We start from the raw sequence: 72,089 nt of genomic DNA, 5'->3' as shown, positions 1-72,089 counted from the left end.
GTTTACCATTATTTTCGTTGGACCCTTTTTTGTATCCACTGTCCACTATGATTTAAAAAAAAAAAAACTTTCAATTTCCCAGATCAATAATCTTTGCTCTGTGACAGTAGATATTTTAGGTCTCGAGAAACGATCCTTTGCTTTTTGAAAGTTAACGCATTTGATACAAATACTGGTCTGAGTTTGTGGGCTTACTTTAAAAAAAAATTATTACAATTCCTCCATTCAGCTTGCTAATTCATTTAGATCAAAAACCTGGTTGGAAAAAAACTGGACACTGATGATCTCACGACTTTCCTAGAAATTTGAGAGTTTATGTATATTTTTGGGAGAAGAAGTACTAGCTATTTGGCCAGAGTGGGTCAACTCTACTTTGACCGTTATAATTTTTCAAAGTATAAAAAAAAATGAATTTGGCTAAAGATAATCTTATCTTGAACAGACTACACCGTCGAGTATTTCCACAAAAAGACCCAATTCATTTAAGAGTTTAAAAAGTTAATAGACCTTCGGGAACTTTGGGGACATATTGAACACCGTCTTCTAAGTCTAGATTTATTGGCGGCGGCCTATCATTGGAACTTTCTGTCGCCTGACTCTGAGTAGATTTATAGGCTTATCATTGGAACTTTCTAGAACCTGACTCTGAGTAGATTTATAGGCCTATCATTATAACTTTCTATAGCCAGACTCTGAGTAGATTTATAGGCCTATCATTGGAACTTTCAATAGTCTGACTCTTGAGTAGATTTATAGGCCTATCATTGGAACTTTCAATAGTCTGACTCTGAGTAGATTTATAGGCCTATCATTGGAACTTTCAATAGTCTGACTCTGAGTAGATTTATAGGCCTATCATTGGAACTTTCTAGAGCCTGATTCTGAGTAGATTTATAGGCCTATCATTGGAACTTTCTATCGCCAGACTCTGAGTAGATTTATAGGCCTATCATTGGAACTTTCTATAGCCTGACTTTGAGTAGATTTATAGGCCTATCATTGGAACTTTCTAGAGCCTGACTCTGAGTAGATTTATAGGCCTATGATTGGAACTCTCTAGAGCCTGATTCTGAGTAGATTTATAGGCCTATCATTGGAACTTTCTAGAGCCTGACTCTGAGTAGATTTATAGGCCTATCATTGGAACTTTCTAGAGCCTGACTCTGAGTAGATTTATAGGCCTATCATTGGAACTTTCTAGAGCCTGACTCTGAGTAGATTTATAGGCCTATCATTGGAACTTTCAATAGTCTGACTCTGAGTAGATTTATACATTCACTTAATTAAAAAGGTTTTTTTTTCTTCTGGCAGGGTTCTATTTTTGCTTAAATCTATTATTCATTAGTTGTTAAGAGTAAAATATTGGCTCGTACGAAACAGCCATCGGCTTCACAAAGGAAGAATTGTCTTTACAAAAAACAACACATTAAAAAAAAAATAGATTTTACTGTAAAAAAAATATATATTACAAACCTATGATACCAGTAATCCAGTGTTTCCCAAATTGAATTCCGCGAGGCCCATTTACGTGTCCCATGAACTATTGTAACAATTAACGAATGGATTAATTATAAAGTAAATGCAAAAAAAAAATCTTTTTAGTTCATTTTGTAACTGCCATAAATGTATGAGTACATCACTATGAACTTTGAACTGATGTCAACTCTGAATCTCATTGGAAACAAATATACAAAGAATGACGATTCAATGATCTGTTGTGGAATTTGTCTGAAGAGTCTCACACTAGTACGTAACAAGCTTTCGTTATTTTAATACAGCACTTTACAACGTATATCTGCAGAACAAGAGTCTCACACTAGTACGTAACAAGCTTTCGTTATTTTAACATAGCACTTTACAACGTATATCTGCAGAACAAGAGTCTCACACTATTACATAACAAGCTTTCGTTATTTTAACATAGCACTTTACAACGTATATCTGCAGAACAAGAGTCTCACACTAGTACATAACAAGCTTTCGTTATTTTAACATAGCACTTTACAACGTATATCTGCAGAACAGGATTTTTTTATGTTGCAACAAAATCAAAGTCTACAAACAGGCCCGACGGCCAAACCAGAGTTTAGAATTCATCTTACCAATATCGTGCTTGATATCAAGAAGTTATGACCTCCAAGTAGACAATGTCATCAAAAGTTTATCAACCTTATTTGATTTATTTTGCATACGTTTATATTGTATTTAAATACTTCTTTTTAAAAAAAAGCTTATCTAAGCTAAGGGAAAGAAACCCGAACGTACAAGTATGCCTCTTAATAATGTAGAAGTTATATCCCTTATTCGATATCAAACAAAAAAACAACAACAACATAATTACCAATAATTAAATGACTTATTGGTTGATTGATTCGTGTTCTGTCAGGTACAATAAGTCAATACGCTAAACAAAACAAGTATTTAATTGACTAATGAGTGTGTGGGAGATATAACGTATACAGACTTTTTTAACAGACAGACTGAAAGACAGTGAGTTGATATAGTCTTTTTAATAAATAATAAAGCTAAATTTAAAATACGGTTTAATTATCAATACTGGTATTCTTTTATGAAAACAAATAGGAATAATCAAACCTAAATAAAAATAAGCAAAGTGTTCCGCTGAATTCTTTGAAAGTACTAAGTGTTCCGATAAAGAAAAAGTTTTAGGAAACACTGCAGTCATCAATTGTATTTCACCTGCCTAGTGTCGCATTGTAAATCTGGTCACACATGTTAAAATGGACAGGCAGATCTAGAGAGTGACATCCAAAAAAATCTGGGACAAAGTAATCAATTAACTGCGGCGAGTTGATGAATCGAATAAGAAGGTTGAAATTATTATTTTAATTATATTCTAATTGTAATAATTTATTTTAGCGGTTATTTCGAGCAACCCCACTTCAGCCTGGACATTTCTGGTCTAAATTGATCTACATGAGGAAGACAAAAATATTTTTATAAAGGTTATATCAACTCACTGTCTGTCTCACTGTCTGTCTGGGTAGATTCCCCCTACATGTTGTTTTTTACGCCCATTTTACATTCTCGGATTAAGTTGACATTTTGCATAATTTTTTCAATGTCAATGACAACACATGAATCAATTTAAAAAACAATTAGTCGTAATTAATTAATTGCGTTTTATATAGAAAAAGTGGACATAAACCTTAAAATATTGAGTTAAATAGCAGTACTATAAACTTGTTTTTTTTTTTTTTTAAAGAATATTTTTATCTTTAATTTTTGTGTGCTATTATACTGAATTATAGAATATTATTGGTTCTAGCCCGGCTGCTTTGTGGCAGTGCTCCATATGTTCACGTGTTGTAACTCATGGCAGGCGTTCATCTGGAGACTCACTTTTGGTGTTCAGAATGAGGTGGACACATGTAAAGGAGGTCGTAACGTTTATCTTTTTTTTTTCATCTTTATCTTTCGTTGTTTTTTTTAGTATTTAAATTTTTATTTTTCCAAAAACGCTGGTGGATAAAATACGAGTTTTGGAGATGTCTTTTGTGCCGGACGCCCATTCCTATAGTTCACCCTGGCTAATGAAGCGTGTCGGCCTTGTGACCATTGTAGGCTTATGTGTCATGGACCATTTCATTTGGAAAGAGAATTGGAAGAGAGAGAGAGAGAAAGAGAGAGAGAGAGAGAAACTTGATTAGATACGTTGTGATAAATTTTATGTGGAATTGGAAAGGTCAAGGTCCTAGCTCATTGACTTCCTGGGACCTGATACACTTTTTTGTTTTTCTCTCAATGGCAAATGTTGCAGAAACTGTCCGCAGGTTCGCCGCTGACCCCTGGCGATGTTATCAAGTTTATAACCTGGCTCTGACATCAACTCAAACACTAACTGGAGAAAGAAGTTGTTAAAAAAAAAAGAAAGGTGCGGAGAGGAGGGGGGGCGGTATTTAAATGTTTTTAATTGCAATCAACGTGTTTGTCTTCTCACTCTCTCTCCCTGCCACCGTCTCTCACCCTCTCCCTTCTCCAACTTTCTATCTTTCTCGCTCTCCATCTATTTTTACACCCCTCCCTCTATCTCTCCCTCCATATCTTCTCCCCCCTTCTCTGCCTACTCTCTCTCTACTGCCTCTCTGTCTCCTTCCCTTCCTCTCTTTCACTCTCTCTTTCCATCTCTCTCTCTCTTTCTCCCCTTTTCTTACCTCTCTCTCCCATTCCTCTCCACCCTTCTCCTCTCTCCTTCTTTCTCTCTCCCCTATTTCTCCACGCTCTCTCTCTCCCCTTTTCTTACCCCTCTCTCTCATTCCTCCCCACCTCTCCCTTCTCCTCTCACCTCTCCCCTTCTGTCTCTCTCCCCTATTTCCCCACGCTCTCTCTCTCTCTCTCTCTCTCTCTTTCTCTCTCACTTCCGTTGTTCTATAAATAAACCCCATCTTGATGTGTGTCTTGAAGACGAGTGTACACAAAATAGAGAATTGAATAAGAAAAGAAACGAAACAGTCCATATGTTTCTTTTTATCGCATGTCAACAAAAAACAAGATGGAGGTGATGATTAACGATCCCACCAATAGAAACAATTGTCACAAGTACAGACACGTTTTGGTGCGTATGATTGGGGGCCGGGGTACATCCGGGGAACTTTTTTTTTTAGTTCATTAGATGTATTTAAGTCGGCTTAATTATAGCCTTTATGTCAGCCATGCTCTCTGTGATAGATGGCACTACATCACAGATGCAGTCTATAAATAGTCTATATCGTAGATACCTACAGACACGCATTGGTAATTATATGCCGCCGAACTGAAACTTTGTGAATAACATCAATTTAATTGTAGAACAAAGGGAAGCAATAACGTCTTTGAAACATCTATGAGGAACTGAAAGTGATGAAAACAGAGGGTGGGGGGGGTATAGGAAGAGAGGTGACTTTTTTATTTTTATATTTTTTAGAGGTAAGTGGAAACTTTAGTTTGTTTGTAGCGGTGTATTTAAAACTTTGTACACGAGATATAGGGCAATATTCAAGAGATAGTGGTCTGTGGTATTTCTCAAAACGTTTGTGCTTAACGGAACTATTCCCGCATTCAGAGCATGAATCAAAACACTGTACTCACTTTAATTTATTAATTCACGTGGTGGCCTACTAGTTCATTATTCAAGTAGTTCGTGGAGCACCTATACAGGCCTCGCGGAACACTGGGGTTCCATGGTACACAGTTTGGGAAACACTGGTCTATTGAATCTAAAACTCCTAGACTTGTTGACTATCATGACTTCATAAATATAGACTGCTGAAAGTATTTAAAAAACAAGACAACAAAATCAAGTTTTCACACAAACCGGTAGGAAATAGCATGGATAGCTTTTTATTTTATTTTGAAAGCAATGCAGTTCAAAGGTCAAGTTTTGATATTTTTGAGCAAAATAACATGAGAGTATATACATTGGCGCTTTTCTTTTTTTGACAATATGTCACAAGAGACCTATTATACTATTCAGAAATAGATGAACAAAAGAATCATAGGAAGCTTTCATGTCTGGATATCAGAGACTTTAACTATCAGCAACCACAATACCAGTATTTTTCTCTAGTTACTTTTGTGAGCATTTCAGATGTTTTTGAAACAAGTATACTGAGAGAGTTGAAAATTAATTCGTACATTTGTTTTAATGGCTGGTGTACAACTATGAAATAACGCACTGCCGATTAATTATTGTTCTAGAAAGTGTGTACATGTATCTGAATGCAAAGGGCATATATATATATATATATATATATATATATATATATATATATATATATATATATATATATATATATATAATTATATATATAATTATATATATAATTATATATATAAAATGCATAATGCACGTTTTCGTTAAGCCGTATGTACCTAACATGACATAAAGTGCTTTTAGATATAATGTTAAATTTGAACAAATTTGACATTATTTACACAAATGATATCATTTCATTTTATATTATTGTCTTCGGTATACACTACATAACAATGTTAATTTTATTTGGAAAAATTTTGCAAAAATCCTATATTGAATATGCCATGAAAATTGGTATGGTATGCACTCCAAAGACACAAATGTTTATAGTTCATTCAAGTTTTTAATATTTAAGTTATTTGCAGCGCGTGGACCAAAGGTTGGGATCTCGGGTTAAATAAAAATTACACCAAACTAATAGCGACTTTAAGCCTCTTGGGAGCCACTAAAATCAACAAGTCATCAATACAGGAGCTTTATTATCTAAGTGTCCGTTATTTACGAGATGAATTCAATGTTATAATTAGTAACAGAGTGAATTAAAACGTGTTAAAAATAGCATGAGTGGGTCATTGGTGTGAAGATCAAATCCTAATTAGGATTGCTAGAACTTAATACTTGTTGTTAAGTTAAGATCAAATCTAATAAGGATTGCTAGAACTTAATAATTAATATATCACTTTTTTTCTTAAAACCTTTAATCACCTATCGTTTTCTTAAGTTAAAACACCATATTCATTCTATTTCAATAGTTAACTACCAACCATAGTAACTGAATATGTAGAGATTGTTTCAAATTATATTTGGTATGTGAATGATAGATAAAAATGTAATAATTATTTAATCTATTTGGTAATAGGGTTATTGAATAAAATCCATCTTTGATATATTTACTTCACATCTAAGGTAATAGTATAACTTTGGTATGAATGATTATTGTTTGGTTTGCTATTGAATTATGTTGTGTTATTTGTAATGCATAGTTGTCAGACACATTTCATTCTCTGGCACTGCAAGGGTCGAGCTTTGTAAAAGGGAAACAAAATTAATTGTAGTCTCCCTTCAACAGTGTCCACAGTGGATTTTTTTTATTTTGATGATATGGCAATGTATCCATCTGAAAGGCAACGAGGATCTAGGAAAACTTAGGGTTTCGAATGTGTCAGCTGTCACTATTCCCTCGGTTAGTACAACAAGGTATATTATTAATATTATTATTATTATTATGCTAGAAGCGAACGAGTATTCATTCTCTGGCGCAGCCAGAGTCGAGTTTCGCTAGAATGAAGCAAAATTCATCGTAGTCCCTTTATTAGAGCCCACTGGGCAATTTTCAGGTGATGTGGCAGGTCTGTAGCATTATTATTATTATTATTATTATTATTATTATTATTATTATTATGTTAGAAATGAACGAGTTTTCATTATCTGGACTGCCAGGGTCGACTTTCGCTTAAGAAAAACAAAATTTATTGTGGTCCCTTTATCAGTGCCCTTTGATTATTATTATTATAATTATACTTAATATTATTATTATTACTAGAGATGCATTAAAAGTGTTTAAAATTAACACTATATATAATGTACGCATATTCATTGTCTACAAACTCGTAAATGGGAATTAATCGATAAGTAATCAATATTGTTGTTGTTTTTTCCTCCAGTACTAATTTAGATCAGCTCGTCGATATAGAGTCTAGAACTTATCCCCAGCATCAGCGCCAACAAAACATAACCTTTCGGACTTGGCCGGATATTAGCCAATCAATAGTCGACAAGTGGAGAGAACCAGATAGCGTGCGAGTATTTCAGTAAACAGTTCAGGCCCTTGGCTGTCTCGTGCCTCCGTGTGTAAAGCACTAGCTGCCCCTGTTTTGCTGCAGCGATTTCGAGCGTTTGACTTTGTGACTGGGGGGGGGGGACTTCACCCTAGAAGGACGGTAAGGGGGAGGAGGGTAGAGGATCGAATTGCCCGGAGACGTGAACAGGGCGCTTTGTTGGGGGGTGACAAAAGTCGGGGGAGAGAATTGTTGAGGCGGGGCCGACAGAGTTCCTGATCTGATAAGTCCACGACAGTTTTAGACCTGAGAGTGGGCAAACAGAGGGGGAAGGGGGCGACTAGCGCTCCAGGTAAATTGAGAAGGATAGAAAAACTACACTTGACAGGTAGTAGTGATGTGCGATTTTTCTGACTCGATTCAACAACGATTCTTGTCCTTTAAAATTCACGAAAATCGTAAAGCCAGCACCACTTTTTATGGGTTACGATATTTTCTTTTTGGTGTTGTTCTAAAGAAATAATCTCATCTGCCTGGTCGTGTGCCTTGAAGTCTTAACTGTTGTTTCCAAGGTCCCGAGTTCGAATCATGCCTGCCGCCGTCACTTACCAACCAAATCTAACCGACAGCTTCCAAGATTCGTGGCTAAATATTGGGACAGGTAAAAACAACAACAACAACCAGGTTCAAGTTTTAAAATTCAATTAGAGATTTAATGTCATCGAATTAAATATAAAAAGGGTGATAACTTGTAACATCCCAAATAATCAGACGAGAATTCTATTTTACATCGGATAATTCCCTTTATAAAAACTTTTTTCCCGCCTTTGTAAAATCACATTAGTATTACATTTCAAAACTTGCCAACCATGACGTCAATTTCACGAGTGATCATTTGTGGAGTCTTGCAAGAGAACATCCTTAAATGGCTGCTAATAAATAAATAATGATTTTGAAGTTGACACAAATATATCACCTCATTTAAACCACCTTATTGTTAATTTGTTTTATTTTTTTAATTATTTTGTGTGCTGTGTGTGTTATACTGTTCACCGTAGTAAGCATTTGAAGTTATATCTAGAACCATTAAACTACTAGTCCATTCACCAAGACAGAACAGTACCGAAATTACGAGAATCACTTCTTGGTAATTAGCTCATATAAATCATATCTGGTCAACGAAAGAAGATAATATGATAATTAAACAGCAACCAAGAACAATGGCAATTTGGAGATGAAAACTGTATGACTAGTTTAAATAAGTTTTAATATATTAATCAAACATAAGGACAGAGACATAGTGACTGAGACAGACAGATAGACAGACAGACAGACAAATCAGATAGATAGATAGATAGATAGATAGATAGATAGATAGATAAATAGATAGATAGATAGATAGATAGATAGATAGATAGATAGATAGATAGATAGATAGATAGATAGATAGATAGATAGATCAGATCAGATCAGATCAGATCAGATCAGATAGATAGACAGACAGACAAACAGATCAGATCAGATCAGATCAGATAGATAGATAGACAGACAGACAGACAGACAGACAGACAGACAGACAGACAGACAGACAGATAGATAGATAGATAGATAGATAGATAGATAGATAGATAGATAGATAGATAGATAGATAGATAGATGCATACATACATACATACATACATACATATAGACAGACAGACAGACAGACAGACAGACAAACAAACAGACAGACAGAAATATTCTCAGTTATCAAACAAACGGAATCTTGTGAACAACGAAAAAAAAAGGAAAGGGAGACCATACTTAAGTACCAAAGAATGTCACTGGAAGTGATCTCCCCTTGTCTATCCCATCATCCAATTTACAGCCACTTTCTGGCATTCTTTCAAGTTATCTCTCTCTCCCCCCCCCTCCCCCCTCCCCCCCCCCCCCCCCCCCCAGCTACGAGATTCCGTTTCGTTCCCTAAACACCAAAACCAGAGACGTACAGTAACACCATCATCAAATCCGCCCAAAGACGAGACAGAAGCAGCCAGGGAGCACACGAAGGGGGCCGCTTGCAAAAAACACGGCACCTATTCAAGCGCAGTATCGCGGAGACTACTGGGAGATTACTTTTCCCGGGACACGGGTGCCTTTCTTGCGCCCCCTGCGCGACCATGGAGAGCGCCGTTCAGCAGGGCACCGGAAGTGAGAAGTATAATTTTCTTTTCTGGTAGACAGCTTTTGTCTTTAGTGACCGACTTGAGTTTACATCTAGACAGCCATCTTGCTTTTTTCTATATTTAGAGCTAGTAGCGTAAGCATGCAAGGCTTATGGGACGGTTTTGTTTTTCTGTGGTTATAGTTAGGGTTGGGAAAATGTGCTTTTACAATGAAGGAGGCATACCCTTGCCCACTTTAATCAATGCCACCGACAAGGGGTTTTATAAAGTATTAGCCGGATATGACCAGTGGCCTTAATTTGGGTATTAATTATTTACTTGATTGAATTTAGATCTATGTCAAACATGGACAGTGTACTCTTGTAGAGTGGGGAAATGGATTTACCCGTTCAGCCGACATATTCATATCAAATATAAAATACTGTGAAAACGGGTTTACCCGATTTGTTAAAAAAAGTTTCGTGCTCTAATAGAGGTACAATTAGGCCCTTATTTTTATTTTTAAGGCCCTCCAGTTGTGGGAGGACCATTAAACATGCACTACGGTCTCCGCCATGATCTAAGGAACATATAAGCCAAGTTTTATCAAGATTGTCGATTTTGATTTATATTCGGGACACACATACATACATACAAATGATTTAATTAGTTGCGCTATAAAATACAAATGGATTAACAAAATCAATTAGCAGTGTATATTATATAGATATTGAACTAATTTGGTCCACACAAAAACGTTGCTCCACCGCCCCCCCCCCCCCCCATGGTTAAGTTGAGGGTGACGACAATTTATAAAAACTAGTTAACTGTGTACTGAAATTGAGAGATTTTTATACAAAAATACGACCGCCACCTCCTGCCCCTCCATGGTTGATCGAGTTGAGGGGGGGGGGGAAGGGGAACGATTGCCCGCACCGCTCCCGGATCCTCCGCTGCTTCTAAGGCTTCGTCCTACATTTTGTTCTCCCATGTACGTTCAGGTATCCGAGGACCCTAAACAGAAGCCTGTGTGTGACGTCCTATGTGTATTAGAGTCAAATCTAAATCTGTTATACTAAATTATAGGCATGTAATTCTTATCAAATTCTGAGACACTTATGTTGTATATAAAATTGAGCGACCTCTATTATCGTGGTCGCTGTTGTTGACTTGGTAAAAGTTTAATCTCTGATTGTTTTTATCTACACTCAAGAAAATAGGCCAAATTAGACAGCCCAAAGCCAAATCAGACGAACAGTACAACTTTAATCATTGCGTCACCCGCGTTGTCCATTTAAAACAAAACAGGATGACCATTTACACGCTGGTGCCTCTCACCGGTTCCATGGTGTAATGGTTAGCACTCTGGACTTTGAATCCAGCGATCCGAGTTCAAATCTCGGTGGAACCTGACATTTTATTTACTTCTTTTTTTTTTTTTAATTGACGAAAGTGAAAAGTAAAAAAAAAATCACTAACCGCGTTTGACCTTTGAAATAAGCAAAATTTAAAAAAAAAAAGGTTAAAAAATGCACTTCTCTATATATAATTCTCTTCGTCGCCCGACCATGCGGGACTTGCATCGTGGAAAGATAACTCTTTTATTCCTGCAAGTCGGACTAAAGTTTCCCCACGTAACTTTCGCAGCGAAAAAAATACAGAAAAAAAAGGGGGGGGGGGAGAACAAGTAATCTTCTCTGTAATCACCCGTCTCTAAATAGCAAATACCATTGCGGGGCTCTATGCAAAACGGATTGCGCGGGGCCCAGTTTGGGTAGGGATTTGGATCATCATCATCATCACTCCTTTGAGGTCCTCGTGGAACATAGGGCCTCGTCAAAAACACGCCACTCTCCACGGTCTCTTGCTAGCTTTTTGATGGCGTCCCATCTCTTCCCGGTCTTCTCTGATTCTTCAAGTACACTGCGTCGCCATGTTCTTGTTCCCTGGGGGTTCCACTCTAAGACCTGCCTAGCTCTGTTGCTGGTATCTTTTCTAAGGGTGTGACCAATCCATCTCCACTTCCTCTCTAAGATCTGCACTTCTATGTTTTTCTGTCCACTCATCTCCCACAGTTTGGTGTTTTCTACTTTGTCATACCAGTGTATTTTTAGGATATTTCTCAGGCATCTGTTGATGAAGGTTTGTATTTTTTTTGTTGTGGCTTCAGTTGTTCTCCATGTTTCAGAACCATACAGTAGGACAGCCTTGACATTAGAGTTAAAGATTCTTAGTTTAGGGATGTGGATAATAAGTTAAAATTTGTGAAAATTAAGAGTTTGTATTAGAAAATAAATTCGTCTTTGCATTTTATTCACTCTTTACTACGTACAGAATCACATTACGAGCCGTGCGTGTGGCGAAGTCATACAGTATATAATAAAAATTCTGTTTCTACATAGATCACGCTTAGTAGCAAGTATTACCAAATATTTGAGAATTGTTTACCTCAAGTAAATCTTCATTAGTTTGAGGCGTGAGAAACTTGTTTCATCAGATTCCATAATTACGGGTATAATGCCGTTTTTTTTTTATCGCGCTTTAAATTGGCTTCTTTTTCTTTTTGAATGACACCCCAAAATGAAAACACAAAATTTTGTTTATATTTCAGGAGATTTCTATAAGTTTTTAAAAGATACAGATAATTTACGAAAATTTCCAGGACTTTTCGCATATTTCGCAATTTCAGGAGATTTTCAGGAGCTCCTGGTAAATTGACAAGAGGCCGCGGGAAATCTGTTATAAGTTATAAAATGGTTTAATTTAATAATTTACGCCTAGATGTAGCGCGGGTTCTATAAAAGTGCGGGGCCCATTGAGGTCGCATAGGTTGTAGTGCCCTAAAGCCGGCCCTACTAGACTACTAGTTTAAATATAATCCACATCTAAATTGTAAAGGAATATCTCTCAACACCGTAAGATTTTTTACGATTGTTCTACATCAAACAAAATGAACTAATTATCAATAATTAATTAATTGGCTAATTGTTTTATTGATTTTGTTAGGTTTTTTTTATGGATGATGATTGATTGTGCAAAGTTTCAACTTTTATTGGGAGCAATACCATGTATAAAACGTGTACAGAGAGACAGACAGACAGACAGACAGGCGTTGTGAGTTGATATAAATGTTGTAATAGAAAGCGCCCCAACCCCACTACACTTGACTATAATAATTGTCTCCCTTGTTTATACCTATAGAAGTTTTTTTTGTTAATTTAATACACTCTAAGCTTAGTTTATACTGTATTTCAGAGAGGCATTAGCAGTTTGCGGGGCCCCGGGCCACTGGCGGATCCAGAACTTTGGAGTGGGGGGGGGGCGATTTTTTTCCAAACCCTAACCCTAACGCCCAGTAAACCCTAACCCTATGCATAAACGTGCGTACAGCATGTATATATATATATATATATATATATATATATATATATATATATATATATATATATATATATATATATATATATATATATATATATATATATATATATTTATTTATTTATTTATTTATTTATTTATTTATTTATTTATTTATATATATTCGATATATGAAAATAAAATAAGACTGTTTCTCAATCTTCGGCGAAAAAAAACAGAAAAAAAACAGTCTTTCTCTTGCAAGCTTGGGGGTCTGGGAGAGCGCTGTAAGCTTCTTAAGTGGGGTTCGGGGCGAAGCCCCGACGCCAAAAGCGTTTACTTGCATTTTTCTCTGCAGAAACGCCTTCTTCTGACATCTACAGCTCATTATTTATCATTGGGTTCGGGGCGAAGCCCCGATGCCAAAAGCGTTTTCTTGCATTTTTCACGGCTGAAACGCATTCTTCTGACATCTACAGCTTATTACTTATCAGTGGGGTTCGGGGCGAAGCCCCGACGCCAAAAGCGTTTTCTTGCATTTTTCACAACTGAAACGCATTCTCCTGACATCTACAGCTCATTACTTATTAGTGGTGTTCGGGGCGAAGCCCCGACGCCAAAAGCGTTTTCTTGCATTTTTCACTGCAGAAACACATTCTTCTGACATCTACAGCTCATTATTTATCAGTGGCGTTCGGGGCGAAGCCCCGACGCCAAAAGTGTTTTCTGGCATTCTTCACTGCATTCTCCTTACCTATAGCTCATTATTCATTTTATTATAAAGTTCCTTTTGAATAATGAGAAAAATATTTTAATATGAATTTAAAGTCCCTTAATACATTGCAAATACAACTGATTTGTTCTTTGAAAAGATTAGATACCCCACATATTTAGATTAAGGTTTTGAAGATCGCCGCCGGAAAAAAAATTCCATTAATAATATTCAATAAAATTCTAGCATAAATTGTGAGTTATAGTCCTAAATTTATTTAACTAGAAAAATATTAGATAGATTAAAGGTTGGAAAAAGTCGACTAGGAAAAGATTATCTGGCTTTTGAACTCATCTCAACCGTGACTGTTATATTGAAAAATTTCGTTTGAATTATAACTTTTCCAAAGCAAAGTCTTTCTTAAAATAGTTATGATAAATTCATGTCAAATTACACAAACTCTGTCTGGAAAGGGCAAGGGCGGTAAAATGAAAACGATTAATTCTCGCTCCTTTTTATAATTTCTGCTATTGATTGCATTTTGCATTAAAGAATAGGGGTTGGGCGACTCGATATAAGAATTTACTTTATAGCATATCTAAATTATATTAGTGACACAAAAAAGACAACATATACCATATTCTCACTGTCAACAAAACAACAAACAATAAAATTAACATTAGATAAGGAAGCTTTAGAAAAAAATGACAGCTCTACTTATCTTGGAGTCACCTATGACCCGAGACTAACCTGGAAAAACCAAATAGATAAAACACAGAGTAAAGGCATCCAGAGACTATCCCTCTTGAAAAAATTAGCTGCCACAGATTGGGGAGCTAATCACAACATCCTGAAAAAGACCTATACCAGTTATGTAAGACCTGTACTAGAATATGGTGCCACAGCATGGGGCTCAGCAGCCCAAACCAACCTAAGAAAAATAGACAAGGTTCAAAATATTGGTCTAAGGATAATGACAGGAGCAATCAAAACAACACCCATAAGAGCTATGGAGGAAACCGCTGCCCTGATCTCTCTGGATGAAAGAAGAGAAATAAAAATCCTTTCCCAATTCACTAAATTGGAAACCTTGGAGAGGCACCCACTCAGAACAAAAATCCACAAAACTGGCACAAAAAACCGTCTCAAAAGGACCAATTTCATACAGGAATCTCTAAACCTAAAAAAGAAACACCAACTTGAAAAAATTACTCTGGAATCCTCGATACACTATAATGAATCTCCACCCTGGGACGAAAGCCCTCTTCCTACTATAAGGGACCATATTGAAAACATAAAAAGAAAATCTGATTACAGACCAACAGAGCTCAAGGAAATAGTGAACTGTTTTCTACATACCAATTACCATAGCAATCAGTGGATCAGAGTTTACACGGATGGCTCATCCCATAAAGCCACCACAAATGGAGGAGCTGGAATACTTATCGAATGGCCAGATGGAGGAAAACTAGAAAAATCCTTTGCAACTGGAGAGCTCTCTGACAGTCACAGTGCAGAAAGGGAAGCACTAGCACTAGCTGCTACCATGCTAGCAAATCATCCAAGTTCCCCTCACAGTCAGATTGTCTTTCTAACAGATGCAAAAACAACCCTCCAAAGCCTGCAAAACTCTGATTCCCCTTATATTAAAAACCTCAGAACAGCACTCACAAAGCTCAACCACAACAGCCAAAAAACTGTTATTCAATGGATACCAGCTCACATACAACTAGAAGGAAATGAGAAGGCTGACACACTCGCCAAGAGTGGGAGAACAAACTCACAAGTAAACTCTGCACTCTATCCAGAAGAAATGAAGAAATTAATTGTAGATAAAATAAATGAGAAATGGACGAGCTCCCATCCAAATCACAAGAAAGATGATGCTTACTATAAGCTATCCCGACAAGACCAACGTCTAATCTTTCGACTCAGGACCGGACACAACAGAATGCGACAACACATGTTCCGGAAGCTCAAAATTGGAACCAGTGAAATCTGCCCATGTGGAGTATCACCAGAAAATGCCGACCACGTCCTCCAAAACTGCTCTCTCTACCAAGAGGCCCGTATAAGACATTGGCCCCAAATCACCCCAATAGAAAGAAAACTATATGGAGAGCTCCCTGATTTGGAAACCACTGCGCAGTTCATCTCATGTATTGGTTTAGTCATATGAACACTCCAACATAACAATGAGAACGATGAAGAAGAAGAATATTAGTGACAGATTTTTGTAATTTGTAATTTCTTACTATAATACAAAAAGAAAAAGTATTGATTTGTCCGATGGGGGGAAGGGGATTGCATGTATCGCACTTCCACCTGTTTATATTATATAGATATTCGACTAATTTTGTTCACATACTATGATTTCTCCATAAAAGTAGGACCGCCCCCCCCACTCAAAGGGTTTAGATGGGAAGGGTGGTGGAGGTATTCGCTCTTCCCCTTCCAATCGGCCAACAGGTGAACGAAATTATATAAAGACCGGTTAAAATACCAATAACAAGTTTTAATCATATAGATATTTAATTGATTCTGTTAGCAAGCTGTGATTTCCACAAATAAACAGGACCGCCCCCCACTCGAAAGTTTATGGTGGGGGGGGGGGGCGGATTGATGCCATCGCCCCCTCCCAAATCGGCCAAAATACTAGAAGGTGGGGGGGCGAAATAATCTAAAAATAGGTTGAATATAAATAATTAGTATATATTATTAACATAAGTAATAAATTCGCATACAAATTGTGTGAATTCTATACTATAATTCGTCCGCCCCCCCCTTCGGGGGGGGGGGGGGGTCGGCCGAGTGGGGGGGGGCGATCGCCCCTACCGCCCCCCCCCCTGGATCCGCCAGTGCCCCGGGCGAGTATCATGCGTGGACCAAAGAGACGCAAGCGTAGACTATACCGTACGACATCACGGGCTCGTCCGACTCTAATGTTATAGTTCTTACTGAATGTATTATGTACACCAGTGGTTCCCAAACTTTTTTGTCTGGTAGACCCCTTGTCATGTTTTCTGGTTTTCGGTAGACCCCCTACTTAACTTGTATTGGATTTTTGCAAATTCTTCAAAAAAAATTAAAGCAAATTTCTAATTGTAGTGAGTTAAAGAGTGAAAAACTAATTTAAAGCTACACATTAAGTTATAGAGATCTATTTTTATTGATAAAATTCAAATTGAAACTAATTAAAACAATTTATATTTTTACTGGAATCACCAAATACACTGGAAATGTTTTTTTTTTTTTTTTTTTTTTTGCACATCTATTATCCGTTGCTACGGATGAATATTTCATATAGGATTTTGTTGTTCTATGAAGTAGTCCTTCAAACATTAAATATTATTCAATCAATTAATTAATTTGCTTTATGTATAGTGGCGTAGCATCCATGGCGCGAAGGGGTTCAATGTGTAGCAGGCAGTGGTTACGTCCTAGTGTCCTCGCAGTACTGGAGTGATATTTACTTGTGTAGCAGGCAGTGGTTACGTCCTATAGTCCTCGAAGTACTGGAGTGATATTTACTTGTGTAGCAGGCAGTGGTTACGTCCTATAGTCCTCGCAGTACTGGTGTGATATTTACTTGTGTAGCAGGCAGTGGTTAGGTCCTATAGTCCTCGCAGTACTGGTGTGATATTTACTTGTGTAGCAGGCAGTGGTTAGGTCCTATAGTCCTCACAGTACTGGAGTGATATTTACTTGTGTAGCAGACAGTGGTTAGTCGTCGCAGTACTGGTGTGATATTTACTTGTGTAGCAGGCAGTGGTTACGTCCTATAGTCATCGCAGTACTGGTGTGATATTTACTTGTGTAGCAGGCAGTGGTTACGTCGTATACATCTACCGTCTCTGGCCATCACCTAAATTAAAATTTAACTTAACAAAACTACATGCTTACATATTACTTCCGAATGTGTCTTAAAACGAATAGACATTAATTAATAATGTCGTTTTATCCCGTGCTTTTAAGAATGTGCACTTATAATACTGTCTCTAATTCAGTCACAAGAAGCACTGGCACTTGATTTCCAACATCAATTCGGTCCAACACCAAGTCGTGTTTATGCCATCTCCCATTTAGCTCGAGCCTGTCACACAAGTCCTGGGTTGGATCCCCATACTAAATGAAATATAGATGTTAAAAGTTTTCTTGGAGGTTCAGCGAGTGCCTATTTAAATTATTCCGATAGCGGATTCCAGCGGTGGTTGATTTTGAAACCCATACGATGCCAATGCCCACACATTCACATCGTATGACCTCAAAACCATCCATTCAAAGTTTGTTTGTTTCTTTGTTTTCTTGCGGTGGTTGATTTTGAAACCAATACGATGCAATGCCCACTCATTCACATCGTATGACCTTAAAACCATCCATTCGAATAACTTTTTTTTAAAAAAGGTACGATCTTTACATTGGAATGTCTTTGCATTTAGCTTACTCATTTTTGTCACACACTGAATTTGTCTTATTGGCTGGAGGGGAGTCCACCAAGGGTGGAATTGTCTCAAATGATCTTCCAGCGCCATTGGTTTCATATCGTTATAAAAAGGCAAGTAGGCAACCGCTAGTATGACAAGGAAAGAATAAATACCAATTTTAAATAACCAACGCTGTACAGTCTACATTCTTTTTGTTAAACATAAGCTACATGTAGACAAAATTAAGCTAGTTAAATAAGTATTGAAATTAAATATAACAATTTTTCGTTTGAATAGCTGGATAAATGTTTAAAGGATTAACTCGGGTACAAATCAACAAATCATATATTAGTGTATAAAAGAATTAAATTAATTTGATGTTAAAGTCACGACCTGTTTAAAAGAAGTCTATTATTGTAGACCCCCGTGGACATCTCATAGACCCCCAATTTATTTTTTCCCTTTCGTAGACCCCTTGGAAGTCTTCGTAGACCCCTGGGGGTCTATATAGACCACTTTGGGAATCACTGAATGTACACCATGTACAAGACTGAATGTCTACAGTTCTCTTATTGTCCTACCTGTCGCTGTCTCGGATTGATTTCATGTATAGCCTGAGAATCTGGTCAACAAGACACTTCAAAGTTATTAACGTTATGATGTAAATACAAGAAAATAAGCTTAACTATTACATTTCAAAATTGTCAACGGTTCCATGGTGTAATGGTTAGCACTCTGGACTTTGAATCCAGCGATCCGAGTTCAAATCTCGGTGGAACCTTAATAATTTTTTAAGTTTTCGCCCCTTTTTTAAAAAAAAAAGGTAATCTCATTACAAAAAAGACAACCATATCCTTCTTCGTCTTTTGATTAAAAAGTAAAAAAAAATGTAACTCAATTCCCTCTTTCATAGAAAAAGAGGATGGAGATGCCGGGGATCGAACCCGGGGCCTTTCACATGCAAAGCGGACGCTCTACCACTGAGCTACATCCCCACATACGAACTTTATCGCATTAAATTTTAATAACAATTGACTGGTATTTAAGCGTGTGAAATTTTTGTTTGATTCTGTTTTTAGTGTATTATAAAATCTATATCTGGAATCTACAATGTTCGAATCACCGACCTATATATATATATTATCTCTAGACTGGAAAACGGAAACAAATTCTTATCCGCGATTGATCAACTCACAGACCTATATATATAGAGATTGGTATGTAGGCAGAACTATATATTCACGCAAATTCGTGAAATAAAGCCATTTCCTGTTAGTTTCCATTTAAACAAGATTTTAAAATCTTAGATCGAAATAATTCAGTCTATTGATTTTAGTCATCTTGTGTACATTAAAATAGATTGATTTTGTTTTTATGAATCTAAAAATTGCAAAATTGGCATTTGACGTCTCGAGAGACGATCTTTTCCCTTTGTAACTTCTTGTGTGACTAAAGAAGCCAATCCTTGATTTACAGCTGCGGTCACAGGTTGGGCATATCTAATCATGGCCTTTTTGTTGTTGTGAAATACACTATAAGGTTTATCTAGTTTACAACTATGTTGTCCATAGCACTTTAACTTTTCTATTACGTCAGCAACCAACCTTCTACTCTATACACGATACATGTCTACATATAATCAAGAAATCTAAGAATTATTTTAGGATACTCTCCGCCACTCAAGGTCAAGACAGACCCAATAACTGCTGAGGATGTTACCATGGCCATTGCAGTGCTAAAGAATAACAAAGCACCAGGACTAGACATGATATCAGCAGAAATGCTAAAATATGGGGGACAGTGCATTGTTAACAGAATGACTGATCTCTTAAATCTCTGTTGGCGAACTTCAAAAGTCCCAGAGGACTGGCAAAAGGGAGTAATTATAAAGCTTCCAAAAAAGGGCAACTTGGCAGACTGCAACAACTGAAGGGGCATTACTCTCCTCTCTGTCCCAGGCAAAGTTTTCTGCACTGTTTTGTTGAGACGGCTTCAACAGTCTGTAGATAAAAGGCTCAGAGAAGAACAAGCAGGTTTCCGAAGAGGCAGATCATGTACAGAGCAGATTTTCGTTTTACGAAATATCATAGAACAAAGTCTTGAGTACCAACAACGGCTAACGATCAGTTTCGTGGACTTCAAAAAAGCGTTTGATAGTGTCCACCGAGAATCACTTTGGAAAATAGTTAGAGAATACGGTATCCCAGAAAAATTCGTCCAGATCCTACGACACCTTTACAGTCAGTCTAGTTGCTGCATTAAAACAGAAGAGGGAACCACAGAGTTTTTTACAATCGAGACTGGTGTGAGACAGGGGTGCATCTTATCTTCCTTCCTTTTCCTCCAAGCCATCGACTACATAATGAGGAGAGCAATGAACCAGACTGCCTTTGGTATTCCATGGCATGAACAACTCCGATTGACGGACTTGGACTTTGCTGATGATGTTGCACTACTCGGGGCTACAAATAAATGCATTCAAGAAATGACGGAGAGCCTAAACAGAGAGGCACCCAAAATTGGCCTCCGCATAAACTTGGATAAGACTAAAATTATGCGAGTGGGATATAAGGCAAAGGGTGTCCCCGTCAGACTTGGCGAGTCAAAGCTTGAAGAGCTGGACAAGTTCACGTACCTTGGCAGCATCATAACAAATGATGGAGATGCTTACCATGATGTAGCGCGCCGAATAGGAAAGGCAGGGAGCATTTTCCAAAGGCTGCAGCCTATTTGGACTAGCCAAGCCATTGGACTCGAGACAAAAATACACCTTCTCAACACAATCGTCATTCCAACTGCTACATATGCATGTGAGACGTGGAAGTCATCTGTCAAAATTGAGAAAAGACTAAATGTGGCTCAACAGAGATGGCTGAGACGGATTTTGGGAGTTAGTTACACAGACCGGATCTCAAACAAGGAAATCCTATGCCGAACTGGGAGTAGAACACTTAGTGAGGTTGTGACTGAGCGTCGCATGAGGTTTGCGGGACATGTTCTACGTCAAAATGAATTACGCACACCAAGACTTGCGATAACATGGAAGCCAAAACGAGGAAAGCGCAAACAGGGACGTCCTCGTATTACCTGGCGACACACCTTCATGGAGGACCTCAGAACAGTGGACACCAGGTGGGAGGAGGCTTCAGACATTGCCAGTGACAGATCTTTATGGAGACAGCTTGCCGCCCAATGCGCCGAACGGCGCGGGAGGACCTAAGAACTAAGAACTCCGCCACTCCCCACCCCGCCTTTTGTATTCATATTGAAGTCCACTGCGCTCACAAATAGTCTCTACAAATACTGAAAGTCTCAAGACACCGTAAAGAAAGACTGTTGGTAATACACGAACAAACAAACCAAAAAAACAAACAAACAAAAAAACAAAACGTGATTATAATATCTAGATGTACTCCTTAGTAGTGCAGCTCCGCATAGGATAATTCTGAACATATTCTTATGATCATTAGGTTCCATGGACTTTGAATCCAGCGATCCGAGTTCAAATCTCGGTGGAACCTTGCTACTATTTTTAAATTTTGTAAAAAAATTTTGGTTATATATTATTTTCTTTTTCTTTATTGCGAATCTTATTTTCCACGGCTCTGAGTAAGATGTCCGTTTGTTTTGTGTTGTATGTCGTTTAGAAATGAAAACCGAAAATCTTGAAGAAAAAAAGATAGTCTCTAGAGAAAATGTTAGAGCCCTTTTGAAATATCCGTCCAAAGTGTCTACATATTAAGACTTTCCAAGCTAATAGGAGGTATTGTAATTTTTTAAAATAAGATAAAAATACATTTTAATAAGTAAGCTACATACATTTTAATAAGTAAGCTCTAGTGTTGATGGAATGTTACGCCCCTTTCAGTAACTCACATAATATTGTATTTTAACCTCCCTTTAGGTATGTTGTGTATAGTAGGAAGAGTTATGCCCATTCATAGGGGGCACTATACGCAGAGCCAAGATGGCTGATTAAAGAAGTATTTATCGTAACATCTACAATAGAAAACATCATTAAAAAAGCATCAAAAATTACACTCACAACATTACCACATTTAAAGGAACTTTTTGAACAAACGTGCCTAAGAAAAATCGAAAAAATCTTGGAAGACAACGGCCACCCGCTCCATCAGAACTACGCTAGGTCGTCGCGAAGTGGGCGACTGCTGTCAATCAAAACAAGAACGGAGCGGTACAAAAACTCGTTCGTACCTCACTCGGTCAGACTCTATCACCACCACTCATTGATCAGGGAACATGAAATGCACCAAGATACCTGTGTGTAGTCGCTGAATGAACTCTTTATGTTGTCTGTTGTATTTATGTGTATTTTTCTGTTGTGTTGTCTTTATATGAGAAACGAGTCCTTGTAATCACAACAAATTTCCGTAAGGATCAATAAAGCAGTCTTAGTCTTATCCATGGCCGGATTTAACTAGAAGCAACACAAGTTTTAGCTTAGGACTACCGAAAAATATTTAGCGCTGACATATAATATCTACACTTGTTAAATTACTCCCCCCCCCCCCAAATAGGGCTCATACTTTGAATAGTTTTGGACCTGTTCAAGTTTAGATCCGGCACCGTGTATTTTCTTTCCTATTTCAATTCATTAGTAACGTGATATTATTACTTTGTTGGACTCTTTATAGTGTAGACATTTGGTATGAGTGTTTGTGTGTGTGTGTGTATTTGTCTCTATGGTGACGGTAGGGAGATGTTAGCGATTGGTTGGGAATGATGCAAGATTGGTGGAGTTGTCATCAGCGGTCTTAGGACAGACGACTCCAGAACGTGAGGAGAGTGTTATTATAGTCAGCTAGATTGTGTTCCAATTACCAATTGTTATTCTCACTAAAGACTAGTATTGTTATTTTATTTCATATCAAGTGGATTTTGTCTATATCTGAATGAATGTGAAATTTGCTGACAAAGAAGTTATTCAAGTCATTTCAAGCGGTCTAGTTGTCTACCAGCAGTTGGGTGCTATAAGTCAATGACCCTCTTCACTCTACAACAACATTTCAAGTAGTAAATGAACATACTTCCATTCAACTCTCTCTCTCTCTCCTTCTCTCTCTCCTTTTCTCTCCCTCTCCCCTTCTCTCTCTCTCCTTCTCTCTCTCCTTCTCTCTCTCGTTCTCTCCCCCTCTCTCCTTCTCTCTCTCCTTCTCTCTCTCTCTCATTCTCCCTCTCTCCTTCTCTCTCTCCTTCTCTCTCTCTTTCTCTCCGGTTCTCTCTCCTTTTCTCTCTCCTTCTCTCTCTCTCCTTCTCTCTCTCTCCTTCTCTCTCCTTCTCTCTCCTTCTCTCTCCCTCTCTCTCTCCTTCTCTCTCTCCTTCTCTCTCTCCTGCTCTCTCTCCTTCTCTCTCTCCTTCTCTCTCTCTCTACTTTTCTCTCATTCTCTCTCATTCTCTTCTTCTCTCTCATTCTCTCTCTCTGCTTCTCTCTCTTTGTCTCTCTCTCCTTCTCTCTCTCTCCTTCTCTCTCTCCTTGTCTCTCTCTCTCCTTGTCTCTCTCTCCTTGTCTCTCTCTCCTTCTCTCTCTCCTTCTCTCTCTCTCTACTTCTCTCTCATTCTCTTCTTCTCTCTCATTCTCTCTCTCCTTCTCTCTCTCTCTACTTCTCTCTCATTCTCTCTCTCCTTTTCTCTCTCTTTGTCTCTCTCTCCTTCTCTCTCTCTCCTTCTCTCTCTCCTTGTCTCTCTCTCTCTCCTTGTCTCTCTCTCCTTCTCTCTCTCCTTCTCTCTCTCTCTCCTTCCTATCTCTCTGCTTCTCTCTCTCCTTCTCTCTCTTCTCCTTCTCTCTCTCTCCTTCTCTCTCTCCTTCTCTCTTTTTCTCTCTCTCTCTCCTTCTCTCTCTCTCTCCTTCTCTCTCTCTCCTATCTCTCTGCTTCTCTCTCTCCTTCTCTCTCTCCTTCTCTCTCTCCTTCTCTCTCTCTCCTTCTCTCTCTCTCTCTCTCCTCTCTCTCCTTCTCTCTCTTTCTTTCTCTCTCTCCTTCTCTCTCTCCTTCTCTCTCTTCTTCTTTCTCTCCTTCTCTCTCTCTTTCTCTTCTTGTCTTTTCCGCTGGGTTTCTCTTTCTTTTTTTTTAATCTCCTTTCTTTCATTAATCAACAACTCAATCTCTCGTGTTCCCCACCCTCTCTCTCTCTTCCTTTTACCCCAACGCCCCCCCCCCCCTGTTTTTAATTAGTTGGCAACAATTTTCTCATTAGTCCACATCCGCATTGACCGAGGCCACTGTCGTCCACTCAAATCTTGCCTAAATCTTGCCTAAACCTTGCCAAAAATCGTTCTGCCATTTATCTAACTTCAGCCAAGACGCGCTCGCTAGAGGCCGGAATAGGAAATGAGTCTCTCGAACTGATGGATTCTGGGAGGATGACTCCATCCGTGTTCAGGGCGGGAAAAGAAAAAAAAACAACAGCTACCTTCAGTACGACTGTGTTTCACTCTGACACGCTTGTCTCTTGTTGTCCTACGAGGAAGACATTTTGAAGAAATAAATATTTATACATAAAATGTGTTTATTTACTGATTATTGACTTTCATCTATTTGGTGTATCCGGTGTACAGAAGAAAGAAAGTGTTAATGATTTATGTTTTTCATGTTTTTTATTTTTGTTTTGGGCACCGTAGAATTGCATTTTTAAAGCTCTTCCGTTTGAAGCAGGATTGTTAAAAATTTAGTTGGCAACATTGAAATTCAATTAAGCGTCCTTGACATTGTTTGATTTAACGTGTACACATCTCTAATAGTAGCGAAACATTGTGTTTCATAACGACGTGTAGGGACAACATGAGACAGTGGAAACAGGAAATGTTGAGTTGGTATGCATTTTAAAAGCTTTGCTTTAATTTTGTGTACAAATATTTTTTAGCTTTTAAAATCTAATTTCTCTGCGCTCTTTCGCCTGTAGCACCAGTTGTTGTTGTTTTAGTTGGCAACTTTGATCTTTCAGTATGTCGTCCTTGGCATTGTTTAGTGTGTTTGGCAGCTTTTGTTTGCTTGAGTTTGTTTGTTTTTTTCTAAAAGTTTTCCTAGAACTCCTTCACATTTTTTATAGCATTCTTTTCTTTAAAATAACAACCACAAGTGTGAGTGTATTGTAGTGCTTTTAGTGTCAACCAGATCTTGAAAGTGAGCTACAAAACTAGGGGGAGATGACTGTGTTTAATGTTTTATTCTAAGAGCGCCCCAATAACACAGAGGGATACCAACAGGAAGCGAATGTGATGAGGCCCTCTGAGAAGCGTATAACATCCGGACTGAAGGTTTTATACAAAAACAAGAATCTTTTATTTTCACATCGTACACAAGATGAATTTTGATTTGTTGCAGTTTTATAAGATACAAATTGTATGTATCTAACTGTTTGGATTATTTGCATATCAACATATATAATTATTTCTGATTGTGTATAGCTTATCCCATGCATAAACAATCGAGACTATCTTATCCATTTGTATAGTGTTGTGGAACTGGTGAATGCATATTTGTATAACCGTATTTTTATTATTTACTAGTATTTGTTAATTATATTCACATGTTCAATAAAGGAGGATTAGATAAGAAGAATTTTGTTTAATTATAATGGTGTATTATAAACGGCACTGGTAATAATTTACAAATATGGATATGACATCATCGACTATGATAGATCTTCAATTTTTCTTTAACCTTTTGTAAAAAAAAAAAAATCACACAGTAAACACCCCAACACTTATGCTTACATCGAGCTGTAGACTCGCAACATTTTGAGATAGAAATGAATTTTAGGGAACCAGTTAGAAATGTGCTAGTTGTAAAATAACAGTGTAAGGGAGATAATCAATAGTATATTAACTTGCTTAATCCGACGCGGTGATGTCCCTTGAATTACCCTTTTCCTCCCACATCCATTTCTTAAAGTGGATACTAGAAATAAAATCAATTCTGACCAATTTTCTTCCTCTCAGAATAGTGTTTTCAATTTTTCTGTATCGGCTAAGCCTTCGTCACCTTGTGATTGAGGAAAGATGGGGATGCTAATGGAATTCTCAGTTGTTTGTATTTCAGAAAATTTTCATGGAATTAAAAAATACTAATTTTTTAATTAGTATATTCTTGCACAAAATTTTAAAAATTATAATATTATCGACCAACTCCTGAAGCCTTTTTTTCTTTTCAATAACTATTTAAAATAAAATATTATTTTTTTATAAGTCATAAAATAATGATATGAAACGTATCAGCCGTAAGGGGACTACTAGTCTACAAATTATTTTTATTATCTCCCTTAGGATACGCCTTTTTCGAAAATATCAATCAATATACAAGACATGAGTAGAAATGTGTATCAATGAGAGTAAGAGACAGACAGGCAAACAGACAGACAGGCAGACAGACAGACAGTGTAATTTTATGAGCAGAGTTTTCCCACGTCTAATAAAGGGAGACTACTGTGGAAGTTCAAGAAGGGAGAGAAGTGCCGTGTGCACAGAAAAGACTTCAATCTTTAATGTCAGAGCTTGTTGAAATTGTTCTGTCACTGCATACATCCACTTTGAAGTTGAATCTGTGTGTTGTGTCAGTTCTGGATTTAGATGGGGACAGGTGGGGCTACAGGCTACTCCACAAGAATGGGGCCTTCACAAAAGAGATAGAAATTGTATCCGAATTTCGACAATTCATAAACTTTTAAAGTTCTTTTTTTTTTTTTAACATATTTTTTTCACCCGCACTTGAAATCTTACGTCTGCTGAGAACGACCTGGTAATGAAGAAGTGTCCACTTATCAATACAGCTCCAGATTTACGACAGTGCGTCTACCAAGGGCCATACCCTCCACAAACTCACAAATATGCACTTTTTAAAACGAGCATATGCATATTAACATAAATTAAATTTTAAATTAAATGTTAAATATTTTTTTGTTGTAAAAAGAAAATGAGATGAACTTTACAAATACTCTATTCATTTCTATTAAAATATGGCATGCTTTTAGATTTTAGTGTTTTTCATAAATGGAACTTGATTAAAGCTTTTGAATTACCTTAAAAAAATCCTGCTTCGGAGCCCTCACCTACTTAGATCAGGCCCTGTGTAGTGTTCATAAAAGTTATATTCAGTTTTCGTTTGAAACAAGAGCCGTTCATTGAAACGTCTACGTTAGGAATAGAATACATCGGTTGAGTTGTACTAGCTGCTTGGAGCTACAGACCAACGGCCGGGTATTAACAACCAGTATGTCGTCTGGAAATCTTTTGCAGGTCATTTAGGTGACAAAAATTTTAGACTGCCATCTTCATGTTTTCCTATTTTCACCACTGTTTATATCAAACCTGTAACTCGATTCTCCACAAGATTGTTAAACTCTTCTTTTGAAAAAGCGTTTACATCTACCAAGGGACAGTTGTAGCACCTTCAGCAAGAGGAACGGATTAATAAGTTCTGAACATCCTGTTCAGTTAATAAGCTCTGAACGTCCTGTTAAGCTAATAAGCTCTGAACATCCTGTTGAGCTAATAAGCTCTGAACGTCCTGTTAAGCTAATAAGCTCTGAACGTCTTGTTAATTTAATAAGCTCTGAACATCCTGTTAAGTTAATAAGCTCTGAACATTCTGTTAAGTTAATAAGCTCTGAACATCCTGACAAGTTAATAAGCTCTGAACGTCTTGTTAAGTCAATAAGCTCTGAACATCCTGACAAGTTAATAAGCTCTGAACATCCTGTTAAGTTAATAACCTCTGAACATCCTGTTAAGTTAATAACCTCTGAACATCCTGTTAGGTTAATAAGCTCTGAACATCCTGTTAAGTTAATAAACTCTGAACGTCTTGTTAAGTTAATAAGCTCTGAACGTCTTGTTAAGTTAATAAGCTCTGAACATCCTGTTACGTTAATAAGCTCTGATCATCCTGTTAAGTTTATAAGCTCTGAACATCCTGTTACGTTTATTAGCTCTGAACATCCTGTTAAGTTTATAAGCTCTGAACATCCTGTTAGTTTATAAGTTTATAAGCTCTGAACATCCTGTAAAGTTTATAAGCTCTGAACATCCTTTTAAGTTTATAAGCTCTGAACATCCTGTTAAGTTTATAAGCTCTGAACATCCTGTAAAGTTAATAAGCTCTGAACATCCTTTTGTATTTTTGACTCTAGCGGGACTATGATTTTTTGGAATTAGTAATTTATTCCATGTCTCTTATAAGAACAGTGTCACTTCTTCACAGACCAGATCTTGATAGTAGTTTTGGTGATTCAACATAACTGACTTTAAAATGAGACCGACATCATACCCCACACTTGTATTAAAGACTGTTCATATATCTGATAATCCTCATGTTCTGAAAAGTACCATCATGAAGACAAATTCACCGTGATATACACTCACGCTTTCACTCACCTAATCTTTATCTCTCTCTTTCTTTCATATGCGATGTCATTGTGTGTAATCACACGATGCTGTTTATATACTAGACTTCAATTGTCTCCCCTAAATTGTCCTTTTAATGGGCTTTTTGTTTTGTCGCTGTGTTCGATGTATTAATGCTTAGGACGTTGCTCTATATAAAGTCGTTTACTATTATCATGGATTGTTTCCCTTGTCTATTTATTAATAAAAGTTTTGCTAAAAGTAGCATGAAAAATGATAAATTTAACTCTAGGATGATTGAGACACCAGGCCTTTGGTTTTACTTGTTCCGGCAGGGTTGTCTATATGTATGTTAGGGTGAATGTATTTTCTGTACAGTTGTCCATCGCCCCAGCAGTAAATCTTTAAATATTTGAAAGTTTCTGGTTAGGTTATTTTAAATGCTTTTATCATTGATTGTTTCCCTTAGTTTAACTGCTTCTCAGATCATAGGATATGTCCCCTTGAGGACAAACAAATTCTTGTATTTAGATCAGTGATTCCCAAAGTGGTCTATATAGACCCCCAGGGGTCTACGAAGACCTCCAAGGGGTCTACGAAAGTGAAAAAATAAATTGGGGGTCTATGAGATGTCCACGGGGGTCTACGACAATAGATTTCATCCAAGCAGGTCGTTACTTAATTTTCACATTCCATTCATGTTAATATTTCCTACACTAATATATGATTTATACCCGAGTTAATCCTTTCAATATTTATCCTGCTATTCAAACAAAAAATTGTTGTATTCAATTTCAATACTTATTTAAATAGCTTAATTTTGTCTACATGTAACTAATATTTAGAAAGAAAAAAAAAAGAAATGTAGACAGTAATTATTTAATTATTTAAAATTGGGATTCCTTCCTTGTCAAGCACACATTTGCCTAAGGGACCTTTTTATGACGATATGGATCTGCATCTGAGACAATGTCACCCTGACAAAAATTAAGATTTGAAAAACTTTTGAACACTCAAAGTTCAGAATAGACCCACAAATTCTCTGTTCGACATCATATAGAGAAGATGATGGTTTGTGAGAGTCTTACAAGATTTCTTTACTTATAGCAAAATACGGAAAACAGCAAAGGTCAAACATTGATTCTACCAGTCGTTTTACACAAACCTACATCTGTTATTATTGAAAGAATTTCTTTAAGCGACTATACAGTTTAAGGTCGCTTTGGTGGCATGAGTTATAAAATTAAAAGCTTCTTATGTAAATCTTTGCAAAAGATAGAAATACAGTTTGGTCTGACAAGGTGTAGCGCTGTGTGCTACAAACTGTCTAATTATCACCATTTTATCTCATCTCATCTATGCATGTGGTCCTTTCTGAGCATAGGCCACCAACCAGCTTTCTCCAGGCATCTCGGTTCTTGGCGAATATCTTCAACTATTCCCATGTCTTGCCCATCTGCTTGGCATCTGCTTCCATATCGCGGTGCCATGGTAAAACTCGAGCAGCCTTCCATCAGCTGAAGAACACCTGGGGATCTAGGGAAATAAGCACCACCACTAAGATTAGGCTCTTTAACGCTATTGTTAAACCAATAGTTAAGCCAATACAACTTTATGGAGCAGAGACCTGGAGAACCACCATCACCACCATGAAAACAATCCAGGTATTCATCAATACCTGTCTGAGGAAGATTCTTATAATCCGCTGGCCAGACAAAATCTCGAATGAGGAACTGTGGCAAAGAACAAAGCAGCAGCCCGTTGAAGTAGATATCCTTCAGAGACGCTGGAGATGGATAGTTCACACCCTACGCAAGCCTGCATCAAGCATAACAAGGCAAGCCCTAACCTGGAACCCATAAGGAAAGAGGAAGAGGGGACGGCCCAGGAATACATGGCGCTAATAGTCACTGTCTCCTTATATTTCCTTAAGATTGACCCACGAGACCTGGGTTAGGCTCCAGTTACTCGCCTTCGCCTCTTTCCTGTTAATGAAAACAGTTCCGCAGATTCAATATTTGAGCCAAACGTGAAAGATCAAGAAATACACGAACAACTGCTCTTTGCGAAACCTTTTACAATGATACTTAAGGCATGTTAATTAATTAATTAATATTTAATGTTGGAAAGACTACTTCATAGAACAACAAATTCGTACGTGAAACATAATATCCTAAGTTGTGTAGTTTTAAATTACCTTTTCGCTCTTCAACTCATTACAGTTAGATATTTGTTTAAAAAATGTTGATGAATTTGCAAAAATTTGCAAGTTGAGCAGGGGGTCTACCGAAACCCAGAAAACATGGCAAAGGGTCTACGAGACAAAAAGTTTGGGAACCACTGATTTAGATGGTAGTTACAAATCCATAGTTCAGTAATGATCAATGAAAAAACAAAGTACTTACAAAATGTTTTAACACAAAATAATTTATCAAATCAAGTGATTTCATTTCCAAAATAAGATCTATCAAACTGTACAGACCGCTGGCTGAGTGGTAAAGCTTGAGCTTCCGAACCGGGGATCATGGGTTCGAATCCCGATGAAGGCTGGGTTTTTTTTATATCGGCATCTTTGGGCACCTCTGAGTCGACCCAGCTATAATGAGTACCTGACCTGGGAAAAGTAAATGCGGTTAGTCGTTGTGCTGACCACACGACACCCTAGTTAACCATGTGCCACAGAAACAGATGACCTATACATCATATGCCTTATAGTCTTCCTACGTCTAGACTTAACCCATCTAACGCCAGAACGATCAAGTTCTTCCCGAGTGACGTACCATCTGTCTGTGTAGATATGTGCCAACCAATCAGGCCAGTGAAAAGACGTCTTGCTGAACACGCGAGTCACCTACAGGATCAACTCAATTCTGACATGCCTCGATTATCTGTCACACTTCAGTGTTGGACTGTACAAGCTCTTAATTTAACTTAATGTTTTAACTGCGCGCTCGTTACTATTAGAAATAGTGTGTTTTAGACGCCAGGAGAATGCATTTCTGAATCTCAAAACATGCATGGAATTGCTTGGTATCTGGGTCCTAGATCCACCTGACTGTATAAGAAATGGAAGGGAAAGGGGGGGGGGAGGGGGAAACAAAAAACAGGAAAAGTACAATGAAAAAAAAACAAGATTGAAAAGTACTAAGAAAATTTTTATACAAACCTAACAAATCGAAATGTAAACAAGCAAGATATAAAAAAAAATATTTAAAAATCAAAACAAAGCTTTTTTTAAAGGGGAAAAACTCAAAATGTACATCTATATATCTCAATAATGTAGAATTTTAAACAATTTCGATTTCAAACAAAATAACTACTTACCAATAATAATAAGGCAGGTGGTCGATTTAGATTTTCTTTTCGCCGTCTGCATTTATCATCGGCAGCGGATTTTCTTTTGGTCTGAAATGTGTATGTGCGGCCTTCGTGAGTGACCTCAAGCTGTCTCGTTCTGAGGCCGCATGCAACCAGGTGCTCTCTTCTATGTCAGGTAAGCAAAGTTGACATCTAAGCTGGTCTTTGAAGGGTTTCTGTGGGGCGCCTCTGTTACGTCGGCCACCTTTTAGCTCACCAAAAAAGACAGCCTTTGGCATACGTTCGTCTCCCATACGGGATACGTGCACTGCCCAGCATAAATGTCGGACCATAGGAGGTCCCTCTATACAGTGCATACCGGCGTTCGCAATGACATCGCTGTTTGTAGTGCTGTCTTGCCACCGTATGTCCATGATGGAGCGCAAGCATCTTTGGTGAAAACGCTCAAGAAGTCTTGGTTGTTTTCTGTATAGTGTCCATGTCTCAGAGCCATATAGAAGGGTTGAGAGAACCACCGCCTGGTAGACATTGATTTTTGTAGGCAGGCGGAGCGAGTTGTTCCGTCCTAACTCTCGCCTGAAGGACGCTGGTGGCCCTGGCCAGACGGTTATCAACTTCCCTTGAAAGTAAGACGTCATTTGACACTATTTTTTTTTTTAGGATACCTCAGTTTTTTAGCTTTTGACTTCAGTTGTCGAGCTGTTTACATCCTAGGAATCCTTGGGCTTTTGCCTCTTTTCTTTGCCTCTTTTTTGGGCATTGCCTCTTTTTTGGGCTTTTTTTTTTTAATTTTATTTTATTTTTTTTATTAACAAAAAGATGCATATTTTATTAGTAAGCGTACAAATTAAAAAGATACATTTTATAGTACAATGATTGCAAACATGGCAATGCAAATAGTTACATTTAGCTTGTTGCAATATTTTAACGTTTTAAATTGATTTATATCTGGCGTTATTTTTTTCTAATAGCATATAATGAATATTTTTGAAATTTAAGGTTTTTAAAATATATGTGGTGAGAATGTCAACAATAGGTAATTGAATAGCAACAATCAAAATTTTGAACTTGCTTAATTTTATAAATATTCAACTTTATCCGAGAATGGGTATGGCAGAAATGTTTATCAGACAGACAGAGAGAGACAGACTGAGTTAAAATAAGATTTGTAAAAACAAATAATGTTATAGGCATAAGAGAATAGCAAGGTAGTCCAGGAGAGCTAGTATGAAGGTAATTTTAAACTAGTGAGTATCATATTCAATATTTTCGATTCTAATTCACATTTCAGTTACCTCCCCTGACTGCATGCATCATCGAGACAGACACAAAACAAACAATTTTATTGGCTCTCCGAAACTGCAAGGCGTCAAGACTGTTCAACATGGTCGACGTTTGTGAGAGTTTGTTCATTAATATATTTAGATATTGATTGCAAAACATTTTTATATCATGTTAAACATTAGCCTCATTCACTTACTGTTTTTTTTTTTAAATAGGAAACCTCAGAATTTGCGCTATTCAATTTTAGCTTTATCATCATAGGAATCCTTTAGCCTTAGGCCTCTTTTCTTTGCCTCTTTTATGGGCCCTCTTGCCTCTTTTATTGGGCTTTTTTTAAATATAGATTTTATTTGTTCTCATAATTCTTACTGTTTTTTTTTTTTAAGGAAACCTCAGAATTTGCGCTATTCAGTTTTAGCTTTATCATCATAGGCCTATTATCATCATAGGCTTTGGGCCTCTTTTCTTTGCCTCTTTTTTGGGCTTTATGTGCCTCTTTTGTGGGCTTTTTTTTTAAATATGTTTTTATTTGTAAGTTATCATAATTCACAAGTATTAAATCATAAACAATTGAAAAGTGATTAACTTACAAATTACTCACAACTAACTAGTACACTATTATCATTATTTTATCATAAAAATTTTTGTATTTATTTTGAGTTTTAATATATCTGCATAACACATTTATCTCAACATGCCTATTACAGTTAATGATACAAAATCTTAAATGCTGCGAGTAAAATAATTGAAACCAAATTCCTCTTAACTCTTAACTATTATGAGAATATCGTTTACTAGTCAAGATACAAGTAATCCATTCCAATATCATCTCTTGGAAGATACAAGCAATCTGTTCTAAAGTCATCTTTTAGAAGATACAAGCAATTTGTTCTAAAGTCATCTGTTACAAGAAACATGCCCGGTTCCGCACGAACTTTGACTCCCGATGCTGTCAATGTGGAGAAAGCGTCGAAACAGTGTCGCACGTCTTGTACGAGTGTCCCCAGCTCACGAGCTAAGGGGGGACCTGTCTGAGCAGTCACTCGACTTGTATGGTAGCTACGAGGCACTATGCCGGACGGCTAAGTTTCTTGCCAGAGCACTACGGGAGGACTAGTTCTTCCTGCTCTGATATTTCAATAGGAGTTCATCTCAGGTTGCAAGATACAAGCCATCTGTTCTAAATCATCTGTTACAAGATACTAGCCATCTGTTCTAAAGTCATCAGTTACAAGATGCAAGCCATCTGTTCTAAAGTCATCAGTTACAAGATACAAGCCATCTGTTCTAAAGTCATCAGTTACAAGATACAAGCCATCTGTTCTAAAGTCATCAGTTACAAGATACAAGCCATCTGTTCTAAATCATCAGTTACAAGATACAAGCCATCTGTTCTAAAGTCATCAGTTACAAGATACAAGCCATCTGTTCTAAATCATCAGTTACAAGATACAAGCTATCCGTTTCAAAGTCATCTGTTACAAGATACAAGCCATCTGTTCTAAAGTCATCAGTTGCAAGATACAAGCCATCTGTTCTAAATCATCAGTTACAAGATACAAGCCATCCGTTTCAAAGTCATCAGTTACAAGATACAAGCCATCTGTTCTAAAGTCATCAGTTGCAAGATACAAGCCATCTGTTCTCAAGTCGTCTGTTACAAGATACAAGCTATCCGTTCCAAAGTCATCAGTTACAAGCTATCCGTTCCAAAGTCATCAGTTACAAGATACAAGCCAACTGTTCTAAAGTCATCAGTTACAAGATACAAGCCATCTGTTCTAAAGTCATCAGTTACAAGATACAAGCCATCTGTTCTAAAGCCATCAGTTACAAGATACAAGCCATCTGTTCTAAAGTCATCAGTTACAAGATACAAGCCATCTGTTCCAAAGTCATCAGTTACAAGATACAAGCCATCTGTTCTAAAGTCATCAGTTACAAGATACAAGCCATCTGTTCCAAAGTCATCAGTTACAAGATACAAGCCATCTGTTTCAAAGTCATCAGTTACAAGATACAAGCTATCCGTTCCAAAGTCATCAGTTACAAGATACAAGCCATCTGTTTCAAAGTCATCAGTTACAAGATACAAGCCATCTGTTCCAAAGTCATCTGTTACAAGATACAAGCCATCTGTTCCAAAGTCATCAGTTACAAGATACAAGCCATCTGTTTCAAAGTCATCAGTTACAAGATACAAGCCATCTGTTTCAAAGTCATCAGTTACAAGATACAAGCCATCTGTTTCAAAGTCATCAGTTACAAGATACAAGCCATCCGTTCCAAAGTCATCAGTTACAAGATACAAGCCATCTGTTCCAAAGTCATCAGTTACAAGATACAAGCCATCTGTTTCAAAGTTACAAGATTTCTTCTTCCTGTTTTTCGTTCTCGTGTTGGAGCGTTCCCATAATTCTACTTCTGAGATCAACTGTGCTGTGCAGTGCTCTCCAGAACACGGACACGTTTCTCTAGTCATCTGTAACAAGAAACAAGGCATCGAACTCAAGATGCAAATCGCCTATTACAAGGTGCTAACTATCATGCCATTACTTATCAATGAAATTAGTCACTAATAAACAAGAACGTGTGATCGTTATATAAATGTACAGTGGTTACGTATATATATGTGTGTGTGTGTGTGTGTGTGTGTGCAAATCTTATAATATAAAGCACAATGTGAGGAGTATGTAAGTATGTATACAATTAAATAAAATAAAAACCGTAAGACCAATTTTAATAGAACTTAGATCATTGCTCCCTCCCACAACCAAAGGGCCCTAAAAATAGACAAAAAAGAACCTAATTGTATCTTTATTAAACAACTTTTTTTTAACAAATCGGGTAAACCCGTTTTCACACTCTACTTTTATTTTCGTGGCAAAATAAAAATAAAGGTGAAGGGAACATTCTTCATGTTTGACAAAGATCTAAATTCAATCCAGTAGATCAGTGATACCCAAACTAAGGTCCGGCTAGGTTAATATATTTGTTTCATTTCTTGAAGTGGTATGTAAAATACACAAAAGTAACCTTCGGGATGGTGCTTGTTACTCACTATAAGCACCACGAAGATAAGGCTCTTCAAAACCAAATACTACTTATGGAGAAGAGACCTGGATGACCATCGTCATCACCATAAAGAAAAAGGTATTCATTTAATAGCTGCCTCTGGAGGCACGTTATGATCCGCTAGCCTCTCGAGTGAGGAACTGTGGCTAAGAACAAAGCAGCAGCTTATTGAAGTAGATATCCTAAGGATACGCTGGTGATGGAAAGAGCACATTTGCAAGCCTACATCCAACATCACAAGCCCTCATCTGGAACCCACAAGAGGAAGATGGAACTGCACAGAAATTTAAAACGACAATATTTGGAAGCAGAGGGCAAGAAGATAGGCAAGACTTTGGCTCGGTTGGAAAGACTCGCTTAGAACCTTCTGAAAGAAACTGGTTGTTGGTCTATGCACCAGACGCCTGGAGGAAGCTGGTTGTTGGTCTATGCACCAGACGCCTGGAGGAAGCTAGTTGTTGGTCTATGCACCAGACGCCTGGAGGAAGCTAGTTGGTGGTCTATGCACCAGACGCCTGGAGGAAGCTGGTTGTTGGTCTATGCACCAGACGCCTGGAGGAAGCTAGTTGGTGGTCTATGCACCAGACGCCTGGAGGAAGCTAGTTGTTGGTCTATGCACCAGACGCCTGGAGAAAGCTAGTTGTTGGTCTATGCACCAGACGCCTGGAGGAAGCTAGTTGGTGGTCTATGCACCAGACGCCTGGAGGAAGCTAGTTGGTGGTCTATGCACCAGACGCCTGGAGGAAGCTAGTTGTTGGTCTATGCACCAGACGCCTGGAGGAAGCTAGTTGTTGGTCTATGCACCAGACGCCTGGAGGAAGCTAGTTGGTGGTCTATGCACCAGACGCCTGGAGGAAGCTAGTTGGTGGTCTATGCACCAGACGCCTGGAGGAAGCTGGTTGTTTTTCTATGCACCAGACGCCTGGAGGAAACTAGTTGGTGGTCTATGCACCAGACGCCTGGAGGAAGCTAGTTGGTGGTCTATGCACCAGACGCCTGGAGGAAGCTGGTTGTTGGTCTATGCACCAGACGCCTGGAGGAAGCTAGTTGGTGGTCTATGCACCAGACGCCTGGAGGAAGCTAGTTGGTGGTCTATGCACCAGACGCCTCGAGGAAGCTGGCTGGTGGTCTATGCACCAGACGCCTGGAGGAAGCTAGTTGGTGGTCTATGCACCAGACGCCTGGAGGAAGCTAGTTGGTGGTCTATGCACCAGACGCCTGGAGGAAGCTAGTTGGTGGTCTATGCACCAGACGCCTGGAGAAAGCTGGTTGTTGGTCTATGCACCAGACGCATGGAGGAAGCTGGTTGGTGGTCTATTCACCAGACGCCTGGAGGAAGCTAGTTGGTGGTCTATGCACCAGACGCCTGGAGGAAGCTAGTTGGTGGTCTATGCACCAGACGCCTCGAGGAAGCTGGCTGGTGGTCTATGCACCAGACGCCTGGAGGAAGCTAGTTGGTGGTCTATGCACCAGACGCCTGGAGGAAGCTAGTTGGTGGTCTATGCACCAGACGCCTGGAGGAAGCTAGTTGGTGGTCTATGCACCAGACGCCTGGAGAAAGCTGGTTGTTGGTCTATGCACCAGACGCCTGGAGGAAGCTGGTTGGTGGTCTATGCACCAGACGCCTGGAGGAAGCTGGTTGGTGGTCTATGCACCAGACGCCTGGAGAAAGCTGGTTGGTGGTCTATGCACCAGACGCCTGTAGGAAGCTGGTTGGTGGTCTATGCACCAGACGCCTGGAGGAAGCTGGTTGGTGGTCTATGCACCAGACGCCTGGAGAAAGCTAGTTGGTGGTCTATGCACCAGACGCCTGGAGGAAGCTAGTTGGTGGTCTATGCACCAGACGTCTGGAGGAAGCTGGTTGTTAGTCTAAGCACCAGACGGAACTACAGGATGAGATTAAAACTTCGTGATAAAAAAAGTTTTTAATTTTTTAAATTATTATTAAAGTTGATTGATTCAGTTAAACGAAAGCACTGTCTATTTAAAGAAGTCAGTTAGCGTATCACACAAACACACACACACACATATTTAAAAGAAACTGTATCTATCTACGCACAAGAGTTGGGTCCTATGCAACTGATGCCATTTGACATCTCCACTCAAAGAGCTCGCGAAGGATAAGCCCGTCCATTGCTTATTATCAATATCAACCTGAGAGCTCCTGGGAGCTCGTCATGGTGGTCTCAAGTTCAAACCCTGCAGTAGATCTGGGATAGCATGTAATCATCTATTTTTTAAAGGAACATCCGAATTCGCAAAACAAATAAGGCACATTCTCACAACTGTCTTCCAGTTTTCTCTCTCCTGATACTGTGCCTGTAGGATTGCTCTTGAAATAGCAATTCGATATTCTAGCTTGAACTGGCTTTTAATCTTTTTGGCTATGAATAAATTAACCTAGTCCTCATTAAGGCTCAAAATGTTTGTCATTCCATTCATTTGTGTATTTCCTTGTATTTCCTAATGCATAATGAATTCATTTCTAGGGCCTGGAGATGTACCGTAAATGTCCAAGGATCAAATCCTCATGAAAAAAAAACTAAAATGAATTTAAGAAAAGCAACTCTTTCTTGAAATATATTTTTTTTTATTTACAAAGCTTATATCAACTCACTCTATCTGTCTGTCTAGTAAAAAGTGTGTACATGTTATTTCTCACACACCAATTCTCGGATCAAATTAAAACTTTGCACAATTACTCATTGGCGTAGCCACGACAGGAATCAATTATAAAAAAATAATCCAGCAGTCAATTCTGTGAAAGAATTATTCTGTTTCAGACCAACAAGAGAAATAAAACATTGATCATTTACAGATATGGCTTAATGTGTAGAGTTGAGTCCCCTTAGATAGTTTTACAAGATATTTCTCCCTCACGCATTCTCCGATCAAGTTGATAAACAATTATTTAGTGAACCTAACAAAACATGAATCAATCAACAAAAATAGTCATTCAGTCAATTAGTTATTGGTATTTAATTATTTTGTTTGATATCGAATAAAGGAAATAGCTTCTACGTTTTTTATATATATGGTTGTAGGAGTAGAGCTCTTCCCTTTTGAGAAAACTTGTTTGTTTTAACCTAAAATTTATTTTTGTTCTTCAGTGTTAATATTTTAACCAGATTTCTGCGTAGTGGTTTCGTGATACACCAGCTCAGCGGTTCTCAACCTTTTATGCTCGCGACCCCTTTTTACTATTCCTCACTCTGTCGCGACCCCCCCCCCCCCCCCATACATTCACAGCAATAGAAGAATACACAAAATATAATCCATATTTTCGATGGTCTTAGCGACCCCTGACAAATCGTCAATCGACCCCTCAAGGGGTCGTGACCCACAGGTTGAGAACCCCTGTACTAGATTTAAACACAGTAAACCTTCTAATTTTATGTTATGAAGCCGCTTTTTTGATGTTTAATATACGAGTTCATTAATTCGGTTATAATGGGCGCCTCATGGTTTGAAGTATTGGGAAATGACTAACCCAGATGATGCCCAGATCATAGATTCTGACATAATCTGTTCACTGAAAACTGGATCACATTTAGATAGATACAAAAAAAAAATTCCACTTTTGTTTGGTCAAAAACTCGGTAACTTAAAACATTGAAAAAAAAAGGTGTGTCCTGGACGCCACTATTGGGGGCCATTTTAGCCTGGAGATAAGTTTTATCGTTAGCCTTTTTACCTGTTGATTGATTGCTGCGAATACCTGTGCTGGACATGTGTGTATGTGTGTGTGTGTGTGTATGTGTGTTTCAAGTCACATGTTCCCATATATACACCGCGTGAACTTTCACCCACGTCACGTGGTTTGTCCAACTTCTCACCCCAATGTGTTAAAATGCTAGTCACGTGGGTTAAGTACTAAGATTAAACGTCAGTGCACAGGTCTAGGTGCCCCTGCACTCCTTGCAGGACAGATCACCAGCAACAGAGGTCTCCCACTACAGATCGTTAAATGTTAATATTTTACTTTGTACTTTTTGTATTTTTCAGTTTCCAACAAAATAAAAATATTTCAGAAGCAGAAACAAAAATGTGTTTCCACTTACTGCGATGGGGCATGAAACATTAATTTGGAATGAGAGCTAACCAGGGTATCATGTGGCCAGCACAACAACAAAATCGCACTACTTATTTTTTTACAATCATCTCATAAATTTAACTATGTAAAGGCCCCTACACTTTTTCGAAAGCTAATTACAAGGTTACAAAGACTGTTTGCGTGGAAACACAAACTCCAAATCTACCCCCGAAGTGGTCCACACAGGCAAGTAAAAGGCAGGTTTCAATATTTTCAGAAAGAACATCAGAATGAAATTCTATCAAAGACTAATGGCAGAGAAGAATGAAGAAAGTAGTTTGACAGATCTTGTGTAGTGCCCCAGCGGTCCAGCAGACCAAAGGATAGGTGAAAGTGAAAGTGAAGTTAGATGTGAACCTGGCCTAACTGATGTTTTATAATGAGTATCTTATTGATCGAATTGTTTTGTAAAGGGTCAATCTCTTATTCAAATCGACAAGATAAAACATTTCCGTAAAGAAAATAAAAAAAAATTTCCTTTAGTTAAGAGTACTATGGGTATGGTACAGTGCTGCAGTTCACGTGATAATATGAAAAACTACTTATTAAATGTTTTAACCTATATGCATACTAAATGATTTTTTCTTAAAAAAAAAAAAAAGTAAACATTTTTTTGGTGTAAATGTAGTGGTTAGTATGACAGAACTTACTTAACTTGACAAACATTCTAAAGCTATTTGCATAAATGTGTTCAAAACATGGTAATTAGCAATGTCCCCTACTAAAGAGTCTCCCGTGTTTGTTACTATTAATAAGAGTTGTAAAAGTGGTGTATTTTTATGAAAAAAATAACTGCTTGCATAAGTGATTTAAAAAATTAGATTTTTCGCTTTCAGAAAAGAAAAATTTAGCCTTTGCATCAGAACCTTGAGTAGTCTAAAATATTATGATGTCGAATTTTCATTATTTTTTCTAGTTTACGAGATCTAAACTGGACGGACAGACGGACGGACGGACATTTCACACAAAACGAATGGCGTCTTTTCCATTAATAGAAATACTAGTATAAGACATTTTTTTGTTAAATTGTAAAAGAAAGATAGTAGGTCTACTTTTAAATTAAATTTTCCTTTATTCTAAAAAAAGAGTATTAGAATACATATTTATTAACAAAAATTGATTTTTTTTTAGGGTTTACGCAATATATTCAATCCGAAGTAGATCTATATTTACGGGCACACTACAAGCAAACAATTTTTACCACGACAGTGTTGCCAACTGGAAGTTTTAAAGAATTGATGGTAAAAATGCGAAAAACAAGATGTTACAAAAATAATAAAGTTGTTGACGCGTGGAAATATATTTTTTTTTTCGATTGTGGCGGCCCCTTTCTCGTGTAGGCCCTGGACGGACTGCCTGCCCTTAAATCCGGCCCTGAATGTACTACCTTCCACTGCCCCTTACCACTGTTGTGTTTTTTTCCAGCTTACACTCACTTCCGCATTAAACCAAGGGCAAATTTAAATATACAACAATCGCCCCCCCCCCTTTTTTTCCACTTATTCCCCCCCCCCCCCCCCATAATCCTGTGCTTTGAACCACAATTTAATTTTTAGTATTGAAAGAAACAGCTGATTAAAAATTAAAAAAAAAAAGGTTTATCTACAAATTGCGAACAGGTTTAGATATACAACAAAGAGATGATTGATGTCCACTCTGTAAGCATACCAAGAGAAGAGGGCGCAATAAATCTAGCACGTGAACAGATGACACAACGTGAACAGATGACACAACGTGAACAGATGACACAACGTGAACAGATGACACAACGTGAACAGATGACACAACGTGAACAGATGACACAACGTGAACAGATGACACAACGTGAACAGATGACACAACGTGAACAGATGACACAACGTGAACAGATGACACAACGTGAACAGATGACACAACGTGAACAGATGACACAACGTGAACAGAATTCAATGAGACTTTCTCCTAAATGTTGATTCTTAATGGCCAGGCCCTTTCCGAACTTGAGTGCTCGAGGTATAGACCAATTGGTTTGAAGTGTGTGTGGGGGTGTGGGGGTGTTTTTTGCTTTTAGTTTGTCTGTTGTTTTCAAACTTTTACTATAATGAGATGATCTGGTAGGTGAGGGTTTTTTGTTTTTTTCATGGGCGAGGTCTGGTGGGGAACTCCGCTGGGATATGGTCCATGACCGACCGAGCAACAGCTTAATGACAAACTTCAGTGCTCTTCGATATTCGCCATTCACTCGTGTTTGGAGACAGTTGGGCAGAAAGATTTGATGACGATGCGGGCTCTGAGGCCGTACATGTCAGGTGATGATGGCAAAGGTAAAGATGAAGGTCAACCTAGCAGGGTCGAAGGTCGGGAAGGTGTGATTAGTGCAATGATTGATTTCAATTATTCTTATATGTCTTTGTGCTATATCATCTCGCTTTAAGAGCCGACATTCGTCTGCGGTTTTTTCATCGCCTCTCAAAACCCAGAGCACGCGATTTAAATGCTGCAAGTCATTGCGGTCTGTTTATGCCTAGTTTATGGTTGAGGTAGGTCACAGCTGGGGCTGCGTTGCCACAGGAAATACTGCATTCTTTATTAATCTTCGGACTCGAAGGCAAGACTTATTAATATGGTTGATTGCTATGTATCCCACCAAGCCCTAGTCAAGCCTATTGTAGATTTATTTCATAAAGACTTTGTTCAAGCGTTGTTCCTCTATTCTTCTTCTCTCTTCATTTACATTTCCCCCCAACCTCAAGGTGAGCAGGGAGGTCTAGTCATCGCGTTGTGCAAGAAACTGGACCGTCCAGCGTAATGCCCAGTCATGTCCCCCTTTAGCTCTAGGATCTGGGGACTATCATACAAAATATGTGACACTGTTTCGACGCTCTCTCCACAGTGACGGCATCGAGAGTCATAATTCGCTCGGAACCGAGCAAAATATGCCCCAACAGGACAGTGTTCCGACCTACACTGCGTAATAATTGCTTGGTCTGACTTCCTCAACCGCCACCATGGATCGTCGCGATCTGATTGACGCATACGCTGCCAGACATCACGGGCCGTGTCGGATTCCTCCCAGGAGTTAAACCACTTCTGATAAACAAGGTGAGACCAAAGCCGCTCATTTCATAGTGTATTATTTTTTTAAATTCACTAAAAGTTCCGCAACAGTACAACATGTGATCCCAAAATAAGATGAGTTATTCCCTAAACACATTTTGTCCTTTTTGTTTTTATACAAAGCTAAGTGCGTATATCAACTGTCGGTCTGTCTGTCTGGTACACATTATTTCTCCCATTTCCCATTCTAGGATCAAGTTGAAACTTTGCACAATTATTCATTGGCATAGACAAGAAAAAAAATTAACATAGTCATCAATTAATTACTGGTAAATAATTATTTTCTTTGACACCAACAAGGGAAATTAATCCTTCAGTATTCACATATAAAACTAAATATGTAGGGTTTGGTCCCTCTATATAGTTGAACAGGTTATTTCTCCCACACCCATTTCCTGATCAAGTTGAAGCTGATTAGCCAATTGGTAATTAATTATTTTGTTTGATATTGAATAAGGAAAATAACTTCTACACATTGAGAGATATAGTTATATACATGATATGATTTCCTTTAGATAAGCTTTGTTTTCTTTAATACTTTACTTGTTTAATTTAAGTTGGGTATTTTTAGTTTTCATTTTCTGGATATGAAGTTTCAAAAAAAAGATATCAAAATTATAATGGTAAAATCATTATCTAATGATTAATGTACCACGTGACTTTAAATCTACAGCGCCCTCTATCGGATGATGCCGGAAGTTTTTTTCTCCTGCAGTTTTCCGTACGGCAATATATCGGGCTGTATCGCCTCGCTGGGTGGTTCTTGTCCGATTTTGGATATTGGAAAAATAATTAGCGGGCCGCATGGCAGCGAGAAACGGAAGTTGTCGTGTCATTAAGCGAAGAGTTTCTCTTGCGCGCGCATACATCAACATATTCTTCGGGTGGCGCTAGATCAGGGTGTCAGGATTCAACACATGCAAGGGCGTTTGAACAATGCTAATACAAGTTCATTGACTGAAACTCTCTATCACCAGGGGCGTACGTTGGGCGCTGGTCCCTAAGTCTATTCTTCTGTGAAATAAAAAGTCTACGAAAAGTCGTTGACAGAGATTGAGAGGCCAGAAGATACAACAGAGCGAGGGTGTGACTTCGAAAACATTGTTCTGGACGTACAAGGGAACTTTGGATTTAAAAGTAAATTAATAGCCGCCCCTCCCCCCACCTCCCAGACCCACCTCTCTAACTTAACTTGATTCATTGACATTGTCATATACGAGGGAAATAGAAAAAGAGAGACAGAAAGAGAGAGAGAGACATGGAGAGGGAGAGAGACACAGAGAGAGAAAGACAGAAGGAATGAGAAAGATGGAGAGAGAGACAGAGAAAGACAGAGACAGACAGAGAGAGAAAGACAGGGAGAGGGACACAGAGAGACAGAGAAGGAAAGAGACAAAGAGAAAGAAAGACAAGGGGAGAGAGAGAGAAAGACGAAAGAGAGACAAAGAGAGAAACAAAAAGATATATAGAAACAAACAAACAAACAAACAAACAAAGACAAAAAATGAAAGTATATGGGAAAATAAATACAAAGAGACGTGCGTGAGATACAAGCGACACAGATAGACACATACAAAGCGACAGAGATGCAAAGGACTTTAAGAAACAGAGATACAAAGAGACAAGATACAAAGAGACAAGATACAAAGAGACAAGATACAAAGAGACAAGATACAAAGAGACAAGATACAAAGAGACAAGATACAAAGAGACAAGTGTTACAAAAGACCAAAGAGGTAGAGCGGTATAAACAAATGCCAGGTTCCATCCATTGATTGTGATTACCTTCATTACAGAGGCAATATAAGATAATAACCATCCAACTGGACATTCGTGTAATTTTTTTTTTCAAGATGTTGACCATACAACTGGACTTTCATATAAGTTCCAGAAGATGTTGACCATCCAACTGGACATTCATATCATTTGGTTCAAGACGTTGTCCATACATTTAGATCTTCATATTAACTCCTCCAAATGATAATCATAACAGTGGACATTCACATACGTTTCTCAGGATTTTGACCATCCAACTGGACATTCATATAAGTTCCAGAAGATCTTAACCATGCAACTGGACATTCATTTGCATTCATTATTGAGTTGGCTATTCAACTGGTCAATGATCTCCCTCCCAACGTCATAGTTCTGTGACACAGAGAAAGTGAGAGGTGGGGTGAAAGTGAGAGAGGGAAGAGAGAGATAGAGATATAAAAAGAGAGAAAGAAAAAGATTGAGAGAGAGAGTGTGTGTGAGAGTAAAAGAGAGACTGAGAGTTGTGGGAGATGTTTCCTGGAGAGGTGGTGGTGGGGGGGGGGATAAAGGAGAAAGGAATTTTAAATCGTTTAATCGATTTCCTGTCTTCGTGATTGATGGCATCGATACCAAGAGACATTAGCCCCAAATGAAAGTCGATCCGATCCGTGATTGGAGGTGGCAAATGACTGGCCACTTCACTGTCCACACTTGAGAGAGAGAGAGAGAGAGAGAGGGAGAAAGTGAGAGAGAGAGAGATGGCATTAAGCGTGTTTCAGGCCCAGTACAAGAGCCTCTAGAGACCTGCAGTCATTGTGTATCTGTACAGTTGACTGCAGCTCCACCCCAAGCGAAAACATTTACGAAAATAGAAATGAAATAAAATAAGAAAAAGAAACAGCCAGAAATGTTGTTCAATGTAGCGAATACAATGAAAACTGAAAGAAATTTAAATAAATAGAAGTATTTTTAGCGCTGTCTCAAGAAAAATCAGAAATTGGTGTTTCACTGTGCTCTTTTGAAAAATCTAATTCCACCATGGCCTTTACCATATTCGAAACAGATGTAACTGTAACTTTTTTTTACATAAAAATACACCATGTTTAAACCTAACTCACTCTGTCTGTTTGGTAAAAAGTTTGTACACGTTATTTCTCCGACACCCATTCTCGTATCAAGCTGAAATTTTGAACAATTATTTCTTTTACCTGACAACACAAGAATCAAAAAGAAAATGTAATCAATTAGTTAATTAACTATTGGTAATTAATATTTTTGTTTTGGTATCTCGAAAAAGAAATTGTGCTAGACTGAAGTGGTGGTAAAAGCTAAATTAGTCCTCTATATAGGTCGCCGCTTTAGTAAGATTGCAACAAACCGAAGCAGGACGTTTTGGCGCCGCCGTTTTGGCGACGGTGGGGCCAAAACGGCGGCGCCAAAACGTCACGTACCGGCAACAAACAATAGTTAACTATGCAATCTTCGATAGTCATAAGCATGTTATTAGCAGAATGGTTAATAAGTCAACTTGAGGGGCCGTGAGTTTGATTTCAGGTAGTACCTGCTATTTTTTTTACGGTAAATGGACCCAACTATCCCCCCCCCCCCGCCCCATTGTCCCACCTGATCCAAACAAGTGATCTTAGCATTCTGAGTTCGCTATAAAGCAAAGTATTGGCGCTTAAAAAAAAAAGTAAATAGTAGTAAAATAGTAGTAAAATAGTAGTAAATTAGTAAAAATATTATTAATCGCACACATTTATTGTTGTTGGTCTAGAGTCTAGATCTATTTCAAATTCAATTACATGACTGATCCAAATTAATTGATACAATCACACTTCGTATAAGCTTTGCCATTTTTTTAGTTTTTTTTTTTTTAATTTAATTAAACTTGTTTTTCTTGCTAAAATAAACTGTTTAAGACTCTTGTATGGTATATACTTCTTTATGGTAGGGGCTACTCATGTCACTCAAGGCCGTCTCACTAGCACATACAGTATCCGTTGATGTTTGTCACACAAATGCTTAGAAAATGAAATATATTACACTGGTGTTCTTAGACGCGACTATTTTTAGCCTTTTGAAAGCGTTCAGTTTTTTTTTAAATATTATTTTATATATTCTAGGTAAAAAGCATAGACTTTATACTATATTTAGTCTATGGTACAAAAGCATATTGGGGAACAAAGATTACGAACATAGTTTATAGGCCCACAAAAAATTGGGTAAATAGTATGAAGATAAACACAGTATAGCAATATTCGAGTATAGAATTATTCTTAAGGATTCGTAACAATGATGAGACAGACAGACAGACAGACAGACAGACAGACAACGGTGGAGAGAGAAGGGAGAGAGGGGGGAGATGGAGTAAGTTTACGTAATCATTTCTTGGTAAGAAAAAAAAAACTACATTTACTAAGGAAGGACGCTGAATCAAAGAAACTATTTCGGCGCCGCCGCTGCTCTCCCAAGAGAACACTTCGAGCCATGGTCATTATCTAATCCACTCAGCCCCACTGTGCATGGAAAAAAAAGGTGAGAAGATGGTCTGTCCATTGACCAGTGGTCAGTATCAGGCCTTCAATGAGTTTCGAACATATTTCTCAACGGTCATTTATCACCATCAGTCAATGGAAAAGATCATCTTCTCTGAAACCTGTGATGTCAGTTCAAAAGACGGGGAACAACTCCGAGGGCGTAAAAAAAGATGAACTGCTCGAGGTGGGCGCCGTGGAGCGATTATCACAAGCTGGACATCTAACTGGTCACCTACATCCCCCAAAGACTTAAAAAGACAAGTGGACAGTGGATTTTTTTTTTCGTCTTTATTGATTACGTGGCGGCGCCCTCCCATTAAGGCTATAGTGTCGATAGATGAAAAGAAAGGGCTAGTTGAACAAGGCCACCGTTGGTTTGACCAGTACAGAAGTGGTGTGAGGGGTGGGACGTAGAGAATGTCGCCGTAGTTACAGAAGTTTTCGCTTCTTAAGATTTGGTGTCTTACCCTGAAACGAGCATCGAAGACGCCACAGTATGGCTGTAGTCAAAGACTCAGATTTTTTCACTAAATGTATATATGTATATAGCCCAGAAGTCTAATCTCAACAAATTAAACATCTACTCTTTCACCATAAACTTAACACTGTCAATGAAGCTAAATTGAACTGCACAAGTATTATCACATGATCATACGCTTTTGGCGGTATACCAATTGTACATCAATTCATTGGATATTCTGCACACCCAAAGTGCTAAATAGAAAAAAAAATTATAATATCTGTCTGAGCATCTTTTTGCAATAGCTCTATTTAACTATTTAACTCGTACCTTCGTAGAATGTGGATGGAAGCTATTCTCGAAAACAGCTCTAACGATTTTCCTAGAGATGTAACAGTTAATGTACATCGCTGTGAAAGAATTACGAGCTCCCACGGGGAAATTCAAACTTGACCGTTATAATTTTTTAAAGTAAAAAGAAAAGAATTACATTTTAATTTGGCTAGAGAAATAGGTCTAGATCTAGAACCAACATCGGTTTTGAAAGGATTATTTCGTTCTGGAATTACCAAATGTAGTGTGCTATTGATTCAAGACTTTAGTGAAATAAGGTTCATGAAAATTTTGCGTATCCTCTCCTAAGTCTAAATCTAAAAGCCTAAAACTGGAATAGTATAAAGTGTAGTGGATCTAAACATTCGCTTAACCAGATTTTTTTATCAAAAGGAGGGGGGGATTTGTCGGGGTAGAAATGTTCCATTGTTTATTAATAAGACATTCATTAGTTATTAAGAGACAAAAAAAATCATCTCTATGATGTATAAAGGAGTAGTTGTCTTCTTACAAATAATATTTTTTAAACATTTTCTTGTTCTGCCCCATTTTCTTTGATCTTTGATTTTTAGCGGCCCCCGAAAGGGGAAAAGATGCTTTTACTTTTGTGTGGAATGTCGGTCCGTCCGTCCGTCCCGTTTAGACCTCGTAAACTAAAAAAGATAGTGAAAATCCGACATCATATTTTAGACCATTCAATGTTCTGTTCCAACGGTTACTTTTTTCTTTTCTGAAAGCGAAAAATCTAATTTTTAAAATCACTTATGCAAGCAGTTGTTATGTTTTCATAAATATACACAAATAGACAACTATTTACCATATTTTTAACACTTTTTTGCAAATGGTTTTACATTTGTGTTAAAAAATTCTTGTTTTGTTCTACATTGGTATTGCTAAGTAAAATAAGTACTATCCTACTAACTACTACATTTACATAAAAAAATGTTAACTTTTTTTTTAAAGAGAAAAAAAAAACACTATTTAGTATGCATATAGGTTGGACATAATTTACAACAACAATTAATAAGTAGTTTTCCATATTATTGCGTGAACTGCTAACTATACCGTAATCTATGAAACTCTTTAAGTAAAGAATTTTTTTTTATTACGAAAATGTGTTAATTTTTTCTTGAGGTTTTGAATAAGAGATTAAACCTTTACAAAACAATTAGATCAATTAGATAATCATTATAAGACATCAGTTAGGCCAGGATCACATCTAACTTCACATTCACATTCACCTATCCCTTGGTCTGCTGGACCGTTGGAGCACCACACAAGATCAGTCAACCTTCTTTCTCCATTCTTCTCTGTCATTTGCCTTTGATAGAATTTCATTCTGATATTCTTTCTGAAAATATTGAAACCTGCCTTTTTACCTGTCTGGATGGACCACTTCGGGGGCCGATTTAGAGTTTGTGTTTCCACACAAACTGTCTTTGTAACCTTGTTTTTCTCTTTGTTCAATTTAAAGTAATTAAAAACATGTGATTTAATCGAAGAGTCAATGGAAACTTTAATTATTCTATAAAACATATTACAATAAAAAATAACAAATGAGTAATTATGGTGTCGTATGGCCAGCACAATGACTAACCAATCTATATTTTGATTGTGGGCCTACTCTACATCTCAACATATCACATTTATGTTTAAATTTTATTTTATCACCTTTGATCAGTGGCGTACAGGCGCCTGGTCAGCAAGGTCTAACGGCGCAGTGATCTCCCGCCCCCAAAACTCCCAGTATTATGATCAAATCATATTACATAAGAACAGTCACCAGTATTATAGGTAAATCTTATTACATAAGAACAGTCACCAGTATTATGGGTAAATCTTATTACATAAGAACAGTCACCAGTATTATGGGTAAATCTTATTACATAAGAACAGTCACCAGTTTTGTTTTGTTTTTTATTTTAAAATCTAAATCTAAACAAATTCACTTGGTATCCAGATGGGGATGTAGCTCAGTGGTAGAGCGTCCGCTTTGCATGTGAAAGGCCCCGGGTTCGATCCCCGGCATCTCCATTAATTTTTTTTTGTTTTGTTTCTAAGTTTGAAAGAGGTATTTTAAAAGAAGAGAAGAGTTTGTTTGTTTTTTGTTTTAAATTTAACTAGTCGACCGACGGCGTAGCATACGCCGCTATTTTGCAGGGTGACCTCAGTGGGCTTCGCACTTATGCGACCGCAGTGGGACCCGCGCTAATTCTAGGTGTATAAATTATTAAATTAAACCATAGTATAACTTATAACAGATTTCCCGCGGCTTCCTGTCAATTTACCAGGAGCTCCTGAAAAATCTTCTGAAATTGCAAAATATACGAAAAAGTCCTGGAAATATCCGGAAATTATTAAAATCTTTAGAAAACTCATACGAATCTCCTGAAATATATAGACAAAAATTGTCATTTTGGGGTGTCATTCAATAAGGAAAATGCCAATCCTACGCGCGATAAAAAAAGCGACATTATCCCGTAATTTTGGAATCTACTGAAAGAAGCTTCTCGCGCATCAAACTAATGAAGAATTACTTAAGTTGAACAATTCTTGTAGATAGATTGAAACATTTGTTAATTCTTGCTATTGAGCGTGATCTATGTCTATGTAAGAAACAGAATTTTATGATATAATGTATGACTTTGCTACACTCACGGCTCGTAAAGTAATTCTGTGCGTAGTAAAGAATGAATAAAATGCAATTTATTTTCTAATACAAACTCTTAAATTTCACTTATTATTCGCTTCTCTACCCAAACCTGGCCCCTCGAAATTCGTTTCGCATAGGGCCCCACAACGGTTAAATCCATATATACACATATATACGTAGTAGATTACTAAGATTAATTCCTAGTCCAAACCTCCCTCAGGACAAAGGGGGATGGGAGCGGGCAGGGTTTGATAAATTTAAATGACAGTCAAGCGCGCAGCCAGTCATCCGTAGTGTGAATACTACTCTTGTTTTCTCGTGGACTATCCGCAGAAATAAGAGAGGGATCTTTCCTTTACTTCTCGTCTAAACTCTTGAGGGAAGAAGAGAATTATATATTTAGATAGATTTCCTTTTTTTTTTTCATTGTCTTTAAAAGCTGTCAAGTAAAAAAAAAAATCCCTTAAAATAATATTTAAGGTTCCACCGAGATTTGAACTCGGATCGCTGGATTCAAAGTCCAGAGTGCTAACCATTACACCATGGAACCGGTAAAAGCTGAATTTGTTTTAGTAGGAATAGTGAGACAATACACACATCATGCTGTTGCTAACTTTGAACTGTCATGTTGACCTAATCAATCGGAGACAGCGAGACGGTTAGGACAATAAGACGACTGTAGACATTACATCTTGAACATGGTTTACATCAGTGCGCCCCAATTTTTATCCCTTAACGGAACACTTCGCACATTCTGAGGATTTAGCGGAACACTTCGCACATTCTGGGTATTTAGCGGAACACCTTGATTATTTTTCTTTAAAGTGATTCCAGTTGTTTGTTGAACAAGAATTCAAGCCTCACCTTCAAATATTTCTTCTTTTATTAATTAACTTATTAATTAATTAATTAATTCCTTTTTAAAAATCCATGTAAATCAGCAGGCCACGGGAAATCTGTTATAATTTATAAAATGGTTTAATTTAATAATTTACACCTAGAATTATGGAAGTCCTAAGAAAGTGCGGTGCCCAATGCGGTCGCATAGGTTGCAGCGGCCCTGCAAAATAGCGGCGTATACTACGCCGTGGCCCGTGGGTCGACTAGTAATTATTATTTGTCTTACAGAAAATTTGGATGTAGCTCAGTGGTAGAGCGTCACTTTTGCATGTGAAACACTTACGCTTCGATCCCCGGCGTCACCGATTGTTTTAATTTATTTCATTACATTGAGTTTCTCTTAAAACCTGGGTTCTAATCGCTGCTTAGCGTGATTGAAATCTAGAGAAAAAAATCAATTGATCTTCAATTGACATTTTAGTACCCTAGAGCAAATAGGAATACACTACGTTAGTATTTATTTAGGATTATTCTATGACAAATGTGAAAAAAAAAAGGGGGGGGGGTATCGATGAATGTTTATTGAAAATAAAATACACCAATTTGAAAAAATATAAGGTTCCACCGAGATTTGAACTCGGATCGCTGGATTCAGAGTCCAGAGTGCTAACCATTACACCATGGAACCGATGCAAGTATATAAATGCTAAGTTTGATTGTTTTTCTTTGTTGTTGTTGTTTTTGTTTTATTTGTTTGTTTTTTTAAAGAACCATTTATAATTTTCCTATCAAATATTTTTTTCAAACAAAAGTTCCCATTCAAATCACAACATCGCTAGATTGAAATCTTGAGAGGAACTCATTGCGCTTCGATTGACGCTGACCATAGGGTCCTTAGTGTAAATAGAAATAAAATCTAAACTGCTACTGCACTACTTTTATGGACCTAAACAGTCCAAATGGTCTATAGGACAGATGATGTAAAGGTCAACTGATTCTGTGGCCTACGGTTAACGAGGATGTCATGTGGCCAGCACAACGACCAACCGCCTTTACTTTTCACCAACTAATGTCAGGTACCCATTAGAGCTCTTTAGACTTCCTATAGTTGGCTGTAAGTTTGTGAGATGTACATTGGATGGTGTTATGAACATCTCATTATAAACCTCAAGAAAACTAATAGTAGGCCTACTGATGATAGTACATTATGTACCGGTAGTTTACGTCAAGTCAGGCTTCGCAATGTGGAAATTTAACTGTTGTACGCTTTTGTTTTTACTTATTTTGTAATTTGTGAGGGGTATAGGGCCAGTATAGGCTACCGTGACTTCCGTGACCTCCATATCGAAGGCGTCCATTATTCGCGTGTGCGGAAGTACGGTGCATCAAGTTTTTTTTTTTTTTAAGTATTTTTTTAAATAGAAATAATATCTTAAAAATAAATTATGTCTTTTTAGCTTTATCTGTCCGTCCGTCAGTCCGTCCCGGTTAGATCTCGTAAACTAGAAAAGATGTTGTAAATCCTACATCATGATATTTTAGACCATGCAAAGTTCTAATGCAACTGCTACTTTTTTCTTTTCTGAATGCGAAAAATTTAATTTAAAAAATTAACTATCCAAGCAGTTTTTCATAAAAATACACCATTTTTACAACTGCTCACTATTAATAGTAACAAACACGGGAGGCTATTTAGTAAGGAAGATGACTATTTACCATATTTTTAATACATTTATGTAAACGGTTTTAGATTTTTTTGTCAATTTTTGTCTTTTGTTTTCTTTCTTTACAATTGTATTGTTAAGTTAAATAATATCTGTCATACTACATTTACACAAAAAAATACTTTTTTTTAAAGAGAAAAAAATCTATTGAATATAATATTGTATAAGTGGAACATGATTTAAAACAACAGTCTATGAGTAAATTTACATATTATCGTGAGAACTGCTGTGATGTGTTACCAACATGGAGCACTGAACTAAAGAAGGTGGATAATTTTGTTTACAGAAATGTTTTATGTTTTTTAATAACATATTGACCCTTTACAGAACAATTAGATCAATTAGATAGTAATTATATGACATTAAAAAATATATAACTTGTTCACTCAGGGCTCAAGCCTTCTCAAGGGGACTAATTCAACTCATACCACCACATCTGTCAAGTGCGATTTCTTTCCATTGTTCGCTATCAAACAAAAACAAATTAATGACCAAATAGCAATAGTTAATTAACTAATTGGTTAATTTTTTAGTTGTCAGGTACAAAAAATATTGTTTTTGAAATTTCAGAGAATGCGTGTTGGATGAATGGCGTGTGCAAACATTTTACCAGACAGACAGACAGACAAAGTGTTTTGCTGTAAAATTTTTAGAAAGGCTGTGCGTTCCACGTTTTGCAAATCGAAAAATTCTAGGAATAAAGAATTTATGTCTGGGTTTTTTTTTTTATATATACAAATTCGTTCCACGTAAAGGCAAGAAGTAGAAAATAATTATCTAAATTTAGCAGTAGCAAAACAATAATAAAAACTACAGCAATAATACATATTAGCAATATTACTGTAGATGTATTCATGCGTTTAAACATCATTATGATTGTTATGCGTATCAACAATAATATAGACATGTGTATCAATATAATTAATACATGTATAGACATGCTTTTCAAGAATTTTACTGTGTGTTTGTTGATGAGTCTGTGACACTGGTCATTTGTATTTGGACACATTTTTTAATCCTTAGCTTGATAACGTGTATGTGTTTAAGTTTATACATGTGTGAGTGTTTGTGTGCGTATGTGTGTGTGTGTGTTGGGGGGTGTAGTAGAACCATAGCGCGCAAGTGTTGCTCTATCAAAGTGTTTCATTAATGAAAACCAACAAACAGCGCATTGTTGACTTGGGCCTCAATTTCCTTCCCCCCCACTTGTCTTACAGCAGGACATTGCGATACCACTCCAGATTTGTTTACTGTGACCTGTCAATCAGCAGGCTGACCTCATTTCATGACATTGGACGCACAGAGTTCAACGTCTGAAGGAATCATGGGAGAACAAGTTTGAAGTTTGGGATAGCCACGTGACACTCTGTTTGCTATGGGCTCCTTCCAGCCATTTCATTTTGTTTTTAGCTTTGTTTGTTAGAGATTATCATAGCTTCTTCTTCTTCTTCTTCTCTCTCTTTCTCTCTCTCTCTCTCTTCTCTCTCAAATCCTTCTATTCTTTTTCTGTTTCTTTCTTTCTTTCTCTCTCTCCTCTCTCTCTCTCCTCGCTTTCTCTTCCTTTTCTCTATCCATTCCCCATCTTTCTCTTTCTCTCTTTCTCCTTCACTCTTTCTTCCTTTCACTCTCCATTCTCTCTTTCTCTCTCTCGCTATGCCTTTCTCGCGTTCTCATCCTTTCTCTTTCAATTTCCTCTTTCTTCCCCTTTCGTCTCTCTTTCTTCTCTCTTTCTATCTCACTCTCTCTTCCTTTCTCTCTCATATTTTTCTTTCTCTCGCTTTTGCTCTCCTTTTCTCTATCCACTCCCTCCATTCCTCTTTCTCTCTCGTTTTGTCTTTCACACTTTGAGTTTCTTAAAAAAACACTTCTGTGCTACTGAAAGTGTACTTTGTTTACCGGGTACTATCACCTCATCATCTGCCTTGTACTTACTGTTCTCATCACAGGAGCAGTGAGGAATAGTAACGAATCGTTGACGATAGTGCGTCAGTTTACTAGTCCGCACCGAATGGAACTTTTTCTTTAAAATTTTGAAACCCATCAAGTAAATGAGCTCATCAGATTCTATTTTAATTGGGATGAGTACTTGGATTTCGAACTGAATGTTAGGATTTTCAGAACGTCCAACACTAATGGATGAGGCGCGGTGGCTGAGCGGTAAAGTCCGGGGGTCTATGGTTCGAATCCTGGTGAAGACTGGGATTTTTTTTTATTTCGGGATCTTTGGGTGCCTCTGAGTTCACCCAGCTCTAATGGACACCAGACATTAGTTGAGGAAAATTAAAGGCGGTTGGTCGTTGTGCTGGCCACATGACGCCCTCGTTAACCGTGGGCCACAGAAACAGATGACCTTTACATCATCTGCCCCATAGATAGCTAGGTCTGAAAGTGGCACTTTACTTTACAACTCTAATGGATACCTGGCTTTAGTTGGGTGTGGGGGGCGGAGTAGAGGTGGTTCTTCGTTCTGCATGCCACGTGACTCCCTCATTAACTGTCCCCATAGAACTCAAGACTGGGGGGGCTTTACTTTTATTTTTTTTACTTAAATATTTTAGTCAAAATAAAAACAAAATCTTCAATTTAACATTCCTCTCCCTCAGATGGCTGCCTGGTGGTGTGGTTTGCGCGTTGGACATATCGATGGTCCCGTGTTCAAACCCTGCCCTGTCCTATCCCCCGTCGTCCTGCGGGAGGTTTGGACTAGGAAGTAAATTATCTTTCTTATCTTATCTTATATAATACAGACGTTACTTCAAAAAAGAAGATGATTACGTCCTACGCGTCATGCATTTAGTCATGCATATTAACCAATGACTTAAATTCTGCCAAGTCACTGGTTTTCCTGGCTAGCTCAGGCAACCCATTCCATGCTCTAATAGCACTTGGGAAGAAGGAGTATTTGTACAAATTTGTCCTAGCATATGGGACGAGGAATGTGACTTTATCTTTGTGTCTTTCTGAGTATTTTATTAAATTTTGTTTTTGTATTTGAAGATTATGGTTTAGTGTTTTATGTATTATTGCTACTTTACTTTTGAGCCTTCTGTCCTGAAGGCTTTCTAAATTTAGTGATTTAACCAAAGGTGTTACTCTAGTCAAATGTGAATATTCGTTTGTTATGAATCGCACTGCTCTATTTTGTGTCTGTTCTAGTTTCTTAATGTTTTCTTGAGTTGAGGGGTCCCAAACAGTGGATGCATATTCTATTATTGGCCTAACCAAGGTTAAATAACATTTTAGTTTTATTTTCTTATTTGATTTATAGAAATTTCTTTTAATAAATCCTAATGCTTTGTTTGATTTTTTTGTAGTTTCATCAATATGTGGATTCCATGACAGTTTTTCATTTATTATAACACCTAGGTATTTTGCGTTTTTAGTCTGTGTTACTGGTTTGCCATGAATAAGATAAGTGGAATTAATTTGTTTTAGTTTTTTTGTTACTCTTAACAACTGACATTTTTCTGGGTGGAAAGACATGCTCCAATTTGATTCCCATTTCTGTAATTCATCTAATTCTCTTTGTAAAATATCTGTGTCTTGTGTTGTTTTTATTGTTCTATATATTATGCAATCGTCTGCAAATAATCTGACTTTTGTTCCTGAACTAATGCAATTTGGTAAATCATTTATGTAAATTAAAAATAGTAGTGGACCCAAGACTGTTCCTTGAGGTACACCTGAGTTTACTGTTATCGGTGTTGATTTAGAACCATTTATTATTACAGTTTGTTCTCTCCCTATCAGAAAGTCTTTAATCCACTGATGCAGTGGACCATTAATGCCGAAATATTTTAATTTTTTAAGCAAACTATGGTGGTGAACTTTGTCAAAAGCCTTAGAAAAATCTAGTAAGATAGCATCTATTTGTTCACTATTATCTAAACCTTTTGAAAAATCATCAATTAGTCCTATTAGTTGTGTTTCACATGATCTATATTTCCTAAAGCCATGTTGGTATGGTGTGAGGACATTATGTTTGTCTAAGTGGTTTATGATGTTGCTACATATTATGTGTTCTAGGATTTTACATGTGATGCTGGTAAGTGATACTGGTCTGTAGTTTCCTGGGTCAGATTTTTCTCCTTTTTTAAATAGGGGGGTGACATTAGCTTCTTTCCAGTCCTTTGGTACTCTGCCCTGGTTAAGTGAAGCCTGAAAGAGTATTTTGAACACTGGGGCTAGCTCATTACTTAGTTCTTTGAGTAATCTAGCTGGAATACCATCAGGTCCAGAAGCTTTATTTGGTTTGGTGTTGGCTAATAGTTTAACTCTGAGGAACATCCGAAACATGTAAAACACTTTACAAGCATATACCTCAACACAGTCCTAGCTTTGAATGACGCTTATAATACCCAAACAGCTTATCAGCTCCAATCTGTGAACCAATTCATGAGAGCTTTCTAAAAAAAAAAAAAAACTGGACTTGATGGCGGACATAGGTCTCCATCCAGCCGTTACGAATCAAACAATTGTAGTGGATCGAATTGATCTTGACTTGTACATTGACATCAGTCAATGGGGATTGACCTTTTTCTTTTGACTTCTTTTGTTGATGTCAAAAAATGAAGGTTCGAGTGTTGATTTTTTTCCTCTGTTGATATTACGTGGTAAGTTTATGGTAGGAAATCTGGTGGACAAGAGGACGAGAGAGGAGGGGGGTGGGGTGGAGAACCAGAAAGAGGCTTTCAACATCTTGGGCATTCTCAGGGGCGTATCTGTTGAGCTGCATGAAAGGAGAAGACAAACACAAACAGTATGGCAAGAGTTGTTGTTCTTTCCCCCCGAGGGCGTGTTCCACGTAAGACACTCACGTCATATTTTTAATAGAGGTCAAAGGTGACCTCGGTGTCTTGTCGTCATCTTTTGATTTGCCCCTTCCCGGGGGATGGCGGGATTTTAGGACAGTGTTTACGCCAGCGTAAATCAAAGTTTATCTAAGAGTGCCTGCATGGTGCCGAGAGTCGGACGCAGCCCACCGTCCCGGAGGGCCCCGTGGTTGTTGTGTGGATAGACGGGTGGGAGCATCACAGTCAGTATGTAATTATAAACAAGCAGCATTGCTGGGAGCTGAGGTGGTCGCGACGTATAGTAGGGCGCCGCTGGGAAAGTAGATGTTTGAATAAAGTGAAGGTTATAGTGGAGAAAAATAAGAAGGCGACTAGAAATTATTAAAAAAAAAAAAACTCACAAGAGATATCTTCTGCTGCTAGATTAACAAGAAGACGAGCTGGTAGGCAGCAGTGTGTACAATGTAAAACAACTGACTGTTCTCAGCTGTTCCGCGCCGCCTCACAGACTTAGTTTTATACTTGTGTCTGGCGAAATCTTTTCAGGCTTATGCCAAACCGCTGCTCCCTGGAGTCTTATTGGCTTTAATGAAGTTATTACCTTTTATCCTTTCGGGGGTTCCGTGACATTGCTTAGCACTTTTTAAAAATCTATTAAATTATTATATTTAGTCATTGGTTATGTTTTTTAGAGGGCCCCGGAATGGAGAAAAGCTGCTTTAAGTTTTGTCTGTCCGTCCGTCACGTTTAGCTATCGAAACTCCGATTTTATGATATCTCGTAGATTGCAAAGTTCTGGTGCAACGATATTTTGTAAATCTTCAGAAAGTAAGCCATTTTGTTTTTTAAAATGCAATATGTACACTTTTTTTAATTTATAAAAATACACTATCTTTAAAACTAGACACTTTGGGAGCTGATTTGTTTGTATATTTTAATATAGGTGTAGGCTGTTGAATTTGCTATTTCCAAAAGTAAAAGTTCCCCTTTCAGAACTTGCGATCTATAGTGCAGATAATGTTAAGGTCATCTGTTTCTTTGGCCAACGGGTAACGAGCAGGGTGTCATGTGGCCAGCACAACGAACTTTACTTTCCCAACTAAAGACAGGTGCCCATAAGAGTTGGGTGGACTCAGGGGCGCCCTGAAAATCTAAAATTCGAAATTCCAGTCTTCACCAAGATTCAAACCCACAACCACAGGTTCAGAATTTAGGGGCATGGTCGTTCGGTTATATTATTGTATGTACCTTTCCCTTCCCCAAATACATTCTTCCCAAAATACAAAATAAAAAAATAATGTTATAAAAATATTATGATACTGTTTTATGTTTTCTGTTATTCGAACTAATAACAATTTACAGAATACTTTCATTTTTGTTTTTTAAAACAAATGACGTGTTCTATAGTTTTCATATACATTCAATTAATTTCAAACTAGATTTAGTAAACCGTGTTTAGTGTTATGAAATTAATGCAGTTAGGGAAATGGTAAAAATTATTTTTTCTAAAATTCATTAATTTTCAAGAGCAAAGTAATCGCTCTATAAGTTGTATAAATCAGTTCTTTGTTGTTTTTTTTTTTATATTTATTAAAAAAAAAATTATTTGTTGATATCAGTAAAATTAAATTAGGCAATTCTATTGATACGCTTGCCTAATTTAATTTTACTGATTCGCTTGCCTTGATGGATCACATGGGGGGGGGGGGCGTTTCAGAGTCTCTGTTTCGACACAAACTCTCTTTGTATACTTACTTTCGATATTTTATTTTTTATTTTTCTTTCGTTGCTTTTGTTTAAACAAGAAGGTGGAAGGGATGTACATCTAGATGCATGTTGTGACCAATCGCTTCAGTTACTTCTGAACACCAATACTGAAAACAGCAAGTTCCACGAGATGAAAGAGTTTTATCGAAACTATTCAACAAAAAAAAAGTCAAGATTTAACGCACACATGCTAACACACTGACCCACCTACAAACACACGCGCACACAGAAATAACCCGGGGGCATCTTGCCCCACGTCTGCCAGTGACTACGACACCTGACGCGTACTGTTACTCCATCTCACAACTGTCCTGGACATACTCCAGGACCACGTCATAGTAAATAACCCGAGGGACGTTTTGTTATCATTAAACTTACAATCTCAGCCGATGAGCTGTTTACCTTTTCATTAACACTGTCGTCTCCCCCCTTAAAACAAGAAACAGGAGAAAAAAAAAAGGGAGATAATTTTTATAATCATAGTCTCTCTTCCAGCTTTTATTATTTTAATAAATTTTCTCCGTAGAGAAGAGTGGTCTCCCCTTGTCGTCTGCTCTGTTTCTCGGAAGGAAGAATGTTATTGGGAGATGGTGATGGTGCTGCTGCAGTGGTGTGGCGTCCATCATGGCCTTCCATGTTTGCGTTGTGGCGCTGAGTGCTGTTTGTGTTTTCTCTGTGACCGACTCGTAACGACACTCGCAGATTCTACATCTGACTCGTGGAGTAGGCTTTAAAAAGTTCTCCTGAAATGGGTTTACCCGTTCCAAGAACTCGTGGAGTAAGCTTAAAACAGACTCCGCAGTCATAGAGGATGTGGCGGGGTACCCCGACAAAATAGCTCGGACCAAATAGCGCCGACGAAATAGAGCAGAAAAAATGTATTTCCGTCATTTTAGAAGAAATACTTTAGATATCGTAAAATATGAATAGAGAATTTTTGTTTGTTTGTTTTAATGTTATTATTTTTAAGTCATTTTGCAGGGAACACTTTAGATATCTTAAAACATAAATATGCAAACAGCAATCAAAAATTATAATAAGCTAATGCTGCATATATCAAAATATATCATTTATTTATATTCCTAAAGTGTACTTTGAAAACAGGCAAAGATACTTATATTTATTTATTTATACACACACACACACACACACAAACTTTCACAAAGTTAAATTGTAGGATATGTCACATAGAAATTTCATCACTGGTTTGTTTCCGTACATTGGCAATATAGCTTCAAGTCGTCTGTTAAGTTGGAGGTACTTTGTCTTGCTTGCAGCTTTACTTCGTTCTCCAGTATTGTAGCTCAGAATCTTGTTCTCAGTGTTCTCCTGTTCTCTGAGGAAGTGAGAGATTAACTTGTACACATTGGGGTGATGACCGTCAATAGACAGTTGAAATGTATGGTGCCATCCCTCCACTGAATTGTTTGTTCGTATTGGATTGTCCTGTACACGATCTCTAACATTCCATAAAGAAGTTTCCTGAAGAGTCGAACATAGTTTAAAATACTCTCGTTCACTGCACATATTGTGGAATTTCAGATCCATTAATATTGAAAAAGAGACATCAACAAAAATGCTGCCCAGGACATTAAATTACTAATAATCCGGTACTTTTGTATACATCATATTGTTACAAATGAACAGTGATAGGTAGAGGTCAACGTATGACCCCGGCGAGATGACACAGCAACTAGTGTTCCCTGGAATCTACATGTGCAAACAAAGACAGGATGTGACGTGTCCACACTTGTTGTTCCAGGGGACGAACAGATTTAAGTAGGGGGACAGTTACTAATGAACAGTGACAGATAAAGGTCACTACGTGTGACCCCGACTTGATGACACTGCATCGAGTGTTTTCTGGAATCTACGTGTATAAATAGAGACAGGATGTGACGTTTCCTCACGTGTTATTTCAGAGGATACTAGCCGTGTTTGTGCAACTTTGGACAAGCGATTAGGGACTCTATATAAGCCAGAGAGTTAATGTGAAAGTCAGTCGTATGGAGTCGTATGGAGTCGTATGGAGTCGTATGGAGTCGTGAGTGAGCCGTTACAGTCGATACAGACTATGTAAGACGTGTGCGGCTCTGTGGAAGAGAAATGTGTACGACTCGGTGCAAGTTAACTAGGGTAGAGTTAACTGGAGTGGACTACTGTCGTTAAAGTCTATACAGCGAACTACAGTGGACTTGAGCCGTTACAGTCGATACAGTCGATGTAAGACGTGTGCGGCTCTGATTCGGTAGACTTGAGTACGACTTGGTTCAGCTTTGGGAGACCTGGAGCGACACTGGGAAGTGTGTCGTTGGTCTGTTCTGTGGAATACGGCTCGATGCAAGTTGAGAAGAGAGGAATTGCAACGAAGTGAAGAGATGCAGTGCAACGAAGTATAGCTAAATGTAAACTGACAGATATTGTACAGTCTTCTACGCTACATGTTACAGTAATGTTAGAGTTAATAGTCATTAAAGTTATATGAAACTGAAAGTTTAGTCGTCAAGTTCTTTACAGTGTTTTTATTTGTGTGCCAACTAGTACATTTAGCCAGAAGATTCAGAAATACGTAACAATATATAAGTCTGTGCTATTTTGTCTTGCGCTATTTTGTCGGTGAAATTTCTCGCTATTTTGTCGGCGCCTTTTTGTCCGCGCTATTTTGTCGACGCTATTTTGTCCTCGCTATTTTGTCGGGTAACCATCTGGCGGGGTATTCCAGTGTTTAGGCTATTCTCTGAAACATCTCAATAGAAAGTCCAGGGAAATGATTGCCAAAAGGGAGTATAGTCGACACCATTCGATATAGAAGGCTGGCCTACATCGTCACAACCTGTAGGCCGTTCAGACCAAACAGCTCGTTGCTAAGTCTCGGTATAGGGCGCTTTAACTCAAAACCCGGGTAGATGAAGATAGTTAGCTTGGGATACAGCAGGGGTTATCAGCCTCTGGGTCACGACCCCCATAGAGGCCGATTGAAAAATTGTCAGGGGCTCTATCAGACCATCGATAATATGGATTTTATTTATTTTATTTTATTTTGTTTTTCAATTCCAACATGTAAAACTTGACACGTAGATTTTTTTTTCATTGGAATTTACTGTTTTTATTGTTAAGATGTTTTATTTTCCTCATAAGTTAACCCAAATTTATGTTACATTAGTTACCCACCGGCTACGCCCGTTGATTTGTTCCCAGGCTATATTATGTAATTTTTTCCCCATGAAACCCCTTCCTTTTTTCCCTTACGTATAAACATCTAGAAATATGAACGCCCCGCAAACACACTTACTTTCAGACTATGAACTCTACATCACTGCATCACTACATCACTACATCAAAACATATCTACATCACTACATCACATCATCAAAACATATCTACATCACTACATCACATCATCAAAGCATCACTACATCACTACATCACATCATCAAAACATCACTACGTCACATCACTTTTCTTTTCCATATCATTTTCACTCCACACCTTTAAAAAACTTTGACTTTTACTTTCTGTTACATCTAAATGGCACGGTTCGCTCTATAACCCTAACCCCTCCAAAAAAAGCATACTTTTTGCAAGTGATTTTGTCTAGCAGTATCTCTTATTATCCCCCACCCCTCCCACAAACACACATCCTACGCCTAAGAAAATAGTGCTACATATAAACTCTGAGCATTCTTTGACTTTTCAACTTTTTATAGAAATATTTGAAAGACTTTTCAAACACCAACATTTTTTTTTTTTTGTATCGAGTGTTGACAATAAAAATCATCCTAGGGTCGAAGTTATAAATTCTAAAATCTTTTATGTAGATCCAGGACATTAAGGAATAAAGTGAAGGGCCTCAAAGCGGAAGTATAATCTTGTACTTTTCAAAATATCGGCTTAAAAAAAAAATGTTGGATCGAAATTGTGAATAAAAACTCGGTTTTGGTAAATTGAACGCGCTGCGGTTTCGTTCATGAAAATATCTTAGTTGTCGTAGACCAAAAGTAAGTGATAATATGTTATATTTTCTAATTATTTTCTTCGATATAATGGTAGTATCTATTCATTTGGGAGTGAGGGCTTTTAGAAATATATTTATACGTTTAAATTTTGGTCAAGTTGGTTTAAAAATTCTCTGAATATATAATTTTTTTATTCCAACCAATTTCCTATTATTTTTTTTTCAGAGTTAACTTTTTTTTTAGAGGCTAGGTAACTTAATCAAGACTTAATATGACTGGGTTACGAGCTCAAGTTCTTTAGGTTCAACACCCTTGCTCTCTGTACGTCACTCTTAACCACCACACGGAAATGTCAACATGTCTGGTGCATGTCAGCACGTGCTGGGGGTGAGCACATCCAATCAATAACAGTACCAAGCTACTCTCACACATGCACAGGCTGACACGTCGCTCAAGTTTCAAGGTCAAGTTCTCCAATCCTCAAGGTCAAAAAAATGAAATGAACGGTTCATTATGTTTTTAAATTAAATATTCGGTACGTTTTATTTGATTGATTGCTTGTGTATTGTGTGAATTAAAAGATTGTGTTTAGCACTGAGATTTTGTTAGGACACTATCTGCTTGAATCCAATAACTCTCTGTTACTAAGTCATAAACTTTCAACAAGACTCTCTATTCCACGTAAATCCGACCCAGCTAATAATCTTTATATCCGTCGTACGTTTTTACAAAGAGAGTATATGTCTTAAAGTAAACTCAGAGGCGGCTCCCGATGGCTCTATCCTAGTTTCCGCTGTTTGGCTAGTAATGCCTCTAGAAATGCAGGTTACTTATTTTCAGCACCTGTACTAAAAGACACGAACTACAGATTACGTCCATCCCACCCCCTCTATTCCAAGTAATATTCATTTAAAGCTAATTTGTTTGCCCTCACTCAAATCCGTAACTACGTGATCATATATAACTGTTATTTGATATATATATATATATATATATATATATATATATATATATATATATATATATATATATATATATATATATATATATATATATATATATATATATATATATATATATATATATATATAGGAACTATTTGATCAATGTCAGAGACCATTGGTGCTTCTATAGTTTGTATATGATCTACTTTACTCATTCTAATTTGAGAGCCTCCCTGAACTCTCTGAGCTAGAAACTACCCCCTCCACCAAAACCCCACCGTCGCCCTCCAGCTACCCACCTGATAACATGTAACGGGCCGTCAAGCTTACGCCATAAATCTTCCCGCCAAATCTTTCAGCAGACTACAGGAGACGAGATAAGCTTTAACCTCCCCCCCCTCCCTCAACCAATACAGGGAAAGTGGGGGGGGGGGGGGAGAAGGGGAGCTCACTGATAACAGAATAACAGCCCCCCAGGGGTGATGATGTTTTAAAAGACAGGCCAGGGAGTAATGTCTCCGCCTCGATGGTTAAATCTGGGGGACAGGGCACTGGTATTGCGTGGCATATGAAAACCTAGGAGGTGAATGCGGCATATTGTTGTCAGGGTAAATGTTTACTAGAATAACAAGATGCTGTTGTTGTTGTCCTTGATGTGGTTGTTGTTGTTGTAGGCTCACATCCAAGTCCAGTAACTCTCGGACTTCTGTCTCCAGCTGGGAAGATTATTTTGTAAACCATTATTTTTTAGTGTAATGATCTGTAGCGCAGTGAACTCGCTTAAACACAAACCGTATAAATGCACAGTACGTGCAACGGTCTAACATTTAGACAACAGCAAACAAAATAAACGAAATAGAATTAACTATTCTGTTAAAACTGATATTCCGCTTAATTGCATTGGTTAGTTCTTATGAATGAGTTGAATATTTCCTTTAGATGTAGACTCTATGAATTGTTTTGTTTTACATGTTTCGGATATTTCTTCAGATTTGAAGATAAATATATCCAGCCCAAACCTACGTCAGGACGACGGGAGATGGAAGCCTTCGAACAGAGATGACAGTCCAAAGCGCATACCACAAGACCAGGTAGCTTCGTATTACTGTCACCAACCCATATTTAAATCTCATGTCATTAACCCATTCTAAAATCTCATGTCACCAACCCATTCTGAAATCTCATGTCACCAACCCATTCCAAAACCTTATGTAAACAGTCAATTCCAAATGTCATGTCACCAACCAATTCTGAAATCTCATGTCACCAACCCATTCAAAAAACCTTATGTAAACAGCCAATTCCAAAATCTCATGTCACCAACCCATTCCGAAATCTCATGTCACCAACCCATTCCAAAACCTTATGTAAACAGCCAATTCCAAAATCTCATGTCACCAACCCATTCTGAAATCTCATGTCACCAACCCATTCCAAAATCTCTGTCACCAACCCATTCAAAATCTCATGTAACAAACCCATTCCAAAATATCATGTCGCCAACTTATTCCAAATTCTCATGTCACCAACCCATTCCGAAATATCATTTCACCAACCCATTCTGAAATCTCATGTCACCAACCCATTCCAAAATCTCTGTCACCAACCCATTCAAAATCTCATGTAACAAACCCATTCCAAAATATCATGTCGCCAACTTATTCCAAATTCTCATGTCACCAACCCATTCCGAAATATCATTTCACCAACCCATTCTGAAATCTCATGTCACCAACCCATTCCAAAATCTCTGTCACCAACCCATTCAAAATCTCATGTAACAAACCCATTCCAAAATATCATGTCGCCAACTTATTCCAAATTCTCATGTCACCAACCCATTCCGAAATATCATGTCACCAACCCATTCCAAAACCGCATGTAAACAGCCCATTCCAAAATCTCTGTCACCGACCCATTCCAAAATCTCTGTCACCAACCCATTTCGAAATCTCCTTATCTCCTGTCGAAGTGGTGGGAGAGAAATGCAATACAATTCCGCTCTATGACAAAAGTATAATAATTTTACAATATACTAGCTTTGTTTTTACCCGATTTTTGCTTGCTGTCGTTTTTTTCTCTATTTTATTTTCATATTATAAAAGATATCTATGGTGTTTTATTCTTGTTTAAGTCTATGTCAAGGTGTCTTATTGCTCTAAACGGCTAGTTAACTCTCTTGGTTTAGAGCAGCGTTATATACCATAATATCACCGCTTTTATCTTTGGAGCGTTCATGCCAAGTTTCATTAAGATTGGTTAAACGGTTTTGATTTCTATTGATGTTATACATACACCTTGCCTTCTACTTTATATATTAGATTACAACTATCTCTTTAAGATGATTATTATAATTTAGTTGAGCGATGCCCAAACCATTACCAGCTGGCTACAAGAGACCTATGACCGAGAACGAATCGATTTCTCCAAACTTCGTTTCTACAAAGCTAGAAATCGGCCTGCTTAAGGAAACAAGTACCGGTATAGACTCAGCCAGGGCCGGATTTAAGTATGTGAAGGCCCGTGGGCCAGGGTTTTGTGGAGGCCCCCTACAATGTTTCGAAAGCTTGAATAAAGACCCACTTATGAATGAAAATACTTAGATCTAAAAGCACACCTTAATTTAGAACAAAGAAAATTGAGTTCTTTTAAATTTCATCTCTCTTTCCTTTTTAAAAAAAATATATACCTATAAGCATATTTTAGTTTTAAAAGCGTATATTTTTTAGTTTGTGGAGGGTAAGGCCCTTAGTAGACGCACTGTCGTAAATATGGAGCTGTATTGACTTATTCTAATCTTGCTAGGAGCGAATACTTCTCAATTCATTTTTTGCCAGTTTTAAAAAATGCAACGAAAAAAAAAATCACAAAAAAAAAATAAAAATAAAAATAAAACGTTTCTGACCTTTAGTAAATTTTGATATATTTTTATCTCTTTTGTGAATGCCCCGAGGCTGTAGACCCGCCTTCCCTCCCTTAAACCCGGCCCTGGACTCAGCCAGCAAAACGCGTGTCGGAAATTTATATGACCAATTGGTCGTAACAAGTTGGTCACCCCTGATTTAGTTATGTGCGACAGTAATAAAATGTTAACTATGTAAATGTCTAGGAAGACACTTATTAATGTGTCCTATAGCACAGGTTTGTGATATTGTATGTTGCTTGCTACACTGCTACCAACGGAAGTTTTGCTTTTCTTTGGGGGGTTTGTTCTCTTCTATTCACGAATCCCCACAATAAGTCCCACAGAATGTGGGCAGGGACCAACAATGGTCACCTCATGCTTGACCACTTGGTGTGATTCAATGGACTATTGACCAGCATGACTTGGCGATGACAACTTTCCATTCGCGCACGGACACAGCCGCACGCACAATAACTATTGCTACCTCTTCCTTCCCCTGCAATTCTTTCGCCCCCCCCCCAACCTCCCGTCATCCAACGCCTATGGGAGAGGACAGTAAATGTCACGAAGGTATTATCCTGGTCAAATGATCCCAGACACCGAGGTGTCGAGGGTGGTCATAGTGAGAAAGGAACGGTTAGAGTCTTTAATAGCCGGGTATTAAGGAGAAATGGAGATTTAACCAACTTAAGGGAAGCCACAGTGCGCGATTCGGAGCGGATGGACAAGCTACTCTTCCTCAACCAACTGCTTGACCACCGTTCACTATAATAGCACTGGACACAAGTCGTTAGATGGGCACCGTTAAAAGGCACACGTCCACAGCGAGAATCAGATGTAAGGTTTACAACGTGAGGATATAGCCTCTGGGATCGCCACTAGTTTACTTACTAGTGTTGGTCAGTTATTACTGGACTTTTCAGACTGTATTATACAATGAAACTTTAACGAGACTCACGCGTAATAGTTAATTAATATACAATCATGTTAATAAAATGATTCAAAAATATAACAATAGGCTCACACACACTCACATAATAAAAGACTCACACACACTCACATAATAACAGACCAAAACACAAACACAATATAATAATAGACCAACACTCACACTGACATGCACAATAATAAATTAATCCACATATATAATAATTAAATCGCGTAAATACAAAATTAACCAGCACAATAATTAACTTATACATGCATACTATTTAACTTTCACACATAATATTTAACTCACACATCCCTATTTCATTCTGACACATTTAACTCAGACATCCCTATTTCATTCTGACACATTTAACTCACACATCCCTATTTCATTCTGACACATTTAACTCAGACATCCCTATTTCATTCTGACACATTTAACTCAGACATCCCTATTTCATTCTGACACATTTAACTCACACATCCCTATTTCATTTTGACACATTTAACTCAGACATCCCTATTTCATTCTGACACATTTAACTCAGACATCCCTATTTCATTCTGACACATTTAACTCACACATCCCTATTTCATTTTGACACATTTAACTCAGACATCCCTATTTCATTCTGACACATTTAACTCAGACATCCCTATTTCATTCTGACACATTTAACTCAGATATCCCTATTTCATTCTGACACATTAACTCAGACATCCCTATTTCATTCTGACACATTTAACTCAGACATCCCTATTTCATTCTGACACATTTAACTCAGACATCCCTATTTCATTCTGACACATTAACTCAGACATCCCTATTTCATTCTGACACATTTAACTCAGACATCCCTATTTCATTCTGACACATTTAACTCAGACATCCCTATTTCATTTTGACACATTTAACTCACAGATCCCTATTTCATTCTGACACATTTAACTCACACATCCCTATTTCGTTCTGACACATTTAACTCAGACACATTTACCATTTGAAGCGCATACAGGATTTATACGAACATAATACACAGCAAATAACATATGCAAAGACTTTATAATTAGCTCACAATCATACTAAAACTATAAATATACCTATGTCTGCATACACCATATTTTTATGGTGTGGTCTGTCTGTTCGTCCATCCGTCCGTCCGTTTAGATCTCCTAAACTAGAAAAGATATTGAGAATCCGACAACATATTTTAGAACATTCAAAGTTCTGATGCAACGGCTACTTTTTTTTTTCTGAAAGCGAAAATTTAATTTTTAAAATCAACTAAGCAAGCAGAATAGATTACCTGTTCTTTTTCCATGAATACTTGGTCACAATGGTTAAGTCCGGCACTGCTATTTAGTGACGGGTGAATACTACTTGTTCTCCCCCCAACCTCTTTTTTTTTCGCCTCTAAAATTACCTGGGGTAACTCTAGTTCGTCCGACATGCAGAAATAAAAGCGTGATCTTTCCATTACTTAATGTCCGAACTATTGAGCCATGAAGAGAATAAATATATATATAGATTAACTTTCAAATTTGTGTTTTAAAAGCATTTTTACATAAATTCGTTCCTTATATCTGCGACTCAAATGTAAAGTCGAGAGATTTTCAAATAACCAAGAGTCAAATTTCCCAGTAGACTAAACAATGTCTGAAAAGTTGATGTACCCATGTATTGATTCCAACGCGAATTTCATTTGATAAACTGACCCGTCAGTCTTGACTAAATGTGTAAAAAAAAAAACATGTACTTAATAGGAGACAAAAGTGTTTGAATGCCGGTAGAGGGTTACTTGTAAACATTGGCTCGTGAAGTGCTTCATTAGTATAATGAGCCCATCTTATCTTCTTATATAATACAGACGTTACTTCAAAAAAGAAGATGATTACGTCCTACGCGTCATGCATTTAGTCATGCATATTAACCAATGACTTAAATTCTGCCAAGTCACTGGTTTTCCTGGCTAGCTCAGGCAACCCATTCCATGCTCTAATAGCACTAGGGAAGAAGGAGTATTTGTACAAATTTGTCCTAGCATATGGGACGAGGAATGTGCCTTTATCTTTGTGTCTTTCAGAGTATTTTATTAAATTTTGTTTTTGTATTTGAAGATAATAGTTCAGTGTTTTATGTATGATTGCTACTTTACTTTTGAGCCTTCTGTCCTGAAGGCTTTCTAATTTTAGTGATTTTACTAAAGGTGTTACTCTAGTCAAATGTGAATATTCGTTTGTTATGAATCTCACTGCTCTATTTTGTGTCTGTTCCAGTTTCTTAATGTTTTCTTGAGTTGAGGGGTCCCAAACGGAGGATGCATATTCTATTATTGGCCTAACCAAGGTTAAGGAACATTTTAGTTTTATGTTCTTATTTGATTTATAGAAATTTCTTTTAATAAATCCTAATGCTTTGTTTGATTTTTTTTTAGTTTCATCAATATGTGGATTCCATGATAGTTTTTCATTTATTATAACACCTAGGTATTTTGCGTTTTTAGTCTGTGATACTGGTTTGCCATGAATAAGATAAGTGGAATTAATTTGTTTTAGTTTTTTTGTTACTCTTAACAACTGACATTTTTCTGGGTGGAAAGACATGCTCCAATTTGATTCCCATTTCTGTAATTCATCTAATTCTCTTTGTAAAATATCTGTGTCTTGTGTTGTTTTTATTGTTCTATATATTATGCAATCGTCTGCAAATAATCTGACTTTTGTTCCTGAACTAATACAATTTGGTAAATCATTTATGTAAATTAAAAATAGTAGTGGACCCAAGACTGTACCTTGAGGTACACCTGAGTTTACTGTTATCGGTGTTGATTTAGAGCCATTTATTATTACAGTTTGTTCTCTCCCTATCAGAAAGTCTTTAATCCACTGATGCAGTGGACCATTAATGCCGAAATATTTTAATTTTTTAAGCAAACTATGGTGGTGAACTTTGTCAAAAGCCTTAGAAAAATCTAGTAAGATAGCATCTATTTGTTCACTATTATCTAAACCTTTTGAAAAATCATCAATTAGTCCTATTAGTTGTGTTTCACATGATCTATATTTCCTAAAGCCATTACTCAAAGAACTAAGTAA

At 37.6% G+C, this 72,089-nt stretch overlaps 6 non-coding genes across 6 annotated transcripts; 3 read left to right on the top strand and 3 right to left on the bottom strand.

The window, feature by feature from the left end:
• The first annotated feature begins 11,016 nt into the window (after positions 1-11,016).
• On the top strand, positions 11,017-11,088 carry Trnaq-uug (transfer RNA glutamine (anticodon UUG)). Its single transcript has one exon. It is a non-coding gene; the product is annotated as a tRNA-Gln (tRNA).
• A 7,791-nt stretch (positions 11,089-18,879) lies between these two features.
• On the top strand, positions 18,880-18,951 carry Trnaq-uug (transfer RNA glutamine (anticodon UUG)). Its single transcript has one exon. It is a non-coding gene; the product is annotated as a tRNA-Gln (tRNA).
• A 142-nt stretch (positions 18,952-19,093) lies between these two features.
• Trnaa-ugc (transfer RNA alanine (anticodon UGC)) lies at positions 19,094-19,165 on the bottom strand. The gene has a single exon. It is a non-coding gene; the product is annotated as a tRNA-Ala (tRNA).
• A 31,278-nt stretch (positions 19,166-50,443) lies between these two features.
• Trnaa-ugc (transfer RNA alanine (anticodon UGC)) lies at positions 50,444-50,515 on the top strand. The gene has a single exon. It is a non-coding gene; the product is annotated as a tRNA-Ala (tRNA).
• Positions 50,516-51,612: 1,097 nt separating this feature from the next.
• Positions 51,613-51,684, bottom strand: Trnaq-uug (transfer RNA glutamine (anticodon UUG)). Its single transcript has one exon. It is a non-coding gene; the product is annotated as a tRNA-Gln (tRNA).
• A 906-nt stretch (positions 51,685-52,590) lies between these two features.
• Trnaq-cug (transfer RNA glutamine (anticodon CUG)) lies at positions 52,591-52,662 on the bottom strand. The gene has a single exon. It is a non-coding gene; the product is annotated as a tRNA-Gln (tRNA).
• Between the last annotated feature and the right edge of the window lie 19,427 nt (positions 52,663-72,089).

This window comes from Biomphalaria glabrata, chromosome 11 (genome assembly GCF_947242115.1).
Source record: "Biomphalaria glabrata chromosome 11, xgBioGlab47.1, whole genome shotgun sequence".
Taxonomy (NCBI): domain Eukaryota; kingdom Metazoa; phylum Mollusca; class Gastropoda; family Planorbidae; genus Biomphalaria; species Biomphalaria glabrata.
This window is presented reverse-complemented; position numbering and strand designations above follow the sequence as displayed.